Raw genomic sequence first — 72,089 nt, 5'->3', positions numbered from 1 at the left:
TATTATTCCTATATATTACAATGCACAGGTTATGTCAAAGCATTGTTGATAATGCACAGGTTATTTATGTATTTGATATATATATATATATATAACCAATGTGCATGTGAAGATATCACTATTAAAGCAATTAAGACCTCTTTATTTATGTATTTGATTAGTTTATAACATGGAGGCAGAAGTATAGAAAAGGAAAAGGAAAAGAAAAAACCACAATACCCAGTTTTAACATTCGGTGTGTGTGTGTGTGTGTGTGTGTGGAGATAGGAAGAGGACGCGCGAGAAAAACCAACCTTCTGACTTGTGCAGGCTGTGGGCTCCACCAAAAAGTGAAAAAGTTGAGAAATGAGATATGAGGCACGGCTTTGAGATATTGGAGCCAAACAAAAATTTTCAGTTTTGGGTTTTGAGTTAGATGAGTTTTGAGAAATGAGTTATGTGTTTTGAGTTATGATTTTTGAGTTTTGAGATACTCCCAATCCAAACACCCTCTAAGTGACTAGAATTTATTTTTGATGCTACCCAAAATAAGAATAATTTATAGTTTTCCACCGTATCAAGTCCCACTCTAGAATTTTTTTTCTCAAAAAAAAATCTACGTGGACCTATTAAAAACATTTTATTAAAAATGGATTATTCTAGTAATTTTAGTTATGTCTAGGTGACATTTATCAAAAAAAAAAAAAAAAAGCTATGCCTAGGTGACAGTTTTCCTAGCCTGACTCCCGGATGCCTTTATCACGCAGGCAATGGCAGTCGGGAAAGTTTCTTAGTGTGCCAAAGGATATCAAGCACACCAAGGATTATATGCCAGGCCAGAGTCACAAGGTACGACAATCTTATCACTTATAGACTAAGCTAACAATTCACTGTTTCTAAAAATTAATACATAACATTATATTATAGACTTTTCTAAAAATTAAGACATAACATTATACTATAGAATTTTTATTAAGCAAAATATTTTTATTCGTTTAGCAAAAAAAAAAAAAGTAAAATATTTTTATTAAAAAATAGAGAGAATTCAAATATATAACATTATGCTATACATAGGATGTTTTCAATTGACTTACTAATAATCTTAAACTACCTCTATATAATTTAGTTTGTCTTCTTTTTTCTTTTCTTTTTTTGTTCTTGTGGTAATTTAGTTTTTGTGATGCAAACCTTTATTTTCTGTGGCTATTAAAAAAAACCTTTTTTTTTTATTAGTAAATGGATATGAGTTCTTCAAACCAACTAAAAATTGGATGTTTTTATCTCTGTGTGTGTATATATATATTATTTTTAGATGGACAAAATTTAATTATAAAATTGGTTATAGTCTAAGTCTACAATCTTACTCAATGTCATTCACATTATTACATATTTTGAAAATCTAACTATTGAATTGCATGTCCTTTATGTTCTTAATACACATATCAAATTTTGTGTCAAATGGATATTATTTATTATATGATCTATAAGCTTGCATTTAATGCATAATTTTAAACTACAAAAACTTGCAATTTAAACAATTTATTGATGATATAGTTATTGATCTTTAATTTTATAGAAATTTTGCAAGCATGGGAGATATAAGAAGAAAATGTAATCCAACAGTAGATTTGTCAACACTTCCAATAAAAAATATTAAGTAAGATTGTAGTTTTAAGCTACAACCAATTTTGTAGCTAAACTTTATCATTTTTATATTTGATGCTAAATGATAAATTTTGAAGGTGAGCAATGGAATGTCCATCCAAAATTCCATACACAATTTTTTAATAAAAATATAGTTTATTACTTTCTTTATCTAATAGGGGCATGTGAGTAAATTTATATAAACTATATTCTCCGTCCTTCCGCTTTTCCATCTCCCAACCAAATACAAATGAGGGAAACTGAAATCTCTTCTATCCTCCCTATTTTTCACTCTCTCTCTATTTTCTATCTTCTCACTTTTTTATCTCTCCAACCAAAAGACCTTTACTATGACTCATTGGCAATACAAGAATATTTAAAAAGAAAAGTAATGATAGGGAACAATATTCTTTTATAATTGTTGATATGGTATATCCATGGACGGAGCTCTCATTAAACTAGGGGGGGCAATGACCCCCCAAATTTTAAAAAAAAATATTATTATATATGTGTACTAATTTTATCAATTTTGTTCTATAAAATTACATTTTGTTTCCATTACAATATCATTTGATAAGGGTAACTCTAAAAGTTCGATAAACTCGTTCACATGAAGCAAAGCTGACGGTCCTGACGAACCCGACAACTTTGCTTGTGCCTTCATAAACGACACCATAAAGCCGACGGTTCCACCACAAGGCTAACGGGTGCGCCTCGAGATCAACAACACTTGAATAAGACGACTAAAATGCATAGACAGGATAAGAAGCTGACGGAAGGAAGTTGAAGGGATAAGTAAACCTTTGACGAGTCTGACATGGCCTTGCTTGGCCTCCACGCATGAATATATAAGGAAACATCTTGTGCTCCACGACTAACCCTAACCGATGAAATTCCTACAAGGAAAGGATCCCACAAGATACGCTTAGTAATGAGGATCTTCCCTACAAGAAAAAACCCTCTATGCCAAGGAACGGATGTCAACCTTACCTATTATAAAAACCCCAAAACCCTTACAAACCAAGGTACGCATAATTTTCCTCAGGTTTGGCACTCTAGAGTTGTGAAAGTTCTCTGACTTAACTTTCGGAGAGTCTTTAGCCGGTACCACACCGGTACTCCCCTAAGGTCTTTTTTTTTTTTTTTTTTTTTTTTTTTTTTTTGGTGTTGTGTAGGTGTTGTCTTGAGCGCATGAGGACTATGTGACTTATTGACGATTTTCGACATCATCATTATTGATTCTTTTAAACATAATGCTATACTCACAAACTTTTTTTATAACATTTTTACAAACTATTTTGGTAGCAAATTTTTATTAGCTTACATAATGGGCCTATCACTCACATCATTTTTTTACATACCAGTAACACTTATCATATCAGTAATTTATAAAAAAGTTTTTAACTCTAGCATTTTTCTCATTTTAGTGAACATAAAAAAATTTATAAATCTAAAATCTAAAACAAAATAATAAAACTAAAAAAAAAAAATTAAACTCAATTAACCAATTTTATCCAAAATAAACAACCCTGCTCTTTAAAAATTCTAAATAAAAATGATTTTGTTCATACCCACACCAAAAATATATATATATATATATATCTCAACAGCTAAGTAGTAGCAAAATCAAAGGTTGAAACTGCTGCACATAGTCAACAGTAAAACTGCCCTAACTCAAAGTTCTGGCTTCATACTTGGGTATATCGTGATTGGAATAATATCACTTTCAACTTGACCCATTATTAATACTACTTTTATTATGCACCAATTACAACTAGGCACCTTAACAATTGTAAAAATTGTTGTATCTTTCAACGGGTCATTTTATGTTACCTAACATTGTTTTAGTGGGTAGGTATATTTAGACATGCAATTAAATATAGGGCAAATTGCAATTTATCAAATTGTCGTTTAGTTAAAATTTAAGTTATCTCATTATAGTTTAAAATAACTACTCCCTCCGTCCCACTTTGTTTGTCCTGTTTGGAAAATCAAATTTTTTAAGGGAACATCATTTATTATCTTGTCTACCTTTTAATATTGTGAAAGTTTCCAAAATTACCCTTAAATAAATTTATCAAAAAATTGAATTATTAATAAAATATGGGTATAATAGGAACATTAATAAAATAATAACTTTTAGTTTTAGAAACAGGACAATATTTTAGGACATCTCAAAATAGAATAGAGGTTAAACAAAGTAAGACGGATGTCGTATATTTTCAGCCCAAAACTAACGGGCCGCCATTGAACTTAGGCCGCGGGCCCAGGCCCACAAAATTCCCAACCCAGTCTCTCCTTGCCTAGAACGGCACCGTACTACGCTCCACAGCGCAGGTGCGTTATGCTGTCGTTTCTCTAAGCTTTAAGGCGGTGGATATTGACACTAAAAAAAATGATTTGGGGTCTAATAACGGTCGAAATCCCCAATTCCTAGTTGGTTTTGGTTTTGGAATTAATTGTTGAGAAAGAAGGTTGAGGTTGGTTGTGTTTTCTTTTGCAATTCGGATTACTTTCTAAAAACAAGATTTACGTAAAAATAAACCGACTCTAGGAGTGATTGGGAAAAAGAAAAAGAAAGTACTTTATTTGCTACAATTATCACCAGGTCTTAGCTCTAATATTGTATTCCGAGTCCGACTCGGAGTTGGGATTAGAATTCTATTTCTCTCTATATATAATCTTTCCCTTTTTTTTTCTTCTGTACCCAACACACCAATTAAGAGCACTTTGTTTTCTGTTTTGATTTTCTTCTATCTCCTCCAGTTATTTGGATCATCTTTCATTCATTCATTGGGTTTTTTCTCTAAACCCACGACCTGTAGAAGAAGAAGCAGCCATGATACCCATCACTCAAAATCTGCTACAAACCCTTCAAAACCAAAATAGCCAAGTTTCCACCAACTTAGCGCTTTATTCTGGATTTCACACCAACAAGTGCAACAAAGAACAAGCCATGGTAGCCATCACTCAGAATCTGCTACAAGCGCTCGAAAGCCAAAACACCCTAGTTTCCACCGACTTAACGCTTTCTTGCGTGTTTCACACCAAACTAAACGCCAACAAGTGCAACGCTAGCCAAGAAAAAGAGGTTTCAACAGCACTGACGCTGTTTGATGAATCATGGTTTTCTTCCAATAAGAGAAAAACCATGCAAAAAGATCAATATTCTACTCCTACTACTTTCATCTCTCACAATTATTCCACAGTGGCCTCCAACACACAAGAAGAGAGTACGTCCATGACGCTCAGCACTAGTTTTTCTCCCTGGACAATCATTAAGAAGCTCACGGCGAGTGATATTGGTAGTTTGAGCCGGCTCTTGGTGCAACAAAGTCTTGTCCGCCAACATATTTTGCCATTCTTTGGTACAGACTCGGTTACAGAGATCGAGAGTAACGGATTGAGTGTAACAGTTTTCGATCAAGATTCAAACTCCGATTATGAGTTGGTTTTCAAGAAGTGGTCTTCATCTAAGAGCTATGTTTTTAATGGAAAATGGCACGAGAATTTTGTGGCTAGGAGGGAATTGAAGGTAGGAGATATCATTGGGCTTTACTGGGATCCATGCCATTCAAAGTTCAATTTTTGTGTTCTGCACAGATGTATTAATTAGTCTGCTCTTTGATAGTTTTTAGGCCTACATGATCTTTTATGTGAATTAATCTTGCTAGGAAAAAATATACTCCTATTAGATTAATCTTTTTCTTTCCTAAAATTTTTGGCCAAACTTTTCTTTCATTAATTGAAGAAATTTTTTGTTTTGTTTATTTGTCTTTGTTATAAATTCTCTCATTGCTTTCCTTATTCCAAATAGCGTATTGCATTCCTTATTCCAAATAGTGTACAATAATTGCTTGTTTAGATGAAAGATATGCCACTAGACATTCTTCATATTGTTTAGGCTGATTTGGCCTCTTTAATTGAATGAAATTGATGTAGCCTCTTTTACTACAACGCTATATATAATGTATAATGCAACATATTTGCATGTCAAGACTCATTACTTTGATTTGTGAAAAGTCACATGATTAAGAAAGAAAAAACGAATCGGTCCCTCAATCAACTCTTGTTCTTTTTAAGAAGAAATGTCAATGAACACAGCTTTTTACAAGGTCTTGTGCTTTAGCTTCTATTCAAACTGTTTTTAGAACATGATAATTGTACCACTGTGAACTTCTAGTTCAACTTAATTATTTTTTTATGTTTTAATTTTTTATAAGGACAGAGTAAGCCAACAAATTAACAACGCCTTAAATATCCCAACTAGTTTTGATTGGTCATGCTGAAGCTGAAGTCCCATAATTTCCTTGCCAATTCTGCATCTTGCGAGAGAGCACTTGCTTTTGCTTTATTACTATCCGCGAAATATTCACCACTTATTCCTTTAACTTGTGGATGCAATGCCACATAGCATTGAGTTGCGGCTCCCTGCAGCAACCATATGCAAATGAATTAAATAAGCAACCATACTGCAAGGGGGCAACTGAATTCAAGTGAAGCTGTTTAAGTGGATTTTGATAGGAGTTGCAGGTACACTACAGTAGTAGCACATACGAATTATATACCATGATACATCCCTGTTGAACACTTTCCAGCATAAATTTACCAAGCGCATGAGTAAGAACTGCAATGAGCCAATACAATAAAATTATCATGGTGATAAAGATTAATTAAATACATCATGAAGAGGGTCGTTTCCTGTTGATACAGTGGAATAACTTAGAAGTCATCCTTAATTAACCAAAAAGAGCCCACAGAGTTCCACAACTAAATGTGTGACACAAGCATATTAATACAGATTTTGTACCTGAAACATGATTCTAGAAGAGTATAGGAATACCAGGAATTCACTTAGTGTCGATATGAAATTACATATTTAGACACATAATTAAATATAAGTCAAATGGCTCAGAAGTTTACCATTCATGATACTGTGGTAACGCAGAAGATTTGTAGCAATCATTCTTGGATGAAGAGAATTAGCAGTTATGTCTACCCCTTCTTCCTGTTTAAATGAGGAAAAAAACCAACAATTGCAAATTATATTCCGCCTCACATGACAATATGACTAGCATGGAATTATGAACTGAAAGAATGGTTAAAAGAACTTCAAATGACTGTTATTACCATTCCTGCCCTAAAGGAAAATACATTGACCTTAATTCAACCAGCAGCTATAAGCAAAGAGGAACTCAAGTGGCTCCAGAATTTATTTCTGATGCTACCCAAAATAATAATAATGTATAGTTTTCCACTGAATCAAGTCCCAGTCACACACCATATCAAGTTATTACTTATCATCTATGTAGAACTATTGAAATAATTTTATTAAATGGATTGTTTTAGTTATTTTAGTTATGCCTAGGTGACATTTATCAAAAAAAAGTTATGCCTAGGTGATTCATGCATGCTGAAGATTATATGCCAGGCAAGAGTCACAAAGTACAACACTCTTATCACTCACAGACTAAGCTAACAATTCACTATTTCTACAAATTAAGACACAACATTATACTATAGACTTTTTATTAAGTAAAATATTTTTATTCAAAAATAGAGAGAATTCAAATATATAACATTATGCTATACATAGGATGTTTTCAATTGACTTACTAATAATCTTAAATGAAGTGACCAATCAATTAAGTCAAAAAGAAAGTATAAAAGACTGCATAAGAGAGAAGTTTAGTGCTTATCTGCTAAAGATGAGAGAAAAGGGTAAAGAACAGCATGGGAATACTTAAAAGAAAAAAGTCCAGTATTTGGCATGTTATGATTACAAGAACTTAAGTTACATATATTCCTGTATTTTCTCTGGGTAAGAATATTTTCAACACTTAATCTTGTTTACCTCTACTACTATACTTTTGAAAGTGTAATCAAATTGATCATGATGCAAACAAATGAAAATTTTAAACTTCAGTATTATTAATTCTTCAGATGATTTCATGTGCACCACTTATGCATCACCTCACCTGGAAGCAGACATGTCTTTAAAGAAAATAATTCAGTTGACTCCCAACCATCTATAGTGACATATCTACGGTCATTGGAAGCATTTTTTTTTTTTTTTACAATAAACATGAACAATGTGCGGCTTGCATAAGCATTTCGTCGTCAGCTAATCCAGGAATTTAACAAATTTTTTGCAAAGCCCAGACTATTCTATAATTTATAGTTTATGGCTTTTAAGCATTGAGTACCTTCAAGCGCTTTGCAAGCTCATTAGCGTGCAAAATGTTGGCTAGCTTTGATTGTCCATATGCATTTATACTGTTGTATCTGTTAATTATCAAGTAAAATATAAGCTATTTATGAGCACCTCAAACCCTAAAACATAAATTAGAAAGAGACAAGAGTCATCAAATTGTCCAGTAAAACTTTTACCCTGATTCATCATTGATCTTATCAAAACGAATCCCTTCACGATACGCATATTGGTGAGCCATCGATGATAAATTAACAATTCTTCCCTCCTTGTTGCTGTCACCAGCCGTTTTTTTCATGGTCTCCAATAGATGGTTTGTCAGAAGAAAATGACCTGAGAAATGGTATTGAAACCTCAAGCACTCCATTCCACTCGTATGAAGGGTAAATAGAAAGTATACCTTCAGAAAATCTTTCTACAAAGATGCAGTTGAGAGAGCATATTATAAGTTTTACAACTACTTTTTCTTTATTTACAGAAGACAAGTGTTGAATCCTATTGATAATTTAAAGGAATAACCCAACTAATAGAAATAGCTTTTTGGATCTTAGGACAAGCTTTATTTCTGATTTGAATATTAAACTATTTATGATGATTTCCCAAAATAATAAATGAAGAAGTGAAAATTCTGTGACTAAAATTTCCCCCTTATTCTGAAATTGTCTATCCTACTCGCCATGAAACAGATTATTGCCCGCTTAAAGACAGATCAATGGAACTTACGAGTTACATACCTATATGGTTGGTTGCAAACTGCAGTTCTATGTTGTCCTGGGAAAGCTTGAATGGAGTTGCCATCACCCCTGCATTGTTACTTTCAAACAAACAATAGACAATTATATCACTCCTTATCAATGAGCTATTTAATCTAAACACAGGACTCAAGCATGATTTTTTTTTTTTTTTTTCAAATCTTATAGGGAGCAAGGATTTCCATTTTAGCAAGTTCAATGAAAGACCACAACAAAAAAGGAATAAGCAAAACAACTATGAAAAAAAATTTATGCAAGCATGCAGCACACACGATTGCATGGTTACAATGGCTCCAGCTTAGTGTGCTTACATGAGGAGATTCAGTGGAAGACCTGAAGCATTATAATCTGATGCAAATTTCCTCACGGAATCCATTGAGGTAAGATCTAACTCCATGACATCAATTTTGGCATTGGGGTTTTCCTTCAGTATTTTGTTCTTTGACATTCTCACCAGCATCAGTGTTCCTTACAGCCATAATAACATGGACACCACGCAACGTAAGAACACGTGTTGTCTCTGCACCAAGACCACTTGATGCTCCTGAATTCAAATCAATGTGAGAACTGAAATATGTTAAAATGTGCTGAATTAGAATAAAGGCAAATCAAAGAACACCCAGATAATGAAAAATTAAAAAGAAAAAGACCTGTGACAATAGCAGTAAGACCAGTTCCATCAATTCCTTTGGTAACTTCCTCAGCTGTGGAAGAGGCTGAGAACCCAGATGGCCCTTTCCTGCTAAAAATCCACATTTTTTGCTTGCCAAAAACAAACAGACAAACTCACAAACTACCCCCCCTCTCTCTCTGTAGTCCACACTACTCATATAGTCGTGGCCAGCATCATTCAGGTTGTAAAATACTAATAACAGGATTCCTATTTGGATTTCATCATTTTGTGTATTAAAATATCCTCATACCATCATATGTGACCATCATTTTGTGTACTAAAATAATCTCATACAACCGCATGTAACCATCATTTTGTGTAGGGGTAGCAATTCTTGTTCGTATGTCGGGTTCGTGTCGTGTCAATTTATGAGTATTCAATTATATAGGTCAACCCTAACCTGACATGTTTTATGTTTATTAAACGGATTAAGATTTCTCAACCCTAACACAACTTGTTTATTAAACGGGTTAGTCATGTCAACTTGTTTATCAGATTTTATCAACAACAACAACAACAACCAAAAAAAAAAAAAAAAAACTAATTTTAGTATTAATTAAATTGATATGAATTATGAAAAATCAAACAAATAAATATTTTTAACATAAAATTCAGAATTAACGAGTAATTGCATCACTAATAATCATTTAAAATTAAAACATATCTCAATATCACAAATAATCAATCATAATATGTCAAAGAAAATAAATCATAACAACTAATAAGTTTATATACCTAGGATTTTAAGGCTCTATTGGTAAAATGTCATTTAATTAAATAGATCAAACATATTTCATGTAATGGACACTAACCTAACTAATTTATTAAACAGGTCAGTCGTGTCAACCCTAATATGACACAAACTCATTAAGTCTCAACCCATAACTTACTAATTTCGTATCGTGTCAGGTTCGCGGGTCGTGTTTAATTTTGTCACCCCTAATTTTGTGTACTAAAATAACCTTACACAACCACTTGTGATGAGACTAATACTATAATAGAGAAATTAAATAGTTTTACTAGTAACAAGATTCCCTGTTTAGATTTCATCATTTTTTGTACTAAAATATCCTCACACAATCCCGTGTGGTCATCATTTTGTGTACTAAAATACTCTCATATAATTGTGTGTAACTATCTTTTTGTGTACTAAAATATCCTTACACAACCACATATGACGAGGCTAGTACTATAATAAAAAAATTAAATAATTTTACTAATTTTGGATCGTGTTGAGTTCGGGCCTAACAAGGTCCATAATCATAAAAGGGCTGACTAGGATGTAGTACTAGGATGACCCACCTGCATTATATTCCTCTATCTTCACATTGTTGGATATGGGTGTTGATGTGATATTAATCAAACGGCTAGGATGGGTCCTGTGGTATTTTCTAAGCTAAAACGTCATGATCAAGATCAAGCCCCTCAAATTGCTGAAAGATCTTTAATAACCTTGGTCAACCCCAAAGCCCAAGTCCACACCCATACTATATTCAATTGCATATTCTTTCCCTTATATTCAGTTTTTAATTCCTCAACTACTAAATACTTGTCTCTTTTTCAGTCAAAAAAAAAAAAAATACTTGTCTTTTTTTTTTCTATAATATTTTTTCCAATGGAAGGGAAAAAGAAAGCGACAAGTCGAAGTTGCAAAATTGAGTTGTCTGTGTTTTTATTTATTTATTTTTATGATTATTTTTTGTTTTTCAAATTAACCAAGACACTAATTAATTTTTAGTGTAGGTGGAGTTTGATCCCAAAATTTTTATTTAATGACAAGAGAATTTACCCTTTTTTTTAGAACTTAGAAATTTACCAATTTTTGAGAATTTATCAATTGAATTAACTTCAACCTCATTTTTATTGTTGATATGTTGATAGATATTGATAGAGCATATTTTCAAATTTTGGGCCTGGGGTGCAATTTTGGCAATGGAGGTTGAATTAGACATATCCCGGCAATTCTTTTTCGTCCCAAAGTAAAAAAATAATAATAGTTCCCTAGACGTCATTTTCTTCAATTTAGTGCTTGGCAATTGCGTGTGATCGCTCAATTAATTCCACCTCTATATTGATTCTCCAAACAAAGAAAAAAACACCTCTATATAATTTTGTTTGTCTTTTCTTTTTCTTTTCTTTTTCTTATGGTAATTTAGCTTTTGTGAGCCAACCTCTATTTTCCGTGGCTATTCACACACACACAAAAATCTTTTTTTTATCAGAGCTCTTCAAACCAACCAAAAATTGGACGTTTTTATTGTTTATAAATTCAGTATACATATATTATTTTTTTGATTTCATGCTAAATGATAAATTTTGAAGGTAAAAGTAATGATAGGTAATGATATTCTTTTATAATTGTTGATATGATATATCGTAATTGGAAAAATATCAATTTCAACCAGACTCATTATTAATACTACTTTTATCAGCACCAATTATAATTGGGATGCTAGAACTTTAGCCTTGAATTTTGCCTCCTTTTCTTTTATACATGTTAAGAGGAGTGGGAATGCTGTGGCTAATAAATTGGCAAAGTTAGCCAAGTACTCCCACAACCCGCAGATTTGGTATGATGACATCCCTTTGATGTTCAACATCTTGTATTGGCTGGCAAAAGTTTTTGTTAATTTAGAATAAAGAATTGTCATGTTTCTAAAATTTAAAAAAAAAAAAAAAAAAATACTACTGGGCATCTCAACAATTAAATGTTGTATCTCTCAACATATGGTAAAAAGAAAAAAAAAAATTTTTTTTTTTTTTTTTTTTTTTGGTGGGCGTAAATTATACTCCCCTCTTTTGAGATTTAAAATAATAGCACTTCACTGCAAACTTTAAGAAAAATTATACTTCCCTTTCTTGAGATTTTAGAAAATCAACACATTTGTCATTCTATTAATAATAGTAAAAGAATATCTCAAATTTGAAAAGATTTTCTTGACCAAACCCTAAGCACGGTTTGGTGACAAAGGAACACTAACCAAAAACACTTTCTCTAATGATGGTTAGGGATTAGTCAAGGAAATATTTTTAAATTTTGGAATATTTTGTTACTTTTTGTTCTATTATCATTTTAGCCTTTAGAAAACTTTTTTTTTTTTTTGGGTTAAGACTCAAAATCTTTCTTGTGTAGTGTAGCTTAATTTTCAAGAAGAAGAAAACTAAATAAAGAATATATGCATTATAAAAATTGACTAGCAAGCAAGATCTTTGAAGTCTTTTTCTTGGTAATTTTATTCACACATTTAAAGGAACTCACCCACTATCTTATGTGGGGGATGGAGATGCCCTTTGCATCTAAAGGAATCTCTTCGATCATTGCATGCCTCATTCATTATGTTGTTCATCACCTGAGTGGGCACTTGGCAAGATGTCCCTTTCGATGAGGGAGTATGGCACACCTTTCACTTGCAACATTTCAGCCAAGGCAAAAAATTTAATTACCCAAAAAATCCTTTCGAAACTCCTGAGTATTCTGTCAAAGTATTAACAAGAAGACAATAAATCCGAAATCTCATGAATCACATGAAATTTCAGACTCATTGGACCAACCATTCAAATTTTGTTTACTTTATCTGGACTGTTTCCAAAATATACATCCCTTCAAAAAAAAAAAAAATAGTATCAATCCTTACAACTTACAAAGTATTTTCATTCTTTTTTGCTTAAAATAAAATGGGGGAGAGATTTTAATTCAAGTATTGGGTAACCAAGCTCTACCCATAAGATGCAGGATTCCCTTCTATGATAAGGACAAAGCCCTTTCAACCATTTTGATTCTTGGTTAATCCAGGTTGCATAAAAGCATTGCTTGCTTTTCATGTTATGAGACTAACAGGATATTCCGAAGGATGCTACTGTAAGTGCTCTAATAGATGCAAAAGAAAATAAATGGGTTAAAGAAGAATTTATGCCCATGAAGAGCTGATTTGATTTCAAGTATCTTGCTGAGTTATAAGAAGGCCTCTGATGTAGTTCCTCTTGTATTTCGTGATATTTCCTTCTTAGACAGTTTCAATATAAAATTTGACTGGATTTTCAAAAAATAAAATGAGAAAGAACAAAACATAATGTATATTATTACAGCAAGCAAAGTAGCAAATTAGGTACTGTTGCATAAACATTAAAGAATTCTCCATTAAAGCTGTTACAAACTTAATACAGCATAATTTACACACAATTAATACATTAACACCAAATGCACATTTAGGGGAGAGAGAAAAATGCACATCAAAGAAAAGAGTAGAAGAAAATAAAAATAAAAAGAGATGGTGTGAGGAGAAGCTTCAAAGTGGGAAGATTCTTAATCCCTGGCCTTGAAAGGAATAGCTCTGATAACTATCTGGTGGTACACAGCAGCTAGAGCAGCACCAATGAAGGGTCCAACCCAGAAGATCCACTGTTTTAATCAAAGGGAGATATATTGTTAATCTTAACCTCATGTCAAAGAGTAAATAATAATGTATTGTAGGTTAAATATGATTTATAATTCAAGGCTTACATGGTCATCCCATGCATGGTCTTTGTTGTAGATAATGGCAGCTCCAAGACTCCTGGCAGGGTTAATACCAGTTCCTGTAATGGGGATAGTAGCCAAGTGAACCAAGAACACAGCAAACCCAATGGGAAGTGGAGCCAAAATCTGCAAAAATGATAATACACTAGTTAGAACATTGTGTTTAATGCATAAATTACTAATCCAGTCAATTGATTTCTGCTTTCACATTTAACATTGTGCTTTTCATATATCTTAGATTACTATCAAAGTCAATTGATGTTTGTCACAACATTTAATTTGTCAAGTTTGCTCTAAAACTCATGCCACATCAGCATGAACAAGAATTCGAACACATCATTGGCCTTGTGACATGTCAATTTTCCTGTAACTTTGTTTTTCCCCCAAATAAGGTAGTACATTTTAATAGGAAAATTGAGATTTGTTGTAAAATTGTAGTGAATTTTGTTCGGGTTAAATGCTCAAACCAAGCTGATTTTGTATACAATAGATACTAATTGGGACACATCAACGGCTGCATCAAAATCTACTACCACGAATCATTTCGATACAAGATCAAATCTACTGCCATGAATAATTTTGATACAAGATAGATGTCATTTATTTGCGATGTGTTACCCCCCGCAAATTAATCCATGGTAGATATGGTAGATAATGGATTAAGATGGTCACTTGTAGTTGATAATTGATACCAATAATTTTCTAGTCTAGAGTGGGAGAGAACCAGAGGATAAGAACAAGAGAAACCCCAAGGAATCCAAGAAAATTTGTGTTACGCTACCTTTGCATGTGGTGGTGGGTCACACCACGATCTTTCTCCATGGAATAGGTTCAATAGATATAAAGTAGATCCTAAGATACATTTATTAAATTTTATAAATCTATTGTGCCACTTAATTTATTTTTGGGTAGGGTTTATTGCATACAAACTATTTTACACATACCAACCACCCAAGGGTGTGGTCTAGTGGTCTTGGGTGATGCATAAAATGCGTTGAGTGTGTGGTCCAAGGTTTGAGTCTAAATATAGACTCACTTGAGTTGCCTCCACGCTGAGAAATTATGGCTCACCATGGCACTCCTCCACCCCAGCATGACCTCAAACCCAACGAGTAAGGTGCTACTATAGTCACAAACCAGTAGGATTGCCACGCTGGTCTCTATCCCATATTTTTCATCAAAAAAACTATTTTACACATACTCAAAAAATAACTAAAATTGTAACTTCAAATAAGCTTTTTAGGATTTGTATAAAACAGTTTTGGGCAACATGTTTAACTTTTTATTTCCTACTCAAATTTTACAAATATACACAAGGTCACAGCACCCAAAAAGCACCCCCACAACTCTCTCTCCCTCTCTCTTTCACGGAGGACACACAAATCAATGGCACATGCAAGAACTTTACAATATAAATCTAACCATAAAAAGCATAAAAAATAAATTATAAAGATAAGACAACTGACAACCTACACCTACCGGTACCGACCAGCTTTGCAAATTTATAACAGTCAATTTTACTTTGCAAAAAAAAAAACATTTCTTTTGTTTTGGAAAACAAACCAACTTATTTTTTTCTCAAAAAAAAAAAAAAAAAAAAAAAAAAAAAAAAAAAAAAAAAACCAACTTATTTTGAAAAGCAAGTAAAGGTTAGGGGATCAACTTTCTCAGAGAGTTCCAAACATAACCTGGCGGAAACCCCACTTTTAAGATAAATACAAAAGAACCATAGACCAAAATTTGCAAGCAAAAAACCAAGAGGAAAACAATAAAATAAAATAAAAAACATTACTTTGTAAAACGGCTAAATAAAGTAATAAATAGCACAAAGAAGAGACCAAAAGCACTAGCAAAGCAAACAAGCTAATCAGTCCACGCAAAATCAACTCAGAAAATCACTTGCAAGGGTCATGAAAAATAATCCCAGGGAGAAATTATATATATATATATATATAAACATAGTAAAGTTAAAATTAAGAAAGAAAGAAAGAAAGAGAGAAATAGTAATTCATACAGGGACGTGAGAGTCTCTGGCGTTTCTCTTGGCATCAGTAGCAGAGAAGACAGTGTAGACAAGGACAAAAGTGCCAACAATCTCGGCACCGAGGCCATCACCCTTGGTGTAGCCATGGTTCACAACGTTGGCTCCACCACCATTTCCCTCATAAAAGGTTGGTCCAAAACCCTTCACAACCCCAGCTCCACAGATAGCTCCAAGGCACTGCATGATTATGTAAAACACTGCTCTTGTAAGGGACAGCTTCCTTGCCAAAAGGAGCCCAAAGGTCACAGCTGGGTTTATGTGTCCACCTATTGTAAACAATATATACACATATATTTGATCAGTACACAAACGAAAAGAGAGAGAGAGAGAGAGAGAGAGAGAGAGAGCAAGAATAACAAGAAAAAAGGAAGGTTAAAAAAAAAAAAAGTTAGCTAACCTGAGATACCAGCAGTGCAGTAAACAAGTGCAAAGATCATACCACCAAAGGCCCAAGCAATTCCTTGGATACCCACAGTTGTACACTTATTTGTAGACTTGTTATAACCCATCACAGTTAAGATGGTGATGTAGAGGAACAAAAAGGTGGCTATGAACTCAGCAATCCCAGCCCTGTAGAAGGACCATGAGGAAAGCTCCCCTGGCTCAAACAAAGGAGCTGGGGGTGGCTCTTTGTAGTCCTTGTCTGTCTGAGCTGATGTGCCCAAGGGTTGCCTCTCTGAGTACTTGTTTGCTCCAACCTTAACATCTTCTTCCTTGCCCTCCATAGTTCACTCTCTCTTTCTCTCTCTGTGTTTCTCTTAGCTCAAAAAGATGCTATTTCTTTCTCTCTCAGAACGCACTCAAGTAAAGGCAGTGAAGTGGAGGAAAGTTAGAAGGTCAGGTGGTTTTATAGATGGGAAGTCTGTTATTTAGCTGAAAGCAAAAATGGGTTGTCTTTTTTTATTTTTTATTTTACTTTTAAAAAAATTAAATTTTAGGTAATTAGTTATAATATTGTGCTTTTTTGTTAAAGGGTTTTTTATGTTGGGTCCGATTAATGTGTGCCTTTAAGACATATATTAAACTTTTTATTTTTAAAAATATTTTTTCAGAAATTGACAAAGTTATCATTACATTTTCAGCGAAAAATTTTTTTTTAAAAATAAAAATTAATGTATACCCCAAAGACACACATTAATAAAATTCTTTTATATTTAATCTTATCAAGTTATTATGATTAAGAATGGTATTTTTTTGGGTTCTGGAAAGACCAGAGGGATGTTGACAGGTTCGGTTGGTGCCTTGGTTTTGTTCTTATCCTCTACAGGGTGTCATCCTTTTTATTATTATCATATTTTTTGTTTATGATGTGTTTTTGAATATTTTAATTTGGTCCACTAGGTTAGCTGTTCTGGGCCACCTGATTCATTAATTACCTAATCTTAATGTGAAATTTTTTGTGGAAATTGAAGGTGCCATGATCACATGTGGTCTAGCTCAGTGAATTTCAGTTTTCAGCACTTTCTGACTGTAAAGTGCACTAAGATGATGTAAGGTCGGATAACAGACGGGAAAAAGAAGTAAAAAAACAGAGATAACCTAGCAAAATATTTCCTCAAAAAAAGAAAAAACCTAACAAAATAATAATAATAGGAGAATTAATCACTTTTTCATTTTTTTTAAAAAAATTCTTTAAAATAATTTACTAATTTATACCTAACTTAAGGGTACATGTTAGTAAATTCTTGATAATAAAAGAGAGATAAGGGTACTTTTGAAAACAAGTATAAAAATTTATGAAAAGGGTAATAAACTAGGTTATATTTTCATAATTGTTATTGCTTTTGCCCTCAATCTCAAACTTGTAGTTCAGCCCCTACCAATAGGAAGCCTTGCAATTGTAAAATATGTTTGCCCTCCTAAGTCCTAACCAAATTATATAGAGTTTGGAAAGCTTATCTACCTTTATGTTGAAATTTTGGTGTTAAAACTTAAAAGTGTATTAAAGTATATTTGTACTTTAAAAAAATAAGGTTTAAACAGTGGCGGCTCTAGGATTTTTATTCTAGAGGGGGTTAATAAGAAGATGAATCTTGAGTTGGAGATGAATTTTGTGCTCTACATAGTTTTATTATAAATTTGTCGATGGTACTAAGAAGATAATAAAAAATAAACTATAAGTTTATTTTGTATATTTTTTCTTCTTATATTGAACATAATAATTATGATTGTTAAGATTATATCTTAAAAATATACTACTATTTCTAAATATAGCACCACTGCGCATCTTTGGAGTGATGGTCATTTCATAAGTACAAGTTCTTGTGCGGTGAGAGGGCTAGGGATGTGACTCAAGGCTTTAGGAGGGAGCTTCACACATATATGCACTTAGATTAAGATATAGTTAGATTTCTATTCCAATTTTTTTTAAAAAAAATACGTTAAACGTATTAATTATTGTTGTTAAATGAACTTCAATTATTATTACTTAGAATATTTGTATCAATTAGTTTATGTCTTTACTCTGTACAATTATTTTATTTAACAATTTAACTCAACTTTGACAACTGTTGGTCTTAGTAATTCTATTAAGAAAAATTTTATTGTGTTAACATTTGCTTTTGTCTTCACTCAATCACTACCCGTCCCATGCCCCTAGTCTTTTTTTTCTTTTTCTTTTTTTCCTTTTTCCTTTCTAGAATCATCCTTCTCTAATTGCCTTTTAGTGTTAACATTTACTAACTATTAATTGACCGAATGGCCCATGCCCCAATTCCCACTTAACAAATAACAAATTAAAAACACGTTCAAATTCGGCCACTACTCACAATCAATCAAAATTTTTAATTAGTTGTAACTTTATTTGCAAGAATAAATTGTTAAGGAGATCAAATTTAAGTTTATTTCAGTTGGACTTGGACTTAAAAAAAGATTTAGAGTTAGAGACTGAACATGTTCAAGTTTATAAAAACTGAGAAACTAAAAGCTAAGCTTATAAGCTTATAAGCTTAAAGCGAAATGGAAAATGTGGGTTGTATGTAATTATTCTACATGTTTTTAGTATTTAAGTATATAATTCTACTTTTTCAATCTTCTTATATTGTTTAGACTCAATACAATCTTAATCTTATCTAAAAAATAATAATAATATCTAACGGATTAATATGAAAAACTTAAGTGACAACTGATGCTCTTCTTTTTTTTCTTTTTTCTTTTTTCTTTTTTCTTTTTTCTTTTTTCTTTTTTATTAAAGACACAATCAAATTTAAACATATATTGGAATAGTGTTGGATCCAATTCACTTTATGATCAGTTTTACTGTATGGGAAAAGTTAGCAAATGCTCTAAGAACATTGTTTAGGAACTATTTTTATGAACGTTTCATGGAAAAAAAAAAAGTAATTGATGTTTAATTTTTTTTTTTTTGATAAGGTGGTATTAAAAATTTCTTAAAATAATCCATTTACAAATGCGTCAAGAACACTCGTTAACCTAACCCTTACTATATATCAATTAGTATAAATTATACCAACAATTGTGAAAATAATAATAATTTTATGGATGACCGATTTTTTTTTTTTAAGTATAAATGATTGAATTAAAAAAGGCAAAGTGGTTATTAATTAATGTGTTTGGTTAATGTGTATATGCCCTCCAATTTTATTTTTTTTCCAATTTAGAAACTTTATGGAAAAATAAAATTGAACAAACTATATAAAAAAAAAAAAAAAGTTAATGACTTTTTACTTTTTCATAAATTTTTTTTTAAAAGAAAATTGTTACGTCCGCAACATTTTCACAAGAGGTAAGTTATTATTAGATATAATTTAAATTTACTACTTAAATTACTTTTTTGCCCATCTATAACAATCAATAATAACCTACTAGTTATGACTTGTTGTGAAAATATTGTTAACATAGCATTGATCTTTTCTAAAATAATTTACTATCGTTAGTAAAACCCATGGTGTGAATTTTTTATTTATTTATTTTTTCTTTCGATCTTGCTTCCCTCGCTAATTGCTTATTTAAGAGCAACCGCATCAGTGGATGAAAAAGTTTGCAAAATACAAAAAGTGCTCAATTTTAACCAAAAAACACTCACATCAATGCTTGCAAAAATGTGCAAATATACAAAACTTTTGTTGTTCATGTGCAAATGATTTTTTTTATTCTTTTTTTCTCTCCCCCTTCATCTTGCTTCTCTCCTTTGTCTTATTCTCACAACATACCCACAAAATCACCTCTGCCCCATCCTCAACCATTGATCTCTATCTTCTTCCAACAACAAAATCACAAAACCACCCTGCCCAGCCTCAACCACAGATCAAGGTGGTACCATCCAAATGCAAAAACCCAAAAATTAAAATTAGCAATAACCCATCATAATACAAAAACCCAAAAACTAAAACCAGCAATAACCCATCATAGAACCAGCAAGAACAAGATGATATCAAACTCCAAAATTAACCAAAACCAAGATGAAGTCAAGTAGGGACCGTGCAGCACTACATCAAGATCGGAGGTGGCGGTGGTGGGTCGCTGCAACTGGGGCTAACTTGGGTTGTTGGCGGCAATGTGATGAAGGCAGCGGTGAGGTTGGTTTAAGTTTGAGAAATCTGTTGAAGAAAAAGAAAGAATAATGAGAAGAAGAAGGAAAAGAAAAACAAGAAAGAGGGAGATAGTTCAAAGAAAAAGAGAGGGTTGGTGTGAGAAAAATAAAGAAAAAGGTGGGTGGGGCCATGTGCGTAATAGTTTGTTAGATATAATAAAATATTAAAGAAATATTATTATTTAAATAAAATAGATGATAGAATAGATAAACTGAGTTTTGTAAAAGTGAGTGTGTAAAATAAAAAAAAAAATATGCTTTTTTAAATAGATAAAAATTTTATACAAACTGATGTAGTTGCTCATAGTTTTTTACAAGAGGACTTAGGGCAATGCAATCACAACCACAAAAGTGGTGTGCAATGAAAACCAAATCTGATGGTTGAGAGAAATTGACCGTTATGTGACCGTTAGGAAAGTAAATGCCTTTTGTGCAAGCACGTGGCAACAGGTATGCGTGACATTATGAAGAGTAATTACTAATTACTATTTGCAACGTCATATAACCGTGCTTAGTACTCACAAAGGGGTCCATTTCCAAAGCAGTTTGGCCCATGATTTTCTTCTTCTGTTTTTCCCCTTTTGCTCTCGCCCATGTCCATTCATACTAGGAATATTTCAGCACATACAGACACTTTCGATGATAAATTTCACAAATAGTTGAGTTGTTAGATTATTATTAAGAATAAGTTTAGGGCACAATTTATATTACAAATTGTTCAGGTGGTGAGTTGTGATTAATAGAGGGGTGCCATAACTCGACACATGGGCAAGTTATGACACAAGTTGACCCTAGACTTATTCTTATATAAACTCGCTAAACTATTTTGTTATTTATTGATAACAATTTGCTACCTTCTTAGATGTGTAATTTATTTTAAGTTGTTTTGCGCCAAAAAAATAAAATAAAATAAATGTAGTGTTAGACCCATTTTTTAACTTATGTTTTGGGATATATACTATATATATTTTTAATTATTAATATGATTTATTATCATTAAAGGGATGTCGTTTTTATTTGAATTTATTATTGACAATACTATTAATATGTAAAGTCAATAATTATTAAAATATTTTAAAAAAATATTTTGTCTCAAAATTGATTGATGTTGGATGATAGTCCATACTCAATGTTATCCTTAAAGTTATTTTATTCATTTATTTATCATTTTCATTCCCAAACATGGTTGACAAGGAATAGGTGCAAGTCTTGGACCACACATCCCCTTCTTTCGTATTCCTATGTTCTCTTTATTTAACTGAGTTTTGTGGGCCTTTTATCCTCTTCATTGCAATCATCTTTTTCAGCTTTACAATTTTTTTAAAAAAAGAGCTTGTTGTGCTAGACAACTCACACTCATGAGGGATATACCTTTCTGGGTTTTGTACCCCCAAACCTCACATGCAGCCACCCAACGGCTCAGCCCCACATGCTCGAGTGTGCTTAAACTTAGCCCCAATGCCAACCATTTCTTCACATTAAAAGCAACAAAACAATTTTGAGTTTTTTTTTTTTTTTTTTTACCCAAAACAAAACAAAACAAAAAATCAAGAGTTCCTTTTGCTCAAAGACACAATTCCAAAACCTCTAACCAGAGGCCACGTGGCTATCGATTTGACCTCAGTGACTTGAATTTTATACTTTGCTATGTCACCATCATGGCCCACCACTGGCCCAACTTAACCATTAAGAATATTTGCCAAGTAATTCTCAAGGCAATGACCAACAGACCAAGTCGCAATTGGTACATATATTGTCAAGACAAAGATGATTTATCACGGGGATGCGTTTCCTTCAACTAGAATATGCTCTCACTGTTTACTGATGCTCATCTTTTATCATTTATTTGCTGATTTTTGTTTTGTACAATGTGCAAGTTACTTTGCTGCAATTTTTTTTGGATTCTGTTCTGTCACAGCACCTTTTTTTTTTTTTTTTTTTTGGACTGGAACTGTCACTGGCTAGTTAATTAATTGTTATACAATTCTGCATCATGACAAATTCACCAAACATAGAACTGGTCATGGGAGCCAGCAGATTATAGCAGCCACTCTCTTTCATTCAAAATGTCTAACAAACAACATCATGCTGCTCTTATTTAAAAAGTTATCTATTCTTCTTAGATTGTATACTTTGTGGCAACTTGTGCATATGTGAGCTTGTAATGAGATTACATCTCTTAAGGGTCTATTATTGATAATTACTTGATACGTGAGAATATAAAAAATTTCACAATTATTATTTATGCTTGCCATAGGTTAAAACTTGAAATTCCCTCCCAAAAAAATGTTATAATTGATACATAATAAAAATAATATTAATGAAAATTTTATATAAAAGTGAGGTTATTGTAACCTACAACCTATCAACTTAACAAATTGTGATATATATTACGCAAAAAAAAAAAAAAAAAAAAAAAAAAAAAAAAAAGGTTGTATTAAAAAAGTGCACCCCTTTAATTAGCAGCAAGCAGTAGTCACTATTCGCTAATTTTATCATCCCTCTCATACTAGACGAGGATAAGGAATTAGGAACATTTGCATTGGGAAGATTATGAACTAGCTCGCTACTTGCTTTAAAATCATTAGTTTGATGGCATAATCATGTGATTTTTGGGAAGGTTAATCACGTCTTATGATGGATTTACAATATATGTCAGCATAATTTTAAATTTGCTAGAAAAATACCGACACTATTAACTTCTATTACAAGCAACAATATGTATCAAAAAAATAAAATTACAAGCAACAATATATTACTGATATATTCCACTTAATAATGACACATTCTAATCTTGAACCACGAAATTTTATTCCTGAGGTACGTCTGTTGTTGTACATTACATCAATGTGTTTATTATCTTTTATACTGAGTTATTGTTTATTATCTTTTATGACTAGTTTATGCGCGAAATACTCTTGTTTGTACAAAATATTCGGGTATATTCTAGTGGACTCAAGTTACTAAATTGTCCATTTTGATATCAATACATAAATTGATTTGAATATCTATTTTATGATCAGGTGATATTGAGGGTTAGATGACCTTTCACAATTTAGGCTGTCCAAATCTTTTCAGCTTCGACTGAGTTGACACCAAACTTTTGTTTCTGGGATTTTCTCTAACTATGGCTCATATGAGTTTCACCAATGGGAAATCACTTTCAACAGTTGTGAATTCAACCAAAAATATTCCGTCCCAAATCGTAACACTTCTACCTAAATCTACAACTAACTCCTTTTTTTTTTCTTTTTTTTTTTCATGTACAAATTACAACATACCATCTCAATAGTTGTGAATATAAAAGTTACAAAAAATTTTGCTATAGAGTAAAAGAAAGGAGACTGAGGAGTATTTTACACATGACAAGTTTAGCTTTAAGTTATAACATAGGCAATGTCTAAGTTAAACTTAATGATAAAATTAGATATAATCTAGGAAGTAGGTACACTTTATTTGAAGTCCAATATCGATGTCGTATTTGTCACACTAATGTCATAACTATTATGTCATGTTATAATTTTTCAAAAATTACTCGTGTCACCATGTCGTACCTATACCCATACCTATACTGTGTTCGTAATTCCTAAGATATAAATAGGTGCTACACCTTATGTTCTTTATTTGGATTCAACCATATGGAGGTATTGATCAATGCAATAAAACTATCATTATCTTTTTCCAAAAACATTTAAATCCAACCATGTGTGATTGGTCAATGCATCGACATGGTTGAATTCTACTAGAGAACCTAAGCTATAAGAGCATCCACAATAGTTTCTCCCATTCTATCCTATTTTACCATCCCAAAAAATTATTTTATCAATTATATAATATCATTTTACAATTCACTCAGCATTCAAACTTTTATTTTATTATACTACACATTAAAATAATATAAAAATATTTCTCACTTCTCTCTCTAATCTCTTCTCTCTCTAATCTCTGTTTCTCTCTCTCAAACACCCACCACAGTCACCACCACCACAGCATCACCACCCACATCGATCTCGACCAAACCCATCACCAATCTGAGCAAACCCACAACTCCGACCACCAAACCCACCACCAACCACAACCACAAGAAGAAGCCACCACAGAGAAAAAAAACACAAAGAAGCCTCCAAAAACTACCAACAACAACCACATCCACAAAAAACAACCACCACATAATCACCAAGAAGAAAATAAAAAATTTAAAAAAAAAAAAAAAAAAAAAAACACTATATTGAAACCCAGAAACCTACCACTACAAATCTCGCCGATCTAGAAACCCACCACCATAGATCTCACCAATATTGAAACCCACCACGTTGCTCTCCACCGAGCCATTCCACCGAGCCGACCAGCAAACCCATTACCCATGTCAGCAAACCCAATACTAAAATCCACCAACCCACAACCAAAACTGACCCATGATTGAAACTCACTCACGACGGAAATCCACTCACAACGAAACCCCACCCATGACTAAAATCCACCATCCCCCAACACCACCGACCCAGACCCACACCGCCACACAACCCACACCACCGCCGCCGCCACCACTACATCAACGAAACTTTTATGCCATGCCTACCTCTGCCGCTACTACCACCACCACATTGGGTTTTGGGTTTGAGAAAAGAGTGTTTCTGGTTTGAGGAGTAGAGAGGGCAGAACAAAAACAAGGAAGAGAGAAGAGATGGAAGACGGAGAGAGAAAGAGAAGAATAAATTAATATGGAGGGAATAAAATATATTAAAAATTATACCATTTGAGCTACAATGTGATTCTACATTTAGAATCGCACTGTAGCACTTTTTTTCTTTTTTTTTTCTTTTTTTTTTTCTTTTTTTTGCAATAGTTGTAGTTTACAACTTCTAATGGAACGGACAATTTGGGCCTGAATGGTAAAATAGGCTTACATTTGGGATTCCCCCTGTCCGCTGCTGATGCTCTAAGCAGCTATATCCAAGCTATGATACTCAACATTCTTTATGTTGGTATTACAGCAGAAAAAGGGAACTTCCATCCACATTCAAAACGTCAAAACCCTCAAAATGTTGAACGCTTAGTATTTTAATTGATTGATAACAAGCCCCTGGTTTATTTAAAGGGGTTCAACATAATACAACACTATGTTATGCTAAGCTGGTGGGTTATTTACCAGATTCCTAATGATCAGCAATACACTACAATTTAATAGAATATCAAGTTATTTTTCTTCATGGGATTCATCGCAGTGTCGAAGATGGATATGTGGGCAGGGTCTTTCTGGTTCTCCTCTAGTCCAAAGGACCTTGAGATCACCTCGCTTCCTTCCCAATGTTAGGAAGGTCCCTGCAACATACGTATAAATTGATAAGGTAACAGTAACATATTAAGCCATTTTGCAATCTAGCATGTCCATCCATTTGCAATATACTTGCTTACCAAGTGTAAATGGGACAATATAAAGCAGCGCTGGTTGGCCATGTCCATCCATCAAGTTTAATGCCACATAGGTAATGAGAAGACCTNTTTCAAGGTTTTTTTTTTTTTTTTTTTTTTAATTTTTTTTTTGTCTTTATTTATGTTGTTGTGCAAAGATTTCTAATTTAATTGTGCAAGATGGTTTACCTTGTTTATCTTTTTCTAGTAAAAAAAAAAAACAGAAAGATAATAGTCCAAAATATTAATAGTTCTCAAGCAAGATATAAATTATATACAAGAGGTTGTATAGAATATAAAAGAAAGAGAAAAAGATATTGATGTATCTCATAGGTGGAATGCCACTTATCTCCTTTCATATTTAGTAATAAAATACAAATATGTTTTAAATTTATATTATTCTCATCGTTTTCAAAGTTCAAGTGTCCTCTAGAAAAAAATTGAAGAAAATGATTAGAAGTTAGCAGGAGTTGTAAGAAATTTTATTTTTTAATTTCCATGATTAAGATATATTTTTTTGTGGCGTATAATATCCAACAATCGTGAAGAGTTTTAATGCAATTGACTAACATTTTTCTAATATTTGAAGTTTTATATGGACATGCTTTGGTATATTTGATGAAGTGTTAGATTTAATAAGACAAAAATTTGACAAAAATTTGGGAAATATGTCTCTAATTTTTGGAATGGGTATTATTTTTTATCCTTTGTTTGAACTTCAAGAGTTAAGTGTTTTTTTAAGAAACAATATATATGAATGATGTTGAAAAAAATTCAAGAGACCATACAGTCATTCCAAAACATTATAGCACAATTATTTGATTATTATAGAAATGCATATGAAAATTCTAATTTTGGTTCCCAAACACAACAAGCTTCTTTGCTACTTTGCCAAAACACATGTTTAAAAGAAGAAGAGAAAGTGGCTTAACTACATTACAATATTATTTAAATCAACCTATATTTGACAATTGATACCAATGAAAAAGAATCATTTGATTTACTGGGTTGGGGGAAAACACATCATAGTAAGTATCCTTTGCTTATCATGAGTCATGACCTGTGATTTATGATCAAAACTTGTTTCCACTGTATTGTAATGTAGCTTGTTCTGCAGGTGGTAGAATTGTAAATGACAAAAGATGTGGTCTCAATCTCAAGACTATTGAGGCATTCGTGTGCTTAAGGCTCCACTTGAGAGTTTATAAGGGAATGAAATGAAATGAAAAGAGATGATCATAAGAGAATGGAAATGAATGGAATAGAATGGAATGTATTTAATTAAGGGAAATGAATGGAAAAGAATTGAATGGAATGGAATAGAATGGAATGTATTTAAGTAAGGAAAATGAATGGAAAAGAATAGAATGGAATGAAGTAATCTTAATTAGATGTTTTAAAATAAAGGAATGAAAATGAATGAAAATGAATGGAATGTAAGTAATTCTGTTTGGGAGCAACATAGAGGGAATTGAATGAAATCATTTTATGACAATATTACTATTAGACCCCTATTTTAAAATAAATAGTTGAATATATAGGGATATTTTGGGAGTTTTAGTAAAAAAATCATTAAATCTAATTTTATTCCTTCCCATTTCTCCCAATTTCACGGGAAATGAAAATTTGAGATTTTAAGAGAATAGAAATGAATGAGTGTTCCCTCTTACTCATTTCATTCCCTCCCACTTAAACTTCCAAATAAGGAAATAGACTTTCTATTCTCTCCATTAAAACTCCAAAATAAGAGAATGGAAGAATATTCTAAAATTATTCTTTTTATTTATTTCTATTCCATTCCATTCCTTTCTCTCAAGCGAGGCCTAAAGAATTGGAACTTGACAAATACAAAAGGACATGAAGCAATACGAGAAGTGGAGTTAGTGGAGGCATTTGAGCCGTTGAAGTTAGAGAGGCCTGAGTGAATACTAGACAGTCCACAACATGAACAAGTCCACCAATGTAATTAGCTGTAATATATACACACACACATCAATGTACTTATTTGTTCCTATCAATAAAAGTTAATCAATAGGTTTTTTTTTTAATACTCCCTCCGTCCCAAATTTTTTGTCCTGTTTAAAAAGTTAAACTTTTTAAGGGAACATCATTTATTGTCTTGTCTACTTTTTAAAAATGTATAAGTTTCCAAAATTATCATTAAAAAAATTTATTAAAAAATTGAATTAATAAATTAATAAGGGTATAATAGGAACATTAATAAATTAATGACTTTTATTTTTAGAAATAGGACAATATTTTGGAACATCTCAAAATGGAATAGAGGACAAAAAAAATGAAACAGAGGGAGTAGTTCAAATTGATCATTTGCGTTTTATGACATATAATATAATAGTTTTTCAATTAAAATTTATAAGCCCAATAAAGGCCTATTAAAAACCCATTTGGCTGAGCTCGATATCCTAGCCTACTAAAGACCAAATGGGCATTGCCCATGGGCTGGGCTTTTCCCTTTCAACTTGATCAGTGGTCTGGTCAACAACCCCCTAAGCCCATGGTCTAAGTAAAAATGGGCCGGACTGGCCCATTGTGGACACTTAGGTGGAAAAGGCATTAAGGCAATCTCGGTGGGTGGCCAATCTTGGGCTTGGGTATGGGTGGGGCAGAGTTAGCAGATGGTTAAGATGGTTGATTTGGGCCCTGGGGTATCAGATCCGTTGAATGATATCTTGATATCCAGAGTAGATAAATAATATTTATATAAAATAGTATAAAAAAAAAAAAAAAAATGTAATAGGACTATATAAACTTGGGATGACTGTTGCAAGAACCCAAATTTCCTTATTTTCTTGCATCTTCTAGGTCAGAGAGAATTTTGAGCATTCAAAAGAGAGAGGAACAAAAGAAAATCAGAACTCCAAGCAAGCACAAGGTCTTTCTATAAATGAAGAAGGTAATGGCAGTTTCTTATCTTCTTATACTGGTTCCAATTCTCTTAAAATTAACCAAATTTATTACTCAAATCAATATCTTTTTGAATGAATTATTATGACTAGAACTCCAAAAATACTAGGCAATTCAAAGAATTTGATTAAAGCTGTCAAATCAGGAAAATGAACATGCTGACTATATCCAGAAAAACAGAAAACCATCCAAGGATTGGCAGCACTGGTAAAAATAAAACTCTTGCAAGCTCAAGCAATTGTAAGAACAAAACTCTTGCAAAGATGAAAAGGAGCTTTAACCTAAGAGAGAAAGCTATTAGCAGTCCTGGTAAAAGGATGTCACCAAATCCTATGATGCTGTAACCACCCCATGGATCAAATATGCGTGGGATCTTTAGTAGCATCGGGATACCATCCTCTCCACTTTTATCACCACGAGCTACCTGTTGAAAAGATATAAATGATTGGATGTACTCTTCAGCATTTGAAACCTCAAGTAGTCTAAACCATTGTCATGATCTATCATAAAGAGTAACACTATATTGATTACTTACCACAATCATCACACTTTCACTGAAAAACTTCGTAGAAATAAAACCCAAAAGATATCATATAAGAAGGCACAACTGAGAAGAACTGTACCCACCTGATAACAAATTATTCAGAATCATGTCAGAAGAATAGTCATTCAATCGCCAGGCATAGTGGCATATTCTGTTTTTCATATATATATATATATATATATATATTCTATATAAAACTCTTGACATGAAGTAAAACTAATGAATAACAAAACTTACAAAATATTAATTGTAAAGGATTAACTAATATTATAATACACTTCTAGAACTGCACATATCTAAAATTAAGCAATTATGAAACTTTGAATATGACACAAAACAAAAATACAACATAAGCCATGGCTTTGAACTTAGCTTTGGCCACCATTAAACCCATTTGATCAATCCAATCCTGTTAAACCAGCTCGTGCACCATATATGAAAATCAAAGGTAGGAAAAGAAAGTTATATATAAAGATTGATAATGAGAAATAATGTGCAAAACAGAAATGAATTCACTATATCCTTTTCCCAACTTCAGCCACCTAGGTAACAGGTACAGCAGCTCTCAAACTTAATAACCTTACTTTTGTCACTGTGCTCTGTTACGCAAAATTTCAAGTGTTTCATGACATACAGCAGCACAGAAGCTAAGTGCTCAACTGCTTTTGTCAGTATCACATGCTTTTTTATTTTTTAAGTATCACATGTGACACATAATAAATCCAACCCTAGTGTTCTGTTAGCTGGCTTGTATTGTAGCTAAACTTGAAATAAAGCTTGTTCAGTATAGAGATGAGCTCAGTTGAGCTGGCAGACAAAATACCTTAAGCTGTTCAAAAGCAGTTTTCTTGCTTGCCCACTTTAGCTATTAGCATCATGCACAAAAACTACAACAACATAAAGGATTAAGGAACATAATTAAGATTATTTCTTTCTCTAGAAGCTTTGCTTGGGTATTACATTGTTTAATCTTCAACAGGAAGCCGCCTTATCTATTTCATATTTCAAAAAACCCTACTATATCAAAATATCTCTAATAGATCTTTCCAATCTCTGGATACCTTACCTTTTTCAGTAACTTTCAAGCATCACATGTAAAGCGTGAAGCTAGGGTTGTTATTCAAGCTGACAAAACTGGCCAGAACTGACCACAACCGACCGCCAAAGGCATCAGCCATGGTGGTTGAAATAGAAAAGGGAAACACTGATGGGGCTGGCCTGGCATGCAGATTTTAAAGCTATCCAAAACCACACTAACCGACCCTATATATATATATATATATATAAAGTAATAGCAGCACAAAACAACATTGTTTTGGAGGCTGATAACCAAGAAATCATCCTCTTCTCAAAATCTCCTCTCTCTCTTCTCTCTCTCTCTCTCTCTCTGTGAAATTTCCCTGAAAACTACAGGTTTTGTTATTTTGCAGGTGATATTTCACTGAAAACTAACAATATCCCTCGATTTCCCTCTAGAGTTGAGGTCTCCTTTTTTTCCCCCTCCCTTCCAGAAGTGAATGACAAGATTTTGTTTGAGGTTTCTGATTTTTTATTTTTTAATGATTAGTTTTGTTTGGGGTTTCTGGTTTTTTTTTTTTTTTTTTTTTTTAATGATTAGTTTTGTTTGGGGTTACTGAATACTTGTAACAAATTCATTAATTGACTTTGTTTGGGGCTACTGCTATTAAGAAATGCATACATTCAACTTCAAAAGTTTGAAATGAGTTTTGAATTGGAAATATAGAGAAATGTGTACTGATCTAGCCAACTGCACCACATGGAAAACCTCCCTATGATGTGGCTGGTCCAGCCCATTCCACAGTGCGGTGCAGTTTGCAAATTTGGGACACCAGCCAAAAATAGGCAAAAAAAACTGACTGATTGCACAGATTGACACTTCTGTGTGTAGCAGCTATATTACTTAAATTTGTAAACTAAATCACCATTACACTCATGATAATTATATACAATGCCATAAAAGATTTCAGCCACAAGCAACTCTCCAAGTAACCGTAAGAGCCGAACATATTTAAAAATTTCAACATGCTCTCAAGTGTGCCAAACTTGAGCCTCTCCCTATTCAAATTTCTGTAGAAGTTTGAAATTGATAAATTTGGATTTACACATAAACAATCACATCTTTCATATTAATTAAATACATCAAAATGCTTGATGCCAGCTGACCTTCGCATTTACATTTTTGGCATCATAAAACGTTTAGGGGAAATTTCATAAAAAGGCCCAATGTTTATACCATATTTCAGATTAGATCCCAAGTTTTTAATTTCGTCAATTAAAGCCCTAGACTTATGAAATTGTTTCAATTTGAAGCCACTGTCCATCTATATTATTCATGTCAGTTATTCTAGGCAGTAACGGAACACAGAGAAAATGGAAATCATTGACTAAATCCTGTATTTCACCTCAGGCTTATTTCTAAATCAATTTGGTGGCCACTGAACAGTAAGTGAAAAAGTTATTGCCAGAGAGAATTTACAGAGATGGACAGAGAGAAGCTCTCTCTGTCTCTCTCTTTCTCTCCACCTTCTGTTCAAAGGCTACCAAATTGATTTAGAAACAAGCCCTAGGTCAAATACATAATTTAATCAATCGTTTCCAACTTCTCTCTGTTCCATTCCTATCTAGAATAAAAGAAATGACTAAGAAAGATGAAGAGAGGCTTCAAATTGAAACATTTTTTACTATTTAGGATTTTAATTTTGTCTATTAAAATCCTGGGACTAATCTGAAATAGGGTATAAACCTTAAGCCTTTTTATGTAATTCTCCCAAACATTTATCAATGAATATCTATAAAAATAAAAACAAAATAAAATGAAACAAAAATAAAAACCATAAATTTTTAGTTCAGCTTAACTGCTTCATAGAATTGATAATGTTGCACACTAATGATTATAAATTTTTTTTTTTTTAATTATATTTTTTATAAATATAGCCTAGTGTAGAGTCATTCCCTTCCAATAAAACAAAAAAGTTTGAATCATTACCTTGAGATTGGGTACATGGACAATTTGAAGAACAGTAATAATCAACGCAATTCCCTGATTGAAGAAAAAGGAAAAGATAAGCAAGTATTAGTTGAATTCCATCCTATAAGTACTTGCATTTTCCTAAGAATCAATCAGATAACTTGGAATAGGTCTCATGCCCCATGTTTAAGATCTGTTTAAATTTTCAATCATTAGCATCTCATCTATATATATATATATGAAATTACTATAGAAGAAAGCAGACGAAAATTCAATAGAGCATTACTTGACAAGCAATACCAATCCTATAGATTGGGTGAACTCTTTTGGCTCATGGCAATAATGCGAACTAAATTATGCAGGTGTACCATCAACAGTGAATAGACAATGATTACTCAGTAATATTTAGAGATCCTAATGTATACTGGCCAATAGTCTGTTGTTGCTAGTACTAATACTTTTAATCATAAAAAAGAAAAGGAAAAGGAAAAACAGCATATAGTGAAGTTTAAACTTACAAGTATATCTTGACCTATCCAGGCGAAGGAGACATCTCGTTTAACTGCCCAAACAACAGCAAATGCTATGCATAATGGAGAAACCGCCAAAGTTAGGAATGAAACAGCTCCAAAGAAAGGTACTTTCACATATGATTCTGCAGTACGTTTGAACCACCTGCACAAGCATGCGTAGATTTAGTTCCATCCCTTTTAATAGTTAAGAAACAAAATCTTTCACCTATATGGGCACAAGTAAACTAGTAAGAAATGATATACAAACACATGCAAAAGCACAAAGGCCAACTGAGTTTTTTTCTTTTTTTGGGGGAGGGGGGGGGGGCAAAGCTAGAAAATTTTCTACCGCATTTTCTCTGAGTCAAGATTTCAAAAGCTTGAATACTTGTGATTTTTCATATATTTAGAAGATTTTTAAATGGTCATAATTTCTACATTCAGAGCAAAGGGGCATCATTTTTGCCAGAATATTAAAGCGTTTATGATTATGTACTGTAACAGTATTCAGGGAAGGAGAACATGATATTGTAGACATTTCCAATTTGGGGATTTTCAATCATGGAAACTTATAGTGGGTTCCAATTAGTTCAAATGGTAAGTCTCTTATCATTGAACAAGAGACCTGGGGGTTCAAAGTTCAAACCCTGCCTACACTAGAAAACAATTGGTGTCTTGACCTGATGACAAAAAGCAATCATCATGGAGTATACACCATAGGTTGAATTTCTATCCTATCTAGCCCAAAAAAAAAATCATAGCAACCTACTAACAGATGCCAATACCTAATCTGAGCCACCTAGGCAAAGATGCAAAAATTGTTACCATCAGGCAGCAAGTGCCTATGTGGCTGGTTAGTTTCTCAAATACAGATTTGTTTAACATGCTGAAAGCCTTTTGACTCATTTCTCAGTAAGAGATATTATTTGTACCTTGACAATAAAGCCACCAAGCAAGTTTGCAAGCCCTGCATATACAAGGAACTACATAGTTAGAATTGACCAAGAAATAGAAGAAAATAAAAAGGTAAACTAAGAAAAGGATAACACAACAAAGACAAACTAAAATATGTTCAGGTTCCGGTACTATAATCACAACATGGTGAACCTTTAACTCAAGGTGCATATTACATGCGCATGTGCACATGCGTATGTCTGCAATTCTTTTGTGGTGCTTGAATTAAAAGAAAATGCAGATATATGCATATATACAAGTATTTACATGAGCATGCTGGCAAATATGATCATTATGAAGTAGGGAGATATTATACCTCTACACCACCAATGCAGAAAAGAACCACCAAAAGCTCAAGGAACCAGTATGACATGAGTTTGTATAGTACAACCAAGAAACATGAAGCAATAACAACAAACAGGACAGCAGATGTTGTGTTAATGTCTACAACACCAGTATTGCCCATGGCTTCAGCAATCGGGATTTCATCTGCTGCATCCTACAAGAACAAGATAATTTTGTAACTCAGACGGCATTTATAGCTGCAAAGAGAAGAACACTAGTTTAGGAAGGATAAACATATTTATCTAAGAACAACAATTGATGACCTTAAGTAGCTTGTCCTGTTCAATAGCTGCTTCTCTAGCACTCCATGCAGACCAATAAGATGCACACAAGATAGTACCGACTGCCATCAACCACAAAAATACTTCCGCTATGTCGACTATTGGTCGGCGTGGAGAGTATAGCTGCACAGACACTGTATAAAAGTAACAGTGGGATAATTATATTTGCCTGAAAAGATGGTGCACATTTACTCACTCAAGAGAGATGACTAAATACATGATCACTTTTTGAAGTAACAAAAAAGCTATGATGAACAATAGATCACTTGTAGAAAACAGGTTTTAGTTTTGCTTTGTAGTTATGTAGAACATGGAAATGCTTACCTGATGAACTATTCTTTAGCATTTTTTCCAAGCTTACACCAGCATCCTGCGGAAGCATTACAGCAGGAATCTTTATATCTAGATCAGTTTCATCTTTTTCACAAACCATCTTGTAAAGTTCTGCAGGAAGAAAAAAACAAGCTCAATACCAAGTTAGTAATAGTAACAGTATTGACCTTTAGCTTTGTATCACCTCTCTCCCTGCTGCTTCAGTATCTAATTTTGGACCAGTATCTATATATCTCACCCTATCATAGACTTTTTTTTTTTTGATAAGTAATAAGAATAAAACCTTTTTCCCCTATCACAGATTATCAATAGAAGAACATTATGCATGTTCATGAAAATGGGATCATAATATAAATAACAATTTTCACAGTAGTATAAAACATTTATTTGGTGTGCCCCTTACACAGCTTCAATTGTGTTAATACACACATCAAAAGGCAAAAACAGATATGTAGATTACCTTTCTGGTTATTTATAATGAGTACAGCTGAAGCACCAGCAGCTTCTGCAGCATTTGTCTTGGTTGTGAATTTGCAGTTGCCTCTTTCCACCATTAAAACATCTCCAGCAACCTAACACAATCGAAATCACAGTACCACAAACATTAATATCAACAAATACATTTTTCCCAATCAGCATGGTTATGTTTAGATGTCTAGAATGTATGGAATGGAAAAAAAGAAAAACCTTATTCTTTGGCGTAGTACAACAATCTAGAGGGTCCGAAAGTTTAAGGAGAGTTTGGTTTGCATTTTTCTCCTTTGACACGATGGTAGTGCCAAACCTAGCACCCACACCAACAAATTCAGCGCTCTCTATGCCATCAACCCAAGTTTGAATTTTTACCTGACACAAAGCCACATTCGTTTAATGTATGAGAAAATAGGCCAAACCACAAAAAGAAGGTATAATACATCAAGCCATTACTAAATGAGCTTCCCATTATAGCTTCCCCAAAGCAGATACATTTTATGTCAATCTAGAAAGCAAAAAGGATATAAAGATATGGAGAAGGCACTCAATTATGACCCAAAAAAAGTATTAACAAATTTTGTCATAATTCTCACTTCCACTTCATAAAATTTTTTTTTTTTTTTTTTTTTTTTTTTTTTGATAAGTAAAAAGAGAGGGGTGCAACACGAGGACTTCCCAGGAGGCACTTCCACTTCATAAGATTCACACAGCTAAATTACCTGAACAGCATTATTGTCGTACCAATTCAAAAGCTTAATACCCACTATAAGATAATTACAAGCCAACAACCCCCAAAAACATCACTGACTGCAAAATGCATAGATTAAAAAAAATTATTTTAAACATTAAAAAATAAATAAAAAGAAGAAGAAGAAGAAGCCCACATCCAACCTAATGAAGAGGAAAATAACAGGAAAGATTAGAATCAGCACAAATTTCAGAGGCATATATGTAGAAATGAGAAATCTACTTTTACTAACTAAATTAAACTATAAATAGGTCCATACTCCATACTAATTCGAGTCTTAGATGTAATAGAGGAAAAAAGGAAACCAAAAAACAAAACAAAAAACAAAAATTGTAAGCTCAGCATCATCTGCATATGGACAAACTATTAGCTCCAAATTAAACAACAACAAAAAATTATTTACTAATTACTATAATTATATTCTTCCATATCATTAACCCATAAAACACAAAACCCAGAAAAAAAAAAAAAAAAAAAAAAAAAAAAAAAGAAAGACAAATTGAGCAAGACCCAGCTGATAAATCACTGAAATAAGAAATGGGTATCTAAGAAAAAAGCAAAAGCAGCAGTAGATTTACCAGAACGAAGTCGTTGGCACAGCCAGGCTTCTTGGGAGCCGTATCGTCACCATGAACTATGTCCCCAGCTCTGACAGTACAAACATGACAGACCAATGAAATCACAGCTAAAACCCAGCTTAGCCTCCGTGAATCCATGTATTCTCTATCTCCTCCACCAGATTTAGCAGCCCTTTTGCTTTTGGGTCCTCTTCCTCTGCATCACAAGCTCAAAAGCACAACCGACAAACAAAATCACAGGGATAGAGAGGAAGAGAAGGGTCTCGTAGGTTTGGTTTTTCTTTTTATATATTTTATTGGTAGTCACAACAAAAAATACTTTGTATGTTTCAAAGCAAACGCTTTCTTGGATCTACTGGGATTTGTATAGTAATTTCGTACTGTTGCCACTAATTACGGTCACCGAATACGAGATTAACTATTTCTCGATTAGATTCTCAAAAAAAAAAAAAAAAAACTATTTCTCTTTCTCAAAATAAAAATAAAACGAGATTAACTTAAAGCGCCATCGTTTTGAAGGGTTCAGATGGTTTTTTTTTTTAATAATATTTTTTTTTCCATTTTTTTATTGATTTATTAGCATATGTTAAGTATTGAGTTTTGACTCTCCGTACTTCCGGATGGTTGAATACCGCGGGAAAATTACGGTTAAAGTCTCAAAATATATAATTTTTTTTTTCTCTTTCTTTATTTTTACGTTTCTTTATTTTTTTTTTCTAACCTCACCTCTCGTTTTTGACATTTTCAACTTGAGAAATACAAGGTTTTTTTTTTTTTTTCCAATCTTTTCTCAAGACTTGATAAGATGGTAAGTTGTTAACGTATGATTAAAGCAATACCATTTTTCCTTTGAGGTATCATTGATGTCACTTTTATAGCACAATTTTTTTTTTTTTTATGATACTTCTATTTCTATAGCACACTAATCACAATAAGTTATGTCAAAAATTATAATATATATATATAAATAAATAAATTATTTGTCACTTGCTTAAATAGTTTCACGTTGTAATATCACATTAACTTTTTTTGTAAGATTATAAGCCTTTTATAATAACTTTAGTACTTCCATTTTTGAAAAGTCACTGCTCATTTATATTTAAGTTTATGTTAAAAGATAATAGTAACAAAATTCAATATCTAATACTTTGTATATATGGGATAGAAAAAATAATGAAATTCAAAATCTAATATCCAATTTGGGAAATATGATGACCGTATCTTTTAGAAATGAGCCATTGATACCTTGGTGGGGTTGGATTAGCTATGGCCCGATGCTTAGCAGGTAGGATGTTACTATGGTCATAATTAAGTAGGGAGAGATAAAGTTGACCCAATACAATTTGAGGCCTAAGGCAACAACCTTAAATGGATTTTTTTTTAATATTTAAATATCACTTAAATGGTTTTAATTCATGTTCTACATTACAAATTTTTATTTAAAATCTATTATTCATAGTTTTTAATATGACTATTCATATATCACACACACACACACACACACACATATATATTATATTTAAGTGAAAATTGAGAAAAAAAATTAAATCAATAATCCAATTTAGATTAGAATTAATCTTCAATTTTGTGCTAAGTGTCTTTTTAATTGTCCTAATGTGATGCCAAGTGTCTTTATATTTCAAATGGGCTTCAATTGGTGCCAAGTGTCATTCCCTCTCTCATTTTGTGTCAAATGACTTTATTTGTAAAAGTATACCTTATTCTAAAAATTGGTTGTTTATATTTTGTTGCAAAATGCACACATGAAATAAATTAAGTTAAGAAGTAACAAAAATATATATTTTTTAAAATAAAAAAATGAGCAATTTGCATGTTTTATCAAATAATTTTCTTACAAGGTTTTTTTAAGAGTTCAACAAAATATAAAAAAAAAAATGTTCATTAATAGTATTTAACTTTTGTAAGAATTTAAATATGCATTTAATTATGTTTATTTTTAAATGTATCTATACATATGCATAAAACTATAAGCTAGTTCACTTACTAGCGAATAGATTGAATTTCTATCAATCACAACTTTTTAGAACTTCTTATGAGTGGAGGGGAAAACATACAATTCACATATTTTTAAATAAAATAAAATAAAAATTTATTCCCTCACATTTAGAGGCCTTTACATAGTAGACTCCTTAAGTCATGGCCTAAGTGGCTTCAATTAAGGTCAATTCTAAGTAGGGAAGCTACCTTCGGACATTCCCTTTTATTCTATTTTGTGTATATATATATAACTACTAGAAAATGGTTACATTATCATCCATCTTATTGAGTGATGAAATGGAAAATAATGAAGTACTTTGTCGTCAAAGATGGTTTTAATTTTCTTTCTATTTATTTATTGCTTATATTTTTAGACAATAACAATATTTTCAACACTCATCCATAAGTAAATTTATTCTCCAAATATGTATGAATATAAAAATACAATATATCAACCAAGAACCTTGTAACCTAACTAACATCTCATAATGTTTAAGGTTCAAATCCTCAACTTCCCAACTATCAAATTATCATATATATATATATATATATAGACACACAATGGGTGGAGTGAAATTTACTTCAGAGAAGACAACTTTTTTTTTTTTTTTTTAAGAATTCATAGAAGACAACTCACAGAAAGGCAAAGAACCGGTGAAATGTCTTATCCTACTTTCAACATACCTTTCAACTTGAAGACAAAAATCATCCTGGTCAAAAAATTCACCTCCCAAAAGTAGGAAGGGTGGCTTTTGATTTTCCTTGTTATTTTTCAACAACAATAATCACATGTAGATACAGAAAGACTAGCTATAAAGGATGAATATGATGGATGAATTAAAGCTAAAGGAATGTACATGAGCATGCCTCCTATCTCAAAACCTACTAGTTTTGTCTTGAATTATGCTAGTCTCGAACCCCACTTACCCCAAAAAAAAGTACATTATGTTTTCTATAAATGCAACCTCTCACTGACAATGTTTCACTACACATCGAAAGATATGGTACAAGCTTATTAATGGAAATTTGAAGCTTTTTGATGCGAGGCACTACAAGATATAGCAAAAGATGATGTGTGTTTCAATTTTGAAACAAAAATAAAATAAAATGTTTGTAAATGTTATTTTTATTTTTTTATTTTTTTTGGGCCATGATTGAAGTCCTCGACATAGAACGTTCGAGACGGAACATTGTGTTGTTGTTGTTAGACCAAAGCATGTGACTATGACTCGGTGAGTACAAACAAATTCATTAATCACACTGCTTCTTCACCCCCCCCCCCCCCCAAAAAAAAAAAAAAAAGCATTTAGTAAGAACACACCAAAATTCAGATAGTTTTCATATGATACAGTTTCCAATCAAACTGTAATTATAGTTTAACTCTGTATAAATTTATTATGGCTAAATTTGCATCTTTTCACAATTCTGATATTTTTGAAAGAATGATGCCATTCTGTTCTGTCTAATGAAGTTTTGTTTTATTTAAAAAAAAAAAAAAAAAAAAAACTGAGCTATAGTTTATTAGTAATTTAGCGTGGAGGTTGCACTTGGATTTTTTTATATTCCATTATATTAACCTTGTTTATTCTTTTTCCTAAAGTTGTTCTATACTACTTTCTTTTTTCAAAATGCCCTAATACATACCTCCATTTCTGAAAAGAAAATTATCTTTGAATGACCAATTTGGGTGGCAGGAAATAAGCTAATAGACTCCAATAATACATCAAGAATTCTTTTGAGTTATGCCAATAGGAGAAAAAAGAAAGAAGAAAATTCGAATAATACCACTTGTTTTTAAAGAGAATTTTATCTACAATAATCGATACTCAAATGACTCGCATAATCACATCTAGCTCATTTTCTAATAAAAACTGACAGTGGTATATATCTAAAGGATTTAACTCTTAAATACATTGTACAGGCTTTAAAAATACTCGGTATTTAAAAAAAAAATTTTTAAAATCTCATTTTCTAATAATTAATCCTTTTCCTGGGACATATAATCCTACTCACTACTCAGTACCAAATGTCAAACCACTTGGTGACTATAAATGATTAAAAATATTTGTACTATCATGACCCTCTGTACATGGTACTGTGTCTAAACTCATAATGGCCAATAATGCATTGGTATAAAGTTTAAACAATTTAAAAAACCATCCAGACACATTATTGAAAACTGGTTTAGGAGTATCCATCACCATGAGGCATTAGCAGTTAGCCTTAAGCAGATAAGGGTTATGATATTTTATTTGATGTTGACTTTTGATAGTGCTTGTCTCTAGGAACTTCCAAAAGCTTATCTTAGTTTAATTCAGGTTAAGGTCCATAAGTTAGTATTGAAGCAGCAATTAAAATGTAAAACAGACTTGAGTCCAAATAAATCTACAGTTGCATTAGGAGTTAGGACACGCGCTCAAATTGCAGATAAATTATATTGTGAGTTAGAATGGACCAGAAAATCTGTCTGAACTTAATACAATTCTTTATGTATTATACCTTATATTTTCCAATTAAATTCAATGACTTACTGGTCGATGCAACACAACCATGTGATTTATTGGTTTATTCATTGATCTATCCAAAAAAAAAAAAAAGGTTTATTCATTGATGAATCTTCTTGTGTGTAGTTAGAGCTTTAAAGATCATATAGTTGAATTTAAATTTAATTAAATTTCAATGTTGCATCTTTAAGTCTGTCCATCAAAATTAATCATTGGCTTGAATGAGTTTTGTCAGTCAGATTACAATTAAGAACATGTGTCTTCGACATGAAATGATTATGTTCTAACATAGTAAAATACATTATTCTCAATACCGTAACAATCTCATATCGTTATTTGAGCCCAGCAAATCATCACAACATTAGCATTAGCAATAGCAATAACAATTGCAACTCTCTCTCTCTCTCTCTCTCTCTCTCTCTCTCACAGATGTAATTCCTATCAACCTTGATATTTAATTAATGTATATGGATAAAATTTAAATATAATTTCTTAAGCAATGTATCATGAAAGCTCGCCTAGGTTGAGTGGTCATGAAAGGGCCTTGAACTCAATCTTAAAAGGGCAATTTGGCAAAGGTTCAAGCTAATCTTTCTTTTGTCACATCTCCATTAGTGGCAGGCAAGTAAAAGTTTGCTTTGCGGAGAAGAATAAGGTGGATTATTTCTTGCTCTTTCTAGGTTCTCTTCCTTTTTTGTTTTTTCCGACCAGAGGCATCATATAGTTTCAAAAGCTTCAAAGGAGAACGCTAAGATCAATTTTATTCCTTTCACATTCAACCACATGAATTATTAGCATTCAAAGTTACTGTCACCATGAGTAAACCCCAGATCAACAAGAAACAAATATTCCCACTAAACCAATTTCTGTAACAAAGCTGAAGCATATATCCAGCTGAAAAAGCTTTCTCATTCATGATCAAGATAGAGGGGAAAAGGGCTGCTCTAGACGTTCGAAAAAAGATTTTATTACATTCCCATGCTAGCTTTAATGGGAAGTATCTAGGCACATACATGAACTAGGCCTGAAAAGCATACCAGTAAAATTTAGATTCAAATACTCCCACTATGGATTAAAGCGGATACTAGATAATGGAGTGAACATTTTAACCCCACACTGTTCTTTGTACAATCATATCATGATGGAAAGAGAGAAATCCAATTGCAAAGCCAGTTTCCTAGGCAAATAAAACCTCTTTTTACATTCCCTCCTAAAAAAAGAGCTGGTGGAAGACCCCAAACCTCTCTCTCTCTACAATGGTTAAATAAAAATCACAGTAAAAAACAATGATAGAGATGGTTAATCTAAATTGAAGCAAATTAAGGAATAAAATATTTTGCCTGGGAAGTTTTGAGTAAACAAGATATTGAAAAGAATGACTAGACTAGATGTCATAGCTTGGTTCATCCCCACCGATTACTTTGGAAATAAACGATCATCTTTAAGTTCTGGGATTTGAAACCCCGTGAGTCCACCATCAACTATATAATTGGAATTCCTGTGGAAGTTGTTGGCAACATATTGTTCTGATAATGCATAGCTTCCACCAGAAAATGTTATGGCTCCTCCATTCATCCTTAGACCCATTATGTTGTAATTGTCTTGGGGTAGATTTTTCAAACCACGCTGGCTTGGAATGCTATAGGCTTCACCCATACCCTGATGAAGTGGGACTGGGAAACCAGTTCCAATGCTTGTGGTTGGAGTGCTGTTTTGGTTGAGGCAACCTACAGTATTGGAACTTGTTTGAGTAAAGCTTCCAAGTCTTTCTTCTTGCCGCATGTCATGAAAGTACCCGCAAAAAGAACTTGAATTGAGCATCACATTTGCATTTGATAAATTCACACCCCTTTTATTCCCAGATGATCTGGGGCTGGCATAATTGCATGGAGATGTCTCAAGCCTGTAATTCTCAATACTGGCTTCTGTTAGAATAGTAGGTAATGTCAAATACATGGAAGAAGCAACCTGACCTGAGGAATTGCATGGAAATTTTGGATTAGCAGTTGTTGCCAACCTTTCTCTTTTGTCATTTTCAGTTGATGGCATGGATCCAATGGCTTGCCTGTGATCAACTCGATCTTCAAGTACTTTTGAGCAGTTACTGGAATCAGCTATCCTTTTTCCTTTTACAGATTTTTCTGAAGTGCCGTTATTGCAGTTTTGAGCACTCAAGCCTAATACAAAGTTCTTCTGATGTTGCACTTGGATGGAAGGACTAGATTGAAGATTTCGCGTAACAGATGAGACCAACCTTGTTTTGTCTTTCTCCTTTCTTGTAGATGCACTAGGTCCAGTAGATTGGCCATAATCAAATTGATTTTCAACTGCTTGATAGCGATTATGACGACCAGCGGCCTTATTGCTATTAAAAGGCCTCTTTAAAGATCCATCATTGCAATTTTGAGCTCCCATGCCAGACTTCAAATTGTCATGATGCTGCACAATGTTTGTGTCATGGTTGTTTTGATGCTGTTCTTGGATTTTCTCTTTAAAGTTGTTTTGACACTGCACTTGAATCAACTCCTTGAAGTGGTTTTGATGCTGCACATGGAGGGTGTCCTCAAATTTTTTTTGATGATCCACTTGGACAATGTCCTCGAAGTTGTTTTGACGTTGCACTTGGACATAATCCTCAAAATTGTATTGATGATGCACTTGAGCATTCTCCAAATTGTATTGATGATGCACTTGAACATTCTCCTCAAAGTTGTTTTGATTCTGCACATTGATCTTCTCAAAGTTCTCATGCTGCACTTGGATATTCTCCCTTCCACAACTGCCTTTTCTATTTTCTGACTTCTGAGCAGTATCATCTGCCACCAATTTTTGCATTTCCTCCTTCATCCATCTAAACAAATTTTCTCTCGTATCTTTAAGATCCTGTAATAGAGAATCCATGAAGATTTTAACATCATCCAGGGCCGCAGGGTCATAAGCACTAGCCCCATTCTTATTTCTATTAAGTTCTTCTGGAGAATTCCTCCCCATTGCATTATTAGCTAAATTTTCCTTTCTACTCCTTCTGGCATCCTCTTTCTTAGCTTTCCCAATTTTAATTTGACCCCCATTGCCAGGAATGCGCTTGCCCTTTTGCTGAACTTTATTGGTGTCCATGGCCTCATTATGTTCATCAGAAATAAAGCTGGAAACTAGTTTATGCTTCTTAAGAACTGGCTGGCTACTTGAACTTGATTTGGACTCTTCACTTGAAGAATCAAACTCAGTGTCTCCCCTCCTAAACTCCCACCGCTGCTGAAATTTCAGTTCCTCTCCCATATTTGAGGTGGGGGGCATTATCAAAATCAGAGCTTTACAGTGTTGGGACTATGCAAAAAGTGAAATAATCGAATATCTACTGCAAGAGAAGCTCCCACTTAAAAATGCTTCAATGAGTTTTTTGAAGAATGAAAGCTGTTGGATACAAGTACTTCAGTCTTTTACCCAAATTGAAGCTTGAACTCATGTCAAGATCATATGAGTTATGCTGGCACAAAACCTTTCAATGAACAAAGTTCAGTGAAGTGCCTGAAAGAATATCAAATCTAGCTTCTCCGTTCTTCTATCTTGCAAAGAAAGAACAATCAAAACTAATCAGAATGATTCAAGGGGACAGAGATATAGCAGATATCAAAAGTTTCTTATTTAAAAAAAAAAAAAAAAAATTCAAAACATGTAAATGAACCCAGAAGGGGAAAAGTACTTAAAGCAAGATAAAACTTCTTTTCAAAGTTTTCACATTTTGATCTTAGAGCCACCAAAAAAAAAAGAAAATAAAGCAAGAGGTTTTACAAACATACTATACGATAGAAAATCAACAGGCAGACCATCAACAACCAGAAATTAACAGCATACATTGAAAATCCAAATGTAAAAACAAAAGCCCAATTGGGAAAAAAAGAATGCCTACTTTTACAAGTTCAAAAACCCAATTTTTTTACCTAACAATGCAAACAATCAAGTAATTTTTTTTTTTTTTTCAAATTATGAATTCTCAAAAGTCAAAGCTTCTCTTGAAGCAAATTCAAATACCAATAAAGACCTAAGCTTGCATAAAAAGACTACCTTTTCATATAAAATCAAAACTTCATAAACCCAAAAATATATATAAGAAGAACCTTGTACAACTCCACAAGAATATAACAAAAAGTAACAAACAGGCACTGGAACAAAAGACATCAAACAACGAAATTCCAAATATTATCTCACATGCCCAGAAACATGATCAAAATACACATCAAACAATGAACAACATATTAAGAAGAAAAAAAAATACTATTACAAAATGAACCAAATAAGAACAAAGTTAATGGGGTTTTATTTGGAGATAGATATATTCCTAACCATTTTGTCAGCAGATAAATATTGGTGCAAAGCAAGAAATTCCCATCCCCATGATCAAAACCTCCATGTCTCACTGAACTCCTTATTTTCCTTTGCACTTATGTCTTATACTGGCCCTCTTCACTTATGGAAATAAGTTTTTTTTTTTTTTTTTTTAATGCTTTTTTACTGTCTGTGTAATTGTTATTTCCATGTGTGCAGTGTTGCTGTATTTGGTGAGACAGTGAGTTGGGTAGAGAGTGGCAGAGAGAGTTATTGGGATTTCTCTCTTTCCAATAAGTTGGTCTGGTGGATGGATGATTGCTAAGATAATCATCAATGGTTTCCTTTTAATTATTGTTTTGGGAAAAAAAGTAGTTTTATTTAGTATGTTTCTCCTTCTTTTTTTCCCACTCAGATTCACAACCCCAACGTTTCTTATCTGTATCAACAAAAGCCTGCTGTCCATGTTGGGAAACAAAGTTTGCCTTGCCATATAGTTCTCTTCCTGCCTTGCCTTTTTTGGGTCCCTCTTCTCTCTCTTCTTTTAAGTTCTTGCTTTTCTTGTTTTGAACAATCCCTGTTGGAATCTTTTACTTCCATTTTGGTTCTCTTTTCAGGTATTTGACCAAAAAAATTATCAAAATCACCGAGTATGATATTGGGTTCGCTAATAAGTATGAATTTTTAGCAGATCCAAAACCCATGTTGATGCATCCCATGCCCAATAGTGTGTATATATATATTTTTTTAAATCATAATATAAAAGTTAAATAAAAAAGCCAAGAATTTGGTTGCTCATCCTGTTTTATGGTATATTTTAGAACATGGAGGATTCAATTACACCTCCCTAAATATCAAATTATATACATATAAAGAAATAATGTTCAAATAAACTTTTTTTTTTCTTTTTCAATTTTTTTGAAGTTCAACTATACGGTTAAAACTTGTATTTAAAATGGAAGTGTGTTCGTTGCCTTGGAATTTAATATAGGAATTTAGTTATATCTCAATTCGCATGAAATATTTGAATTTTAACTCACATCTTTTAGGTAAAAATAATTAATTCTCAAATATCTTATGTATGAGAAAGTTATTAATGTGATACTTAAATTCAACTTTTTTTTTCTTTCTTAAAAAGTTAAAATTAAATAAATAGAGTTAGTTTTAGAAAGAAAAAAAAAATTATTTATCCAAATAAGATGTTTATTAATGCTCAAAGGTAATTTTGTCATGGGTTTGGCTTACTTCTTGTACTTTTTTAACTGGGCATGTCTTTTTATTTTAAATATACAATGACAAGTGATAATGGGTTTTAATATCGATATTTTATTTAGTTAGTGGGCAATGTAGTAATCTCTCATTAAAATAAAAGGAGATTCATTTTAAAAAAAATACTAGATGTAAGCCAAACCATTTTGGGTCATAATATCCAACCAAAATAAATGTCAATTCTTAAAATTTAGTTTTTGTGAATTTAACTCTCAAAATTTATACTCTTGAGATTTAAGGGTATATTTGGTAACTGCTTTTTTCCTTATTTTCTGTTTCCAAAAACAATTTTCTAATTTTAAGACTAAAAAACTTATTTGGCTACCAAAAATGGATAGAAAACAAAAACTATTCTCAAAACTCAATTTATGAAGGAATTGAAAATATGCAAAAAACTGTTTTTAGTTTCTAATTTTCAAAAGTCAATATAAACATGCATTTAATTTAATGAATTTGTCTCATTTAATGAGTTAGAATTAGAGCTCAAATCCTAGTAACAACATATTTTAGTATTTTTTTTTTCTTTAAAAAACTATCTTTTTAATTTTAACTAACTAAACATGTTTTTTATTTCAAAAATATAAGAAATTTTTTTTTTTTATATTCCCAAAAACAAGTTTTTGAAAATAGAAAACAAAAACTATTACTAAACATAATCTAAAATTTTCAGTGAATAGTCTATAGAAGAATGCAAACTTGCAATTTATATATATATATATAAAATACTCAGATTTTACATTATAATGATTTGAACTTAGATCCTGTACACATCCGTTGTATTGATAGCTACATGTTACTAATTTAAAATTAGTTTAGTGACAATGCCTAATCTTCATTATAAGTAAAATTCAAATTCAAATCTCTCTCTCCATTTGTTGTAACAATCATTTTTCTTTAACAATCACTGGATAATTTCTTGGTAATGAACATGCATAATATTTAGATGTTATATTTGTTGAAGTATGAAACTGTGTCCCACATTGGTCAGAGATGAGTTCTCATGTATGTTTATAAACCATAGCACCATTTAAGTGATAGCTTGAAAGATAATGGGCTAAGGGTTAGAGTTGGACTTGGGTTGGACTTAAGCTTGTCTCTATCTCTCTTGGGTCTCATTCATTTTCCCTTTCTTTTCCTTTTAACCCAATTTGGTTCTGCCCTTTAGGCATTAAACAAGTAGTCCGTTGGGGCATTTAATGTGCTGCCTGTTGGCATGCATAGTGACCATTGTAGCCCATAAGCACTCACATTAGTTGGTTTATAAAACCCTTTATTCTCTTCATTTTTTTTTTTTTTTTTTTTCAGCTACACAACCGCCTCTTCTCCTCTGTTTTGCTCTATTTTTTCTACTCATCTCCACTGAAAATTTCAGCATCAATTTTTAGTTTTAAGGAAAGGCAAATTAAGGTTGTTATTAATTCTTCTTGCTTGAGTGTGTGATCAACTTGAAGAAATTACTATAGTCTAATCTTAGAGGGTTGTTCAGTTAAGAGAGTCATTTACACCGAGTTCTACTCCGGATGGCACAAATCAACATTTAAAGACAACGCATTTTGCGTAATTCTATAGTTTGTGAGATTTTTCTAACTCTATCTATTTATTATTGTCATTGCTGATTTTTTAGGGTTTGTATTGTTGAATCAAACTTGTTCATTTAGCCTTATTTTTCTACAATATTTTCTATTACAGCAAGCTAAAATAAAATTTAAAAAAAAAAAACAGAAAAATCTCCTGAAATATACGATATACCACAAAAGGACCTCTCTTCATTTTTGGTTATTAAATTAGAATATCTCTGTCATCACTGTTTACAGGTGGTATTTCCATCCATAGTTGCATTCAATATAGTGCGTTACATACGAATTGAGAAGGTAAGAAAAGGAAACAGAGCTTTAAAACTTAAGGCAACCACTTTATTCCAATTAATCTTCTTCGTTTTCCTAAAATATCCTAGTGACTTAATTGTGCCATGCATAAATAATCCACAAGACTTTGCTAAAATAAAATAAAAAATAATAATAATGCTACAGTTACAAACTATTTTATAATATTTTTACAAACTATCAATGTGACCAACTTTTTATTAGTTTTCATCTAAACTCACCATTAACATCACTTTTTCATTTACCAATAATCACTCACCACATCAGCAATTTGTAAATTAAAAAAAAAAAAATTGTCTCTAGCATAATAATAATAATAATAATTTGCATTCCACAAGACACTTTCCTTTGTATTTTTTTTATATTACAAAAAATACCATCTAATTTTGCCTACAATTTAATTCAGTCACATAAATTTTGCTTTATTCAATTTAGGGTGCGTTTGTTTTTGGTGTAAATGATTTTTGAAATTCATTTTACAAACAAACACAGCCTTAGTCCTATACCTTTTACTTTTTATTCAATATATTCCCTTTTTTGTTGATTCTAGTTAGCTCAACTGGTAAAGCCTCTGCTAGTTGAATAAGAAATCTAGAGTTCAATTCTCGCCTATACCAAAACCCAATTAGTATCTTGATCTGATGATAAAGACCTATTATTAAGAACAGACACCATAAATTGAAACTATCTCAAAATTTATTCCTTTTGTTTAATTCTCTCACATTATGTTGAATTGAAGTCATAGGATTTGATTTGAATAAATCATAAGTTACATGATTGAATTGAATTTTAAACAAAGTTAGAGCGTGTAATTTGTAATTTGACATTTTTTCCCCTTACAAGAAGTGAGGAAAGGAGATGTTCTCTAAATTTTCCTCATGAAAAGAATAAAGAATTTCACTAAATTACAAAACACTTGATATTTTTATCCTCCTAAGATTAGATTTAAGACGCTTCCGTTTGCACATGATAAAGATTAAACACGATAGATATAATTCAGCCCAAATAAAAAATAAAAAAGATGTAAACCCTCAGCCCACCTCATCCACACTTTTACATCTAGGCCCACCTCCTTTGCACTTGAGCGGGAGGGAAAGGAGGGGAGGGGAGTGTTTTGTTTCAGTTTTGGTAAAATTCTTCTTTCTTCTTTTTTTCTTGGTTGATAATTTGATAATTACAATGGGGAAAAGGGGATCCTGAATGTCATCGATACACTAAGAGATGCTAACCAATTGAGCTACAAGGCTTTTGGAGATCTTGTGGGAATATGGAATCACCTAGAGAGGCATAAAAGAGACCAACTTAAGTCTTTAGGAACACTCTAATGGAGTTTCTTGTCAGGAGCACCAAGAAGAGAATATAGACCAAATGACAAACTGTATCATTTTGATATCGGGCTGCACTTCAAAGACCCATAAATAGGCTGATTCAGTAATTTGCCGAACTAGTGAGATCATTAAAATGTTCCAAATGTTCATGGTCCGAACAATCAATTTACATAGCAATACAGCTACATGTTACATACATATTGCTTGCAAAATTTTACCTTCAATTCCTTCTTGGGGCCAAACCTTTTGAACATGCTGGAATTTAAGAATCACAAAGGTCCAGCAACCTGCAGAGAATCAAAAGTTAAAAAAATGTGTATCTCCCTCCAAAAATAATTCTTAAGTATTGAAAAATTACATAAAACTAGGAGATATAGCTAAAGTCAGTCATGCACGAATCATGTCTGTCTCTAAACAGTAGCTGCTCACATTAAATCAGAACTAAGCAATCAAACAAATCATTTACAGGGATAAATAAGCAAATATTCAAACAAATCCTTTGCTAGGGTCGCATTCAAGCAGCAGGAATAATCATCCTCCCTCTCCATCTTCTCCAATCAATCCACCTTCGAAAAGGAAATGAATTTTTGTCCCATATCCTCAGAAAACAAAGTGCCAAAATAACCTACTGGGCCAGGTAACAGGATACTATCACTAAAATTATTACCAAACTACATACTTATATCTAGACATACTAACCATTGCTGTTGATTTTGCCACTCCATTAAAATTCTTATATTGTGTCCACTAGAGCTTTTATTGTATTGCGTTATAGATGCCAAAAGACAACACCATTTTTAGTGGAAGGAGGAATACTTTTTAACTAAATTGTGCTACCTTAACTAAGCAAATTTTCAGTCAGCCACATAAGTTTTCTGATAAATTTTTATACTACAGAAATTAACATATATATTGAGCACTGGTTCTTGAATACTGGAACAATTTATCACCATATTTTCTTTTCTTTTCTTTTCTTTTTTTGGCTTCATATAGTAAATTTTTTTTTTTTTTTTCCTATCAAGATTGTCAAGCTTACATGCCAAAGACCTAAAAAATAAAATCACCAGGTTGCAGTCTTAGGCAAGGGTACATTGAGTTAAATTCGTAAACTTTACATACCAAAGGAAGTACTTGCCTTTTTAAGTATCCAACATCACTTCAGAAAGTAAACCAAGATTAACGTATCATGTTGCAATATTGTCACTGCTGTTTTCAAGCAAGGAGCCAGTCAACTGCCTTTAATTATAGGGTAATGTGTCCATCAAGCAAATACCCAAATAGCCTTCCACTGTCTGAATTCTTTGAAGGAAGAGAAGGTGATATGCTACTCAGTTCTTACACGTACAATCAGCCAAATCAGCAGCAAGTGATCTGTCTTAGACTAATCTGAAGATCTCTGTACTCCTTTTAACTACATCAGTGACTCTCAGGTAACCTGCAGCAGCATAGGCCAGAGAAACGCATAATTATCTAATCATGATCAACAAACTACATCTTTACACTTTTTCACAGTAAATCAATCACTCTCCAGTCACTAGCAGCAATTAATGATAAAGAAAGGTGCATATACTCTATTATTTTTGTTGTTGATGATGTTGTTAATAACTGCATATATACTTTCTGTTGTTGCCTAACTCTCTTGTGGCGTGATGTTTAAATGATGAACAGATACCATTAAGGATGTTTTTCAGATGAGCCAATGATTATTAATAAGTGAAACGACACTAAACCAAGCGAATAAATAGATCCCGACATTAACGAAAGTGGCATCCTTATATGATCAAAACAAGTAATCAGTAATCACTCTCTTTCCCCCTTCAATTTACTCTATACGTTGCTTCCTAGGAGATAGTGATTCTTACCAAGATACTTGAAAAGAAGTTTAAGAATATATTCTAGGAAGGTAATGGAAGCCAATTAAATTACCGCCATGGGAATTCACTAGTATCTATTCCAGCTCGGTGAAGCTCATCAACATACTGCAATGCCTCACGGCACTCTTCCCGGTCATCAAAAAATTCATTCTTATCACCTTCTATCTGATACGTTTCATGACCTTTGCCAGCAACCACCTGCAGTCAAAAAGTAGCATATAACAACTATTTTTTTTTTTTTGGGTCTTAAGAAAAAAAAGAGTTCAGCTGCAAACTATTAGATAACTGGAGTGCGTTAGGGTTGGTATAGATAAAACTAATCTCCCAAGAGAATAAAGATCTTTTCTTTACATCTAGTTTTCAAACCATAAGGGTAATTTGAAAGCCATATTGAATTGCTAAAATATTTAAATTGTGAAAACAATTACCATACCTTTTCATTATTAAAATTTTGTATACATTATTTGTTTTCCAATGATTTCTATTTCATCTTTTTCTTTGGATGGTTTTCATAGCCTTCAAATGGATTTTTAAATTTAGTTCTTTCCAAAAATCTTTAGTTTGCTTTACATGATGATTTGTTCACAGGAATGATGTGAAAACAGGAAGGAAAAAAAAAAAAAAAAACTAATCTTTTAAGACTTCCAAACATTCCTTTAGATTGAAGTGAGCTACCTTTTTACTTCCCATTTTGTAACGTTTCTGCTTATATCTCAGAGCATTAAAGAAAGAAAAAGAAAATGGAGCTTCAAGTACTTACAACCATATCACCCTCCTCACCCATGGCAACAGCACAACGTACAGCCACCCTTCTAATATCATGCAGGAAAAGCCTATGACCATTTGGAAGAGGTGGATAGTAATCATTCTCTCCATATTTCAGATAATCTTGCATTGTCCATCCTACGCCAGCCAGCATATCATCCAAAATGTCCACTGATGAAGTGAAATACACATGCATTAGCATTAGGCTTCAGGAAATTGTTCCTACAACTTAACATTCCTTAGCATCCACTGGTATACATAAAGAAGCACACACACTACACACACAGAAAACAGTCACAAGGAAGAATGACCACACACACACACACACACAATGCCACAACTAACCCTTTCTCAAATATGAAACAGTTTTCAGTGAGGAAAACTGAAAAACCTTCCATATATTTAGAAAACATTAAAATCTAGAAAAGACATGTAACAAAACATTGTCTGGTTCATGGCTATTGACAGCATATATCCTTTACAAAGTATGACTCATTGTACATACATGGATCTTCGTTCCTTGGATTGTCAGATGTCAGAATTGTCACATCACTTTTATCTGTTGCAATCTTTGCCATCATGGGTCGATTCCCCCTATCGCGCTCACCACCACAACCAACAACTTCACATAAAGTATGAAAGTTAATCAGAAAAGGCAAGATGATTCCATTATATACAACATTTACTGCAAATCAAGAACTATCAACGCTAGACTAGAAACTTAAGACCCTTCCAACCATTTAAGTACAAAAGATTTGGTTAGGCATTTTGCATGACAAATGCAACAAGATTAATCACCTTCCTATCTTGTAAATCTTAATGCACAATGTAGATGCCCCTTGCTACAACATGCTTAGTAGATGAATCAGTGTGGAAGTAGATTTGTGTGTGTGTGTGTGCGCATGCATCTGCACCTGGGTTTCTGTGCCTGTATGAATTAAAAGGAAATACAAACATACCGGTGATAATCCTCCTCGGTCCAAGCTCCCTTACAAAATCCAGTAATCTAGACAGGGCATCAGGAGTATGAGCATAGTCCACAATCACTCCAAATGCCTGTTCCTCGTCTATCAACTCACAGCGCCCTGGAACTGCGTCAACCTCTTCAATCCCTCTAACAATGTCCTCTAGAGGTGCCCCAACAGCAATCCCAACTGCCACAGCTGCAAGAATATTATAAATATTATGCCTTCCAAGTAACCCCGATGAAATCTCCAGTATACCATGAGGCGTATTGACCAAAACCTGTGTCTCAAACAGGGAGAGCTCAAACTTCAGCGGATGAACATCCGCATTTTTATTCTCCATTGCAAACGTCACAACAGGCACGTCTGGGTTCCCTTGTGCTATAAAATGAGGTGCATTTGGATCGTCAATGTTGACAACTTTCCTATGTCTTTCTGGGTCCACCATCCTAGCAAATAGCTTAGCCTTGGCGTCCCTATACTCCTCCTCAGTCCCATGAAAATCCAAATGTTCCCTGGTCAAATTTGTGAAAACTGCAATATCAAAATCCACTTCATCACACCTCCCTAGTGCTAGTCCATGAGAAGAAGCCTCCATGACAACCGCTTCAGTCCCATTATGGAGCATCTTCGCCATCAAATTCTGAACCAAAACAGCATCTGGGGTCGTGTTAGGCGACTCCAACTTGTTATCCCCATGCACATAATAAGCAACCGTGCTCAACATCCCGGTTCTCAATCCCATCGCTTCATACAAACCTTTTATCAAATACGTAGTGGTCGTCTTCCCATTCGTCCCAGTAACGGCTATCACTGCCATATTCTTCGAAGGGTACCTATAAAAAGACGCAGCCAACGCAGGAAGAACGGCATTGGTGTCCTCTACAATCACCAAAGCCTTACACGCCAAGGTCTCCTCTATATCAATCTCCTTACTGGCCACAACTGCCACTGCACCTCTCTTATCAGCCTCACTCAAATACAAATGCCCATCGGTTTTCCTCCCAACACAGCACACAAACAAGTCCCCTGAACAAACCAACCTAGAATCATGTTGAATCCCAGTAATCTCAACCTCCAAATCACCGTAAACCGACACGGGCACGACCTTACTCTCGTCCAAAAGCTCAGCTAAGCTCATCTTAAACTTGGGTTCCACTATCCTACTCTTAACTTTGCCATAACTATCAAAATCCAAATCAAAATTTGAACTTGAATTTGTCATCGACCCACGATTGCTACTCGCGAATTTACTAACCTCATCATCGTCAAACCTCTCGGACCCATCAGTGTCCGAGTCCTCAGCAACCACTCGAAGCCCATGAAGCTCATCAATCTCTTCCAAATCCACAACCTCCTCTGGCTCCAACTCATCAAGCCCTTCACTTTCAGCCTCGTCCTCGCTCTCTTCCTTCTTTTTCTTCTTGGGGTTAGGCTTCAAGAGACCTTGCTTCACGAACTCCTTGCGCTGCATAGCGATGGCCTTGTCGATATCACCGAACATATCGTCACCGGAGTCGGAAATCTGAGACGGGTCATCGTTTTCGTCGGCGTCTTCGACGTCAGCAATGGCGGAGAGGTAGGTAGAGCGGTTGTTGAGGAAGTCTTCCTCTTGGAGCTTGCGGGCTCTGGTGGCTTGGCGGTGGATTTGCTCGAATTTGGAGACTCCATGGGCTGAGTCCTCCGGAGCTTCGGGTGGGTCGTCGTCTGATGGGTTCGGGTAGTACTTGCCGTCGGGTCCGATAGCATTTGGGACTCGAAGAGTAAGCAAAGGCAGAGAAGATTTAGAAGGAGAAACGTGATGGGGTTTTAGAGAGAGAAAGCGGGGTGGAGGAGGAGAGAGAAAGTGTGGGATAGAGAGGAAAGTGAAAGCCATTTGAGAGAGAGTGAGACAGACAGGGTTTTAGGAACATTGGAGGGAGAAATGGATAGGGGTTTTGTGAGAAAAATAGGGATTGGGTTTTTCAGTTATTACGGTTAAAAACTTTAAAACAGAGAGTTTATTAATATGCTTTTGGTTTATGCTTAAAATTCAACAAAAAAAACAAAAATGAAAAAATGGCGTCGCCCGGGTTCGAACCGGAGACCTTCAGTGTGTTAGACTGACGTGATAACCAACTACACCACGACACCGTGATGGCTTCCTCCTCCTCTTGGTAGAAACTAAACATAATAGCTATCATCTAATAAAGCCTAAAGGGCTGAGGGCTGAAAGCCCATCCTTGTTTCTAACCTTTCATCCAAAATGAAAAAAAGCCCATCTTTGAATATTTTTATGGTAGTTTTTAGAAATTTTTAAAAAATTTATAAATGATGTCATATTATTTAGTTATAGTTTTCTATATGGTGAAATTTAATTCTTGATCCTTAAATGGATCTCTGTCCCAACAAAGTTGGTCTATCAAGAGATTCAGAGAACATCCCACTTGAAAGTAAGGGATGGAAAAAACTTATGGAATTAAAAATCTAAGAGAGACTTAAAACTCTTTAATTGGCACAGAGCATATGGCAAATAACAAGTGGAGATGTGATTTAAATATTGATGAACATAGATGATAATGGTTGCATGTTATGTGAGGATGAGGAAGCATCCCCAACTCATCTATTCATATATAGATCGTCCAGTAGCAAAAATAGTGTGAACTAATTTCCTTAGGCTGGCTCATTAGTTTATTTTTTTAATGCATTTTAAACATCTATAACTGATTGGGGCAAAATTGTGTTATTATCATAATCTAACCTACAAGTGTTAAGAAAAGGCAACAAAAGCTTCATATAATTTGCAGCCATATGTTGCAATAATATAATATGGATGATGAGAAACTGCCTTATCCAAGACAACCCGGTAACCCAACCCACCCAAAATTCCAACTGACCCAATTCGGAAACCACCCGATCCGACTCCGGTGACGGGTCGACGACGGTTTCTGAGATACCCAACCCGATTCCGGCGGGTCGATTGGCGGGTCCTTGCATTTAAACCCAATTTCAACCGACCCAACCGATTCTCCACCGCCTATACATTTTCTTAGTCGATTCTTGCCAAATCTGGTGAGATCACGTTGAGATCCAGTGTGATCTCGTCGAGATCCTATGAGATCTCTTCAAGATTTGCTTAGATCCAGCAAGATGTTACGATAAAAGTCCAGCTTTGAGCCAAATTCGCCGGATTTCGACCAGATTTGCCCCATTTTCGGCCAAATCCGGCGAGTTTCGGCCAAATCTAACCCCGACCGAGACTTGACCACCTTCTGGCGAAGAACCGTCCGATCCAACTCGATTCTCTGACTGGTCGGTGGCAAGTTTGAAATTTTTTTAACTCTATTTAGTCAAGTCGGTCGCGGGTTGGGCACAAACCTGACCCGTGGTCACCCCTACTTATAAGACAAACTTAAAGGAAAGTGCTTGATCCTTTACTCCAAAGTAGAAAAATTAATAAAATATGTACTAAACATATGATGTATTGGTATTTTGCAGGTAATGAGACTAGTAAGAGTGTTGGACATTTTTATAAAAATTATATATTTCAAATCAAAATATAATATCTTTCAATGTATCGATTTTATTTTACTAACCTATTTCAGAAACTTAGCAAATGTGATAAGAATGACTTTTAATGTATTATAATGTCATGGAATAATAGCTATAATTTTAATACATTGATTTCATATACAGCTATATGCTTTTGAGTGGAGTTGTGTTATGTTTTTGTGTTATAACTTCTTTCCCTCTCTTTTTTGTGTGTGTGTGTTTGTTTGTCAAAAAAAAAGAAAAAAAAGCTATATGCTTATTAGTCTATTAGATGATTGTTGATGTACAATGTAATCATAATTATTTGATTTTAAAATATAAACGTTTAGTGGCTAAATGTATATAGTGTATTATGCCTGTGCGATACACGGCTTAATCAAAATTCATATGTAAATAGTTTTTTTTATTAATTTACTTAAAATTAGATAATAGAATAGATAATAAAAATAATTAAATATTTTACTTTTAAGTTATATTATAAATTCATATTGTGTAAAACTAAGGTATTATAAAATGCATATATATATATATATATTGTAAGGACTCAGTTTGTAGCCCAGGCTCAAAAGATATGGGATATGAGCCCAACAAGCCCAACACAATGAATTTGTAGAGAGTAAGTGAAAAAGCTAGATTGAGTGATCTAAGGAACGTCTCATGCAGATCATAAACGATGAACAAGTATGAAAACATGTGAAATTCAAATATATTGATTTCCGAAGAGACAAATTAGCATTTTAAAGGCTAATACAATTCTCAGAACTACAGTCCTTCTTTTTTCTCCCGTTTTCTCTCATTTTCTTCTGTAAGAGGTCTCTTACATTTATATAATTTTCTTTTAGACTATCTTGATCGTCCACTTGTCTTCATCTAAACATTCATTTGAGTATACGTCCCCATCAGGTAGTTTCGTCGGTTCTCCATGAGTGGCGGTAGTTAAGATTACATTGTTCAGAAGTCTTCTCCACAATAATGCTGTCAGAAAAGTTGCTGCAGTGTATTTAATGCAGTGGTAGTAGTTTTTCCCTTAGATATTTCTCTGTTCTTATCATCTCCATACATGCCTGAAGTTTATATTTGTCATTGGAATCATTAGGAAGGTCAATCGAACCTCTCAGGAGCTTGCTTGACCGAGATTTTATATTCGAGGAGAACACACTCTTCGAACTACTAATGCTCTCTTCGGACTATATTCATTGATCATTTCTAGGTATATCTCTCCCACCTGAGGTCCTTCTCAATTATTTATTCCTCTTTGGACAAACTTCTAGTCTCCAAATAGGGCATTAGGCCCAATACATGAATTTGGACTTTTATCTCCCCCCCTCCCCTCCCCCACACACACACACAACACACACACACATACACACACATATAAAAGTAATAACTTATTAAAAGAGTAAAGTAAATATGTTTGTTTTCAGAATGCATAAGAGGATTTATTCTTTATTTTTTGTATATTATTTATTATCAATATCATGAAACAAAATTTGTATGCTTTTCTTCAAACATACGTGGATTTGAATTTGTCATTTATTTTTTTTGCAAAAATTTGTCATTATCTAATATATATATATATATATATATTAGTCTTCTTTGGGTTACTTTATCCTAATTTGTTTGTTTTGACCTAAATTAGATTTTTTTTAATTAAGTTTACATTAATGTTAATACATATTACCTATCATTTGATACTTTATCCACACACAAAAAAACAACAATTAACGTTTAAATTAGGCTAAAAGTAAAATTTCGATTTATAAAAAAATTTATACAATACTTATTGTTACTTTATCTAAATAAGTCGAGAAGAACAAATAGAATAAGGGTCTTACTTAAACTAAAACTTGTTGTGTTAATACATATTAGCTATCATTTGATACTTTATCCACACACAAAAAAACAAAAATTAACATTTAAAATAGGCTAAAAGTAAAATTCTTACTTTATAAAAAATTGATACAATACTTATTGTTACTTAATCCAAATAAGTCGATAAGAACAAATAGAATAAGAATCTTACTTAAACTTAAAATTTTTTGTTAAATGGATTAGATGAAGAATTTGGATTGTAATCAAATTAAAATTGAATAAGAATTAGATGGATTAGATGAAAAATTTGGATTGTAATCAAATTAAAATTTTTATCAACTTAGAAATTATAGGAGAATAAAAATTATATATATATATATTTTAATCTAAAAATCTAAAAAAATTTATATAATTAAAGATGCATTAAAGCATGTAGAGTAGTAATTAAAAAAAGAAGAAAGTTGTTGCTTTTTTTTATAATACACTACACGTAAAAAGTAAAGATTAGATGAAGAATTTATATTGTAATAAAATTAAGATTAAATAAGGATTAGATGGATTATATGAAGAATTTGAATTTTAATCAAATTAAGATTTTTATCAACTTAGAATAAGGGAAAAATTATATATATTTTTAAAATCTAAAAATCTAAAAAAAAAAAATTATGCAATNAATGAACTTGACCAAGACTTGGAGTTTTTTTTTTTTTTTTTTTTTTTTGAGAAACAGACTTGGATTATTTATATGTATAGGTTAACAGACATTAATCATTCCAATCAAATTCATCAAAAAAATTGCTAATTGCTTATCAAAAAAAAAAAATGCAATTGCTAATTGGAACACTTAACAGTATCCATTTGAGCTTAAAACTCGCAGACATTTGCTAAGCCCAGGGGGCAGAGCACTTCACAATAGAGAAGAATGTTGTTGAAGCTGCTGGCTTTGTGTTTGTTCACATTTCTCATATATATTCCAATTGCAGAGGCCAGAATTCGGCATTACAAATGGGAGGTAAAATATGAGTACAAGTCCCCTGACTGTTATAAGAAGCTGGTCACTACAATCAATGGGAAATCACCAGGACCCACAATCTTGGCCCAGGAAGGTGATACAGTCATTGTTGAGGTTACAAACAAACTATTATTAGAAAACCTTGCAATCCATTGGCATGGAATCAGACAGGTAGAATTATAAGTTTCCATTTTCCTACGTGAACCAACTTTATATCTAAATTGGTGTATTTATTTATTTATCTGCTTAATTTGTTGCAGATTGGGACACCTTGGAGTGATGGAACAGAAGGGGTTACTCAATGTCCAGTAGTACCTGGGGACACTTTCAAATATGAGTTCAAGGTTGATAGGGTATGTGTTACTTCTTAGTAGCCTAAAGGCTAAAATCTCTGCAATGGTCTCTATTTCCAGTTTGTGTGTTTTGTTTTTATTGTCCGGCTTGTTATAACAACAATAATAACCAAGTCTTAGTCCCAAAATTAGTGAAGATTAGATTATAAGTTGCATGTTTGTACTTTGATCAGTTGTATCATAATTTATAATGTATGTTTTGCTTATGTGCAGGCCGGAACTTATCTGTACCACGCACACTATGGAATGCAAAGAGAATCAGGGCTATATGGATCAATCCGTGTATCAGTTCCTGATAATTTTACAGAACCATTTGCCTATGATTATGATCGGAGCATCATCCTTACTGATTGGTACCACAAAAGCACTTATGAACAAGCCACAGGATTGTCCTCCATTCCTTTTGTCTGGGTTGGGGAGCCACAGGTAAATCATAAATGGAACTCCATGTACCATATGTAACAAATCGAATTAGTATCATATTTTTCTGTCATTCTTTGTCTAATATTTATTGCTTCTATCAATTTTCAGTCACTTTTGATTCAAGGAAAAGGAAAATTCAACTGCTCTAGTGCATCCCTCACAGCTGATACTTGTAATACATCAAATCCAGAATGCTCTCCTTATGCAATAACCATAATCCCTGGAAAAACATATAGACTAAGGGTTGCTAGCTTGACTACTCTATCAGCTCTTAGTTTTCAAATAGAGGTAACCTCTATGAACACCTTCACCTTCAAATCACTTACAATTACTACAGATTTTCTATAAACCGTGATGTTTTAGTGTGACATGCATACTTATGGTTTTGCAACCTACTGATGATGTGCATCCAATTTTGTTTTTGAGCAGGGTCATAATATGACTGTGGTAGAAGCAGATGGACACTATGTAGAGCCATTTGTAGTGAAAAACCTGTTCATATACTCTGGAGAGACATACTCTGTGCTTATAAAAGCAGATCAAGACCCTTCAAGAAATTACTGGATGACAACAAATGTAATTAGTCGGCCTCCTAATACCACACAAGGCTTAGGCTTTCTCAATTACTATCCAAACCATCCAAGGCGATCCCCTCCAACAGTTCCACCAGCTGGTCCTATTTGGAATGACACAGCACCCCGATTGGCTCAAAGTCTAGCCATTAAGGCTCACCAGGATTTCATTGTGACCTCGCCCACAACCTCAGATAGAGCCATTGTGTTCTTAAACACGCAAAATCGCATTAATGGTTATGTGCACTGGTCCGTAAATAATGTCTCTTTCACCCTTCCTCACACTCCTTACCTTACTGCTCTAAAGAACAAGTTACACCATGTGTTCAATCAAACCCCACCACCTGAAGGATATGATTCCGTAAACTATGACATTTACAACGTGTCCAAGAACCCAAATGCCACTACAAGCAATGCCATTTATCGGCTAGGCTTCAATACCACGGTTGATATTATACTTCAAAATGCAAACACTATGAATGTTAACAATAGTGAGACACATCCATGGCATCTCCACGGGCACGATTTTTGGGTACTGGGATATGGAGATGGCAAGTTCGACATGAACAAAGATCCAAAGAAATACAATTTGGTGAATCCAATCATGAAGAATACAGTGCCTCTTCATCCCTATGGTTGGACTGCTCTTAGATTCAAGGCTGATAACCCAGGTGCTTGGCTTTTCCATTGCCATATCGATGCTCATTTCTACTTGGGCATGGGAGTGGTGTTTGAAGAAGGAATAGAAAAGGTGGGGAAATTGCCTTCATCCATTATGGGCTGTGGTGAGACCAGAGGAGTTGGAAGGCCTTAATTAATGAAAATAAAGTTTTTGAAACATTTTTTTAGGGGTGGGTATTGATTCTTCAACGTAACCGGGTCCGTCTTAACCAACAAGCAGATGCCATCCATCAGATCACCCATACATCTAGAGCTTGGTTAGCTGATTTTCATGCAAGACAGGTCAGTCACGGTGCACAAGTGAACCATACTCAGCCTACTAATTGTCGATGGAAGCCTTCACCATCAGGTCTCTTTAAAATTAACTTTGATGGTGCAGTTTGCCAGAGGAACAAAAAGTCAGGCATTGGGGTGGTCATCAGAGACAACATTGCATCGTGTTCAAAGGCGGTGCATCAGGTGATAGGCAGTGCTGACATCGAAGCCATGACTGCAGCTTGGGCTTTATCTTTCGCATTAGATGTGGGGGTGAAACATGCTGTGCTAGAGGGCGATTCCTTGGCAGTGATAAAAGGTTTAAGAGAGAATGAAAGTCTATTGGTACCAATGTGGACTACTGTTGGAGGATGCAAAGATTTTGTCTCGGCAATTTGATCAGCTGCATTACTCTCATACAAAGAGGGAAGGCAACGGTTTAGCACATACTCTGGCTAGATATGCAGTTAGCATTCCAGATTTCGTAATTTGGATGGGGATGTTCCATTACAATTTCTTTTTGTATTACAAACTGATTTATCGGGTTTAGTTTAATAAAAGTCCGATGTGTTTTCCCTCAAAAAAAAAAAAAAAAAAAGTAACAACCAATAGGAAAACTCACTTAACTCAACCCAAGCAAACAAGTGAATCATATAAGTTATGCATGTGTATTGCACATGAAAATAACTAATGTCATTTTCCTATTGCTCGTTGGAGCCCAAGGCTCTAAATATGTTAGGGGTCAATCCTTGTCTTCCATTTATTATGTTGTTGAACTTATTGAATCAAATTCACCACTTCAGTTAGTAAAGTTTGTAGTATTTTTTGCATTTTCTATACCAAAGAAAAAAAAATGACAGTTATTTATGATGTTTTTTAAGAGATATCAACCTCATCCATTATCGCCTCAAAATATTTTGTAATAAAGATGGTAATAGTTTTATTATCGTCAAAGATAAAACCTTTCATCAATTTGAAAGAACTAAAATCTGTATCCCGTCAAAGACACGAGGTTATTCACATCTCCTTTGGGCCTATCTCATCTTTTTCTTTTTTCTTTTTAACTGGAACCTTTTGTCACAGACCAGAGATGGTCCAAGCCTTTTGTAATTAATAAATTCATCTATTCAGTCAAAAAAAACAAATTTAAGAACATGACCCACCCAACAACAATAATAATTTCTTTCTCAAAAAAAAAAAAAAACAACAATAATAATTAATAAAGACATGATACTAATAACAATTTGCAATTATGTATAGTATAAACTCCAAATAAATTGGTTGATAAAGTATCTTACCGTAACATCAAATTTTACGCACAAAAAAAAAAAACCATTGTTGTCCTAACGTGATGTAACAAACACCATAAATTTCAAATACTATGTTATCAAAAAGATTACAATTATGTATTCTCAATTTTCCTTTTACCTAAACAATCTATAAGAGAACTTATCCAAAATAAAGAAGAGGACAATATATAAGAGACAAAAATAGGGACCTTGAGGCCGAGGAGATTTAAAGCTGCCCAACAGAATTATAAGCTCTAACCCTATTGGCTAAGTTTTGGGCTGCACAGTTGGCAAACCTAAAAAAAAAAAAAGTTCGTATTGTTTGAGCCCTAAAATTCAATTTGTGTGACGTTTTTTTTTTTTTTTTTGAGAAAAAGGTAATTCAAACTTTATTACGGTAAATCAAATTGAAAAATATCATCCAAATCCCATGGTAGATCTTCTAACCACACATTCAAAGTAGCAGAAGAAATTGTTCTACGAACGAGGGCATGAGCTAATCTATTACCCTTACGCTTAACACGTAAAAAACTACAACTTACTGAAGAAGACAGGAATCTAATATCATCGACAATATGACCATACATAGTCCGGATAGGTCTAGCTTCATTAATTGCCTGGATAACCCGCAGAGAATCACCTTCAATCACCATCTGATGAATGCTGAGTTCATTGGCAAAACTAATTGCTCGACGTGCCGCTAAAGCCTCCACCAAATCCACAGAACCAGGGTGCCTCACTTTCTCACTCAAAGCCCCAATAACCTGCCCTTCCCATAAAAAAAAAAAAAAACAACAATAATAATTAATAAAGACATGATACTAATAACAATTTGCAATTATGTATAGTATAAACTCCAAATAAATTGGTTGATAAAGTATCTTACCGTAACATCAAATTTTACGCACAAAAAAAAAAAACCATTGTTGTCCTAACGTGATGTAACAAACACCATAAATTTCAAATACTATGTTATCAAAAAGATTACAATTATGTATTCTCAATTTTCCTTTTACCTAAACAATCTATAAGAGAACTTATCCAAAATAAAGAAGAGGACAATATATAAGAGACAAAAATAGGGACCTTGAGGCCGAGGAGATTTAAAGCTGCCCAACAGAATTATAAGCTCTAACCCTATTGGCTAAGTTTTGGGCTGCACAGTTGGCAAACCTAAAAAAAAAAAAAGTTCGTATTGTTTGAGCCCTAAAATTCAATTTGTGTGACGTTTTTTTTTTTTTTTTTGAGAAAAAGGTAATTCAAACTTTATTACGGTAAATCAAACTGAAAAATATCATCCAAATCCCATGGTAGATCTTCTAACCACACATTCAAAGTAGCAGAAGAAATTGTTCTACGAACGAGGGCATGAGCTAATCTATTACCCTTACGCTTAACACGTAAAAAACTACAACTTACTGAAGAAGACAGGAATCTAATATCATCGACAATATGACCATACATAGTCCGGATAGGTCTAGCTTCATTAATTGCCTGGATAACCCGCAGAGAATCACCTTCAATCACCATCTGATGAATGCTGAGTTCATTGGCAAAACTAATTGCTCAACGTGCCGCTAAAGCCTCCACCAAATCCACAGAACCAAGGTGCCTCACTTTCTCACTCAAAGCCCCAATAACCTGCCCTTCCCAATCACGAATAACTACTCCAAGACCCACACTACCCTGATCAGCAAATAAGGCACCATCAAAGTTGATCTTATAAAGACCAAAATCGAGCGGCTTCCACCGAAGATCCTCATTGTGCTCAACAACCCAAGTACCCTTCTTCTCACTACAACAAAAATGTATTTTCAGTGACGAAAAAATTCGTCACTAAAAATCCAGTTTTTTGTCACTAAGGACCTTTAGTGACGAAATTGGACTTTTAGTGACGAAACTCATTTCATCACTGTAGCCCCTACTTGTACCATAATGGAAAAATCATATTCAAAAATCAACCATTCAACTGAACAACTCTTTAGAGAAACGACACCAACCATTCACCTAATTGTGAAGATTCACCCAATTCAACACCAACATAAAGATGGTGCAACTAACACTGTTTAACTAGAGATTTCCCCCTATTCAACAACCATTATCAACATACCAACTATTAATACAAAAGCTTTCACCAAAAATCCCACATTTGTTTAACATTTTCAATTAAATCAATCAAGCAACACAATACAACAAACAAGTAATCTTCCCCTTATTTTGGAGCAAACACATAAGTAATCACCCATTGCTATTTCAAAAACTAAGTGTTGTATATTTACTTCCATACTATTGTAACACTGTCAGGTACTACATTGTTGTATTGCTAGGCTAACTTCCCTTTTATATACAGGCCCCATGCATAGTTTCTCTATGTGATTTAGTAATACATTCCTGATTCCATCAAAGTTAAAACAAATGACTACTCACATAAGCAATTGAAAATCATTACAAGCATCAACTAGAAAGAATCCAGGCAAAAGAAAATATCTAATAACTTAGTTACCATATCTTTCTCCCAACAAAACCAATCCATCTCGAGTAATACCAAATCCTGCAAGTACATCAAATAATATTGAAACTGAACATGCTACACAGATTTAACCCACTGAAGGAGTTTAGTACTTACCATCATCCTCCACTTTCACATAACACGTGCCAACCCTACATAAACTAATACCTAAAACCACAAAAACAACAATAAAATTATCAATTCTCAGAATTTCAATAAAAAATTAAAAAAAAACAAAAACAAAAACAAAAACAAAAAAAAATTATGTATTTCCAACATGGAAAAACAAACTCAAATTTGGATCATTAAACAAAAATTAACAAAAAATACCCATTACACAAACTAATGCGTCGTCGGTTGTGCGTCACCAGTTGTGGTGGGAGGTGAAGGGTCGTCAGAAGCGTCGCTAGATGGTGCGAACTAAAGCGTCACCGGATGGTGCGAACTGAAGCGTTGCGAACGTTCGGCGAGCTGAAGCGTTGCGATCATTCGGCGAGCTGAAGCATCTCCATCGGCACCAACGGCAACACTTAAGCATCGCGATCGGAGCCAACGACGATGCTTAAGCGTCGCAATAGCGCCAAAGGCGACATGGCAAGCTCGATCGGCGGCGACGGCTAAGATCATGTGAAGCAGCTGTGAGGTATTGAGTGAGAGAAAGAGAGAATCAGGTAAGGGAAGGAAAATAAAGTGGAAAAAAATTTAAAAAAAAAAAAAAAAAAAAAAGCCCTGAAGTGTTTTAAGTATTAAACTTTTAGTGACGACTTTTATGTATGTTGTCACTATAGGCTACCTTTAGCGATGAAAATTTGGATTCATCACTGATACTCCCATCTGATTTTATGTTCTTTTTTTAGTGATGACTTATTTTCGTCACTATTTGTCACATTCAGCGGCGAAATGAGTTTCGTCACTATATAGTGTTCTTAGCAACACCTTTAGTGACGAAAATTTTCATCAAAAAAACTTAAACTTTTAGCGACGAAATAATTCGTCACTGTAGATGAATTTAGTTTGGCCCCTACATTTTTGTTTGGCGCCTTTAGTTCAACACAACCTATAGTGACGAAATTTAATTTTCGTCACTAAAAGTTAGAAATTTTTTTATAAATAATGACGAAATATAAATTTCGTCAATATATGGTACCTTTTTGTGACGAAAAAATTTTCCTCACTAAAATTTGTCACTGAAAATACAATTTGCTGTAGTGTCTGCACGTCTCAAAATTCACTCAGAAGCTCTGAAGCACGCTGAACTACCTCTTCAACCCACCACGTCTCCTGTTTCAGTCACACCCTATTACGCTGCTCCAAACACTCCAAGCAACCATAACAAAATGGGCACACGAATCAACTGAGCCATGCAAACACAAGAACTGAACAAGGTCTTCTAAGGTTGAAAATTTCTGAGTCTAAAGAAAAGAGAAACGAACATCAGACATCCAAATAGCTTTCACTTGCATCACAGTACCACAAGGCAGGAATACTATCTTCTAGGCAGTCTCTCACATATCACACAAACCCACCGACACCAGCTGATGCTTGTGCAAGTTCAATTTCATGGGTAGGGAGTTACGCAAAGCTCTCCAAACGAAATGTCGTACTTTATTCGGCACTCGAAGTTTCCAGATGTTATTTCACAAGCTCTTACCAGCCTCCACATTTAATGAACTAGCCTACCCTTGGAGCTGCAACCAACGAGCAACCTGTAAGCACTCCTAACTGTGTACTCCCCGTTTGAAGACGAAGGCCAAATCAAAGCATCAGCAGCTGNTCTTGCATCATCAAACATTCTCAAATCTCTTAAACTCATACCCCCACCGATTTTGAAAGAACAAAGTGTTTCCCATTTCACCCAATGAATTTTTTTGGAATTCTCAAAGCAGCCCCACCAAAACTTCCGAATCATAGCTTCTATATCCTTGAGGAAGCCAATGGGAAGCTGAAACACACTCATGGAATAAGTCGGGATGGATTGAACCACCACTTTAATCATCACTTCCTTATCGGCCTGAGACAATAGTTTCTCCTTCCAACCTTGCATTTTTGCCCAAATCCGCTCCTTGATCTAAATGAAACAAGCCTTTTTCTTATGCCCTACAAACAAAGGGAGCCCCAAGTATTTCTCATAATTCCGAATAATCAGCACCCCCAACAAAACTAGCAATTTGCCCTAGGTAGCCTCAGATGTATTCCGACTAAAGAAAGCCATAGTTTTGTCAGAATTAACCTGTTGCCCTGAAGCAGCCTCATACCATGCAAGAATACTTTGGATTTTTTCACATTCAGCAGTAGTAGCTCTCAGAATAACAAACAATCATCGGCAAAGAAAAGATGAGTTATTTTTGGCCCACTCTGCAAAGGAGTACCCTCAATATCCCTAGTCCTGGCGGCTTGAGTAAGAAAAGCATTCAATCCTTCGACACAGAATAAAAAGAAAAAAGGAGACAGAGGGTCACCTTGCCGTAACACCCTAGAAGGATGAATAAGACCCTTAGGCTCACCATTCACCATAATCGAATAGGAAACTGTAGTGATACATTGCATAATCATAGCTACCCAAGTGTCCTGAAAACCCATCTTCAATAGAATTTTCTCCAAGAACACCCATTCCACTCTATCATAAGTCTTACTCATATCAAGCTTTAAGGCCATAAAACCTGTTTTTCTAGAACACTGGGTTTTCATGTGATGAAGTGATTCAAAAGCAATCAAAATATTATCAGTAATAACTCTATCAGCCACAAACGCACTTTGAGCTTCCGAAATAATAGAATTCAAAAATGGTTTAAGCCTATTCACAATGACTTTACTCAAAATCTTATAAATAACATTGCAAAGATTAATAGGCCTAAATTGAGCAACAGTCTCGAGATTTTTTTACCTTTAGAATCAGAGTGAGAAAAGTGTGATTGATGGACTTTAAAATTGTACCTGAATTGAGACAAGAAAGCACAACCTTGAAAACATCTAGTCCAATATCAAACCAAAAGGTTTGAAAGAAAAGAGGGGCCATACCATCCGGACCCGGAGCCTTCAAAGGGGCCATTTGTTTAATTGCTACATCAACCTTTTCACGGACATAGGGTTTTGTTAAAACTTCATTCATGGATTCACTGACCACAGGTTGAACCCCCTCCAATACTCTCTCCAATTCGGTTGGACATGAGGTGGTAAACAACCTAGAATAAAAGTCCACAAAAATAGAACTAACCGTCTCCTCATCCGTGACCCATTCACCATGCACATCCTTGATGCCCTTAATAAAAATTCTTGCGCTTCCTATGTGTGGCCACCCCATGGAAAAATTTAATTTGTAAAAGTATTTTATTTTCTGAAAATAGTATGAACATTAGACAATAATCTATGAGATACATTATACGTATGTGATTTAAGTATCTATATATATCTAAACGTTTAAGCGTAGCATTTATTGTTGCTACGCTCTAGTTGAGCCACATCAGCATTCACGTCATTATCATTTTTTTTCCCAATTTTCCTATAATTTTTTTTAACATTTACTCTTTTTTTAAAAAAATATTTTCACTTTCTCTGACCTTTCTCTATCCCTTACCTTTTCATCTCTCCACTATCCACAACCCTCTACCTTAATATCACTTTTCATCTCTCCACTATCATTTTCCTAATCTTGTCATCTTTCCACTACCCTCTACCTTAATATCACTCTTCATCTTTCCCTTCATCTTCCTTTTTTTTTGTCATTTCTTATTCACAACCTCTTACTATAAATTTGTCATTCTCTCTTCCATTCTTTACATACTTTTCCCTCACAAAAAAAAAGGTTCTCTCTCTCTCTCTCTCTCTCTCTCTCTCTCTCTCAAATTTTCAGTGACAAGTAAGAACAATATGGCAAAAGCGTGTCGCCTTGGCGAAGCCCTCTTTGTGGAGATATGAAACCATGGGGCTGTCCATTTAACATGATGGAGTAGGTAATAGATTGGATGCACATGGAAATGAGGTGTATGAAGCTTAATTTGACTAAATCCCATCTTCAGCATAATCTTCTCAAGGAAAGCCCATTCAACCCGATCATACGCCTTGCTCATGTCAAGCTTCAAGGTAGTGTCTCATGAGCAATTAGGATGTTATCCATTATCAGCCTTTTGAACATAAAAACACTTTTGTTTCAGAGATTATTAGAGGTAGGAGTAGCTTTAAGCGGTTTGCAAGAATTTTAGCAATAAGTTTATACGGGACATTACTCATGCTAATAGGTCTAAAATCAGTCACTCGCCTAGGACTCTGAACTTTTGGAATAAGAGTAAGGTGAGTAGTTTAGGTTGTTTGGGATGGTACCTGAGTTTAGCACAGATAACACTGCATCAGTAACCTCAGCACTCACCTTGGTCCAAAACTGCTTATAAAATAAAGGTGGTAGGTTGTCAAGACTTGGTGCTATGGAGGGCTCCATCTAGTTGAGAGCAAGCTGCCCTTTAGAGGCTTCAAAAGGCCTACTCAATTCAGAGTTCATTACTACAGTGATCCTTGGTTCAACCCCATCAATCACAGCATCAAAGTCCAAAGGACCTATGATAAATGCCCTGAGTAGTATCGAATGAGCATATCACCAACCTAGTTTCTTCCTCAATCCATTAACCTGATTCATTCTCTAGGCCAGCAATATAATTCCGCTTATTTCGTTTTGAAGAACGACAATGAAAATACTTTGTGTTTTGATCCCCATACTTCAACAAGTCTGTCCTTGCCCTCTAATTCCATATACACTCCTCCATATCCATCAATTTGTCAATTTCTTCATTCAATTCCTTAACCCTTTCATGCCCCCCCCCCCTATCATCGACTTTGCCTCTACCTTCTCCAATTGTTTCCTCTTCTCCAATGGGAATAGGTTATCAGGGTATCATGTATCATTTTAGTAGGGATTTAATAAATTTTATATTCAATGAAATTAATTTTCTAAAAAATATAAGAATAATAAGTAGGTTAAATTGGGAATTCAAAGATAGAAGATATATTGATAATANTCTCTCTCCCTCTCTCTCTCAAATTTTTTGGTGAATTTTTTTTTATTTTTCTTTCATCTTTGCTTTAGGTTGATAAATTGTTGTGTTCTTTAGAACTTTATATTGAGCTGATGCGATTTAGTTTTGTGATTTAAGTTTTTTATTCTCTTTAATTGTTAATTTTATCACATGTGTTTTTCTTTAAATTCTTAGTTTGGGTTGCTTTGAATTCACCTTTTTAGTTGTTCTATTTATGTTATTTTTGTACAACATGACATTTGTTCTATGAAATTCCTTTTAACTTGATACATTATCTTTTCGTTTGATTTTTTTTTCTCTCCTCATGTGCAGTGATTGACTTCTAACAAAAAATTATTCTATTTATATATTTAGAAATCTATTTCTTCTTAATTCCAATAGATTGAATTTTGTATGGCCATAAGGAACAAAGGGGCCCATAATGCATTCATGTTCTCCTTATATCATGATAAATCTGGTAGTTGAATAATATTGTTTAATTTACTACTATTACATTTTTTTTTCCTAAAAGCTACATACCATAATCTAACACCAAATGAATATTTCAAAGTTCATTTACATGATTACTTTGATGTGTGGTGAGTTGAAACATTGTTGGATAATTATGTGCGTTAGATTGTATGTGTAGCCTCTTGACTTGCAAAGGGTAAGTATTGATTTATGCTAAGTTTTGTTTTTGGTATTCTGTAGAGCTATAATGGTTGGTAGGTCTAATGAGGGTCCATTAATTTATGTGAGGCTTCAATCTCACCCAAATGACAAGCAATAAAACAAGACAATTCATGTTTGGCTTTCAGGTTTATTCTTTCAAAAAAAAAAAAAAAAAAACTTAGCTTTCTGGTAACCACCAATTCGTTTTGTTAACTCAACATCATAAAGCAACTTTAATTTATTTATATGGATAGGGTTTATCATTTTTCATGTTGCAATCTCTCTCTCTCTCTCTCTCTCTCTCTCTCTCTCTCTCTCTCTCTCTCTCTCTCTCTCCTATTTATATAAAAGCTAAAATCAATAGCACTACAACAATTGACCATTTAAATTCAGTCATATTCTCCATATCATTAAATTATAAATATTTTCTCTCATTTTTTAAATTTTTAAAAATTAAACATATAATGTTTTAATTAAATACAAATAAATAAAAAATTCCTTATAAAATCGTACTCATTTTTTAACATTTATACTTTCTCCAACATTTCTCATTCCTTTCACATTTTCATCTCCCCACTACCCTCTACCTTAATATCACT

At 33.6% G+C, this 72,089-nt stretch overlaps 5 protein-coding genes, 1 long non-coding RNA gene, 1 other non-coding gene and 1 pseudogene across 8 annotated transcripts; 1 reads left to right on the top strand and 7 right to left on the bottom strand.

Annotated features, from left to right (window-relative positions):
* Positions 1-5,712: 5,712 nt before the first annotated feature.
* On the bottom strand, positions 5,713-9,383 carry LOC112035253 (short-chain dehydrogenase TIC 32, chloroplastic-like; annotated as a pseudogene).
* A 3,971-nt stretch (positions 9,384-13,354) lies between these two features.
* Positions 13,355-16,664, bottom strand: LOC112035246 (aquaporin PIP1-1). Its single transcript, XM_024068071.2, has 4 exons — positions 16,217-16,664; positions 15,790-16,085; positions 13,761-13,901; positions 13,355-13,658 (listed from the first exon to the last, which is right to left on the bottom strand). The coding sequence occupies exons 1-4, from the start codon at positions 16,542-16,544 to the stop codon at positions 13,563-13,565; spliced, it is 861 nt and encodes a 286-aa protein (XP_023923839.1). The 5' UTR covers positions 16,545-16,664; the 3' UTR covers positions 13,355-13,562.
* An 8,750-nt stretch (positions 16,665-25,414) lies between these two features.
* On the bottom strand, positions 25,415-36,780 carry LOC112035247 (signal peptide peptidase-like 2). The gene is given in 15 exon segments (XM_065769208.1): positions 25,415-25,693; positions 25,787-25,870; positions 28,212-28,243; positions 28,957-29,132; positions 29,244-29,287; positions 29,290-29,335; positions 32,260-32,313; positions 32,760-32,916; positions 33,686-33,720; positions 34,024-34,206; positions 34,316-34,467; positions 34,658-34,777; positions 35,127-35,238; positions 35,354-35,512; positions 36,467-36,780. Coding segments are annotated over 15 exon segments (1,617 nt in total). The 5' UTR covers positions 36,605-36,780; the 3' UTR covers positions 25,415-25,568.
* Positions 36,781-42,316: 5,536 nt separating this feature from the next.
* Positions 42,317-45,754, bottom strand: LOC112035269 (uncharacterized). Its single transcript, XM_024068093.2, has 2 exons — positions 45,313-45,754; positions 42,317-44,530 (listed from the first exon to the last, which is right to left on the bottom strand). Exon 2 carries the CDS (start codon positions 44,263-44,265, stop codon positions 42,385-42,387), a length of 1,881 nt encoding a protein of 626 aa, XP_023923861.2. The 5' UTR covers positions 44,266-44,530; positions 45,313-45,754; the 3' UTR covers positions 42,317-42,384.
* A 4,061-nt stretch (positions 45,755-49,815) lies between these two features.
* Positions 49,816-55,355, bottom strand: LOC112035265 (UDP-N-acetylmuramoyl-L-alanyl-D-glutamate--2,6-diaminopimelate ligase MurE homolog, chloroplastic). The gene is made up of 6 exons (XM_024068088.2): positions 53,373-55,355; positions 52,919-53,035; positions 52,409-52,584; positions 51,701-51,846; positions 50,910-51,209; positions 49,816-50,061 (listed from the first exon to the last, which is right to left on the bottom strand). The coding sequence occupies exons 1-5, from the start codon at positions 55,252-55,254 to the stop codon at positions 51,191-51,193; spliced, it is 2,340 nt and encodes a 779-aa protein (XP_023923856.1). The 5' UTR covers positions 55,255-55,355; the 3' UTR covers positions 49,816-50,061; positions 50,910-51,190.
* An 82-nt stretch (positions 55,356-55,437) lies between these two features.
* On the bottom strand, positions 55,438-55,511 carry TRNAV-AAC (transfer RNA valine (anticodon AAC)). Its single transcript has one exon. It is a non-coding gene; the product is annotated as a tRNA-Val (tRNA).
* A 3,974-nt stretch (positions 55,512-59,485) lies between these two features.
* On the top strand, positions 59,486-62,081 carry LOC112023656 (L-ascorbate oxidase). The gene is made up of 5 exons (XM_024056280.2): positions 59,486-59,904; positions 59,994-60,086; positions 60,300-60,512; positions 60,618-60,797; positions 60,939-62,081. Exons 1-5 carry the CDS (start codon positions 59,644-59,646, stop codon positions 61,893-61,895), a joined length of 1,704 nt encoding a protein of 567 aa, XP_023912048.2. The 5' UTR covers positions 59,486-59,643; the 3' UTR covers positions 61,896-62,081.
* A 3,337-nt stretch (positions 62,082-65,418) lies between these two features.
* On the bottom strand, positions 65,419-67,550 carry LOC136065681 (uncharacterized). Of its 2 annotated transcripts, XR_010627281.1 has the most exons (5): positions 66,963-67,550; positions 66,146-66,451; positions 65,933-65,983; positions 65,810-65,857; positions 65,419-65,697 (listed from the first exon to the last, which is right to left on the bottom strand). It is a non-coding gene; the product is annotated as an uncharacterized LOC136065681 (long non-coding RNA). The 2 variants fall into 2 exon arrangements; XR_010627280.1 differs by having other exon boundaries at positions 65,419-65,857.
* Positions 67,551-72,089: the final 4,539 nt, after the last annotated feature.

This window comes from Quercus suber, unplaced genomic scaffold, assembly GCF_002906115.3.
Source record: "Quercus suber isolate HL8 unplaced genomic scaffold, Cork oak 2.0 scaffold_1080, whole genome shotgun sequence".
Taxonomy (NCBI): Eukaryota; Viridiplantae; Streptophyta; class Magnoliopsida; order Fagales; family Fagaceae; genus Quercus; species Quercus suber.
This window is presented reverse-complemented; position numbering and strand designations above follow the sequence as displayed.

Bases quoted from the DNA above. Each gene is read 5' to 3' on its own strand.
- LOC112035246 (XM_024068071.2), bottom strand. From the start codon at position 16,544: ATGGAGGGCAAGGAAGAAGATGTTAAGGTTGGAGCAAACAAGTACTCA. The intron at 16,086-16,216 runs GTTAGCTAACTT...TGTTTACAATAG, and splicing joins CTGCACTGCTGGTATCTCAG to GTGGACACATAAACCCAGCT. The intron at 13,902-15,789 runs GTATGAATTACT...TCATTTTTGCAG, and splicing joins CCAGAGACTCTCACGTCCCT to ATTTTGGCTCCACTTCCCAT.
- LOC112035269 (XM_024068093.2), bottom strand. From the start codon at position 44,265: ATGCCCCCCACCTCAAATATGGGAGAGGAACTGAAATTTCAGCAGCGG.
- LOC112035265 (XM_024068088.2), bottom strand. From the start codon at position 55,254: ATGGCTTTCACTTTCCTCTCTATCCCACACTTTCTCTCTCCTCCTCCA. The intron at 52,585-52,918 runs GTATGTACAATG...TCACTTCATCAG, and splicing joins TCCAAGGAACGAAGATCCAT to TGGACATTTTGGATGATATG. The intron at 51,847-52,408 runs GTAAGTACTTGA...TTTTGACTGCAG, and splicing joins GTGAGGAGGGTGATATGGTT to GTGGTTGCTGGCAAAGGTCA.
- LOC112023656 (XM_024056280.2), top strand. From the start codon at position 59,644: ATGTTGTTGAAGCTGCTGGCTTTGTGTTTGTTCACATTTCTCATATAT. The intron at 60,087-60,299 runs GTATGTGTTACT...GCTTATGTGCAG, and splicing joins ATGAGTTCAAGGTTGATAGG to GCCGGAACTTATCTGTACCA. The intron at 60,513-60,617 runs GTAAATCATAAA...ATCAATTTTCAG, and splicing joins TCTGGGTTGGGGAGCCACAG to TCACTTTTGATTCAAGGAAA.